General features: G+C 43.6%; 1 protein-coding gene across 3 annotated transcripts; it reads left to right on the forward strand.

Moving 5' to 3' along the window:
• Positions 1-21,093: 21,093 nt before the first annotated feature.
• On the forward strand, positions 21,094-44,849 carry LOC311494060 (protein FAM110A). Of its 3 annotated transcripts, XM_084552905.1 has the most exons (4): positions 21,094-21,206; positions 28,849-28,904; positions 41,613-41,978; positions 42,262-44,848. In XM_084552905.1, the coding sequence occupies exon 4, from the start codon at positions 42,272-42,274 to the stop codon at positions 43,673-43,675; it is 1,404 nt and encodes a 467-aa protein (XP_084409031.1). In that variant the 5' UTR covers positions 21,094-21,206; positions 28,849-28,904; positions 41,613-41,978; positions 42,262-42,271; the 3' UTR covers positions 43,676-44,848. The 3 variants fall into 3 exon arrangements, with proteins under 3 accessions (XP_084409031.1, XP_084409030.1, XP_084409032.1); XM_084552904.1 differs by lacking the exons at positions 21,094-21,206; positions 28,849-28,904 and adding an exon at positions 33,900-34,119; XM_084552906.1 differs by lacking the exons at positions 21,094-21,206; positions 28,849-28,904; positions 41,613-41,978 and adding an exon at positions 33,900-34,119 and having other exon boundaries at positions 42,262-44,849.
• Positions 44,850-72,089: the final 27,240 nt, after the last annotated feature.

A 72,089-nucleotide genomic window follows, 5' to 3' on the forward strand; every position in this document is an offset into this window, starting at 1 on the left:
GTGTGTGTGTGTTTGCGTTGGCATGTGATTTTGCCTGATTGTCTGCCCCCTCCGCTTCCACCACCCTTGAGGCATTGTGCGTAACTGGGTCATTCTCCCATCGCCCCCATGCTAACGATGTGCCTCCTCTTCTCATCATCCTGATTCCTATTCTCATAATCTGCCCGGCTGCTTTTTTTTTTGTGTCGTATCGGTGGGCTCCGGTGCCCTCGCCTCCTCGTTGGCATCCCCTCAAAGCGGAACACCAAAAGCATGACTGAGGATGAAAGGGACTGGTAAGCGCTCTGCATGCATAATCTGTACAAACTGTGGCCGTACATGCAACCTATATTTAATTCTTCGCATAATTTGCTGCAGTGCACAAAGAATACACATAAATTGTAAGGGAAAAGTTGAAGTCAGTTGAAGCAATGCATTCCGGGTCACTGTCTAGATTCAGACCTTGCAATCAGATCACGAGTGTCTTCACACCTGGCATTAAAATGTGCCAGCATCACCTACAACTTCAATAAAGAGGAGTGTACCAAGTATCGGACCTTGGGGGACGCCACAGAAGATGGCGGCTAACGTTAATAATAAAATAAAAAATAAAGGACAGATGCAACAGTTTTTACCTGCTGTATTTATTTAATTTGAATAAATTAGTCTTGAGATCAGATCTCAGTTTCGTGGTCTGTAAAAAACAAAAAACATCAACTACAACTTAAATTAAGAGGCGTGGACCAAGTATCGTACCTTGGGGGACGCCACATAGGATGGCAGCTCAGGATGATGGCTAACGGTAATAACAAAAGAAAAAATAAAGGACAGATGCAACAGTTTTTACCTGCTGCATTTATTTAATTTGAGTAAATTGGTTTTGGCCAGCTTTGTCTGAAATCAACTTAAATTAAGATGCACCAAGTATCGTACCTTGGGGGACGCCACAGAAGATGGCGGCTCAGGATGACATATAAAGTTAGTTAAAGACAAAAAATAGAGAGATGCAACAGTTTTGACCTGTGACTGTATTTATTTTATTAATAAATTTGTTTGGCCAGCTTTGTCTGAAATAATAATAATAAAAAAAAGGAGGCCCCGTTCAGACCGTGCATTAACATCCGTCCCGGGCAAACTCTTAGTGCCTGTATTCACATCTGGTGTTAAAATGCGTCTCCACATGCGTCTCCAGCAAGCACTTGAGATCTGATCTCAGTTTTGTGATCTGAACGTAAATAAACACCAACATAATATTGTACCAGCTGCCGTCTCTAATGGATCAGTACCTACCGCTGGTTCAGAACCACGAACAGCTGTATTTTGTGTGTGCGCCATGACTTGGGGACATGATAGGTATTTTGGAACAAACTCTCTCATGTTGAGTTTTTATTTATTTATTTTCCTCCAACCTGACATTAGTTTAATAATTAACAACATGCTGATATGTTATTTAATGACTGAATCACACTCTCATACTCATATTAAATACTTTCATTTGTTAATTCTTTATTAGAGTTATTTATTATTTAGTTAATTAACAGCTACAAGGGAAGAATATTTTAAAAGGCTCTCATTACTAATAAACAGACGTCACTTGTGCTACTTTTTCCCTTTCATGTGATCATTTGTAGCAGTGGTTGCGTGAGACAGATCACCCCTGTTGAGTAGGTGGTCTTTAATGTGACCCAGGACGCATCGTGCGTTCACACTACCAAAGGAAGGAGGTCAAACGTGTCTAAGGCCCCGTTCACACCTTGCATCCACATCCAACCGAGGGGACCCAATGACAGGTGACCTATTTGATTTCCATGTGGAGGTGTGAACACAGATACTTTAAGACGTGTCACTTGTGATCTGATTGCCTAGGACGAACGTTAACGTAAAGTTTGATGGAGGCCCTCAGTTTTGCTGGTATAGATTGTTTTGTGTAAAGAGGAGTAAATCGTTTGCACTGAAGGCAAAAAACACAAGGTTAACGCAGCTACAGCCTCAAGCTGTCTCCACTGGGTTGCTTCTTCTTCTCTGTGTTGCAGTTCTCGTTGCAACTCCAATATGCTGTGAAAACTATCCTTGTTCCTGACATCCTATAACTTCTGTATTAAAAAACAAACAAACGAGAGATGAAATCTTACACTCTGCATGCCTCAGCTCTGCTGCAAGACTCCATCCATGAAGCCTGACATTTGTGAAATGGCACTTGACTTCCTGCCAAGGATACGTGCACAGCAGTATTCAAAGATCAAATAGCTCGGAGCAACAGCTGCGGCACTCCCTAATTACATGTTACCCTGTACAAGATCCCACAGGGGACAAGGTCATAAGCCCCGTGCATGTCCCCTGGACACCGGTTGGACAAACTTCCATGACTCCTTAAGTATTCTTGAATGACAGGACAGAATCCGCATTTAGCTTCAACTTCCTGCTTTCTATTTATCGGATGAACATTTGCTTCTGAATTTGGAATTGAAGATGATCTCAGATTATTTTCTTGTACTTCAGTGGAATGCTAGGCAAATTTCCAGATGGGAAATCCAGATTAGAAATCACTTACACCAGTTGCTTGCCCAGTTTTCAAGCCATGGCATGCAAAAATAATCACCAAATCACCTTCCATATGTCCATTCACCCGATGAAAGACTTCCACTGTTTGTCTTTCCGAAGCTGACCCGGATAAAGCGCTTAATCAGCACTGAGGCTTCTCCTCTTTGTCTCCTTCCTCATACTTTCACTGTCCCTCTCACTCCTCCGCTCAGTTCCTCTTCTTGATAGCGAGTTTCTAAAGTAGAGGTCTGGTGTGGTGCGATAACATTGTTTTCCTTGGCTTGGCGCTGTCATGTTTCCACCGGGCAACGTGTCTCAACCACAGTTCAGAGTTTTGAAATTTTCCCGTCTCATTTCTTTCTCTCTCTGCGTTTACATGGATTTTCTAGATCTCTTCATAAAAATTATTCAAAATATCAACAGATTTTCACACAAATCCTCAAAACAAACAAATGAAAATGAAATGCAATTGTTCATTCATGTGATCGCTAGTTTTAATTATTTGGTATGACCTTGTGCAGACATTACATCAACTAAATGTTTCTGGTACCTGCTGATCAGTGGTCTACAGCAGCTTGGAGGAATTTTCTCAGAACAGAACCACTTCAGTTCTGAGATGTTGGTGGGTTTCCTCACATCAACTGCTTGCTTCAGGTCCTTCCACAACATTTCTATTGGATTAAGATCAGGACTTTGACTTGGCCGTTCCTAAACATTCATCTTGTTCTTCTTTAACCGTTCTTTTGTAGAACCACTTGTGTTCTTGGTTCTCGTTGTCTTGCTGCATGACCCAGTTTCTCTTCACATTCAGCTCATGGTCAGATGTCCTGACATTTTCTTTTAGAGTTCACTGGTAGAATTCAGAATTCATTGGTCCATCAATGATGACAAGCCGTCCTGGTCCAGCTGCCAACACTAAAAGACAAGCCTGTTGTGATGCTGTGATGTTTTTATGCTATGATAAAATGTCATGTTGTATTTTTTCTTAGTTGTACAGTAAGTGTTTTTATATGTATTTTGTATTATATTGTATGCTTCTTATTGCCTTTTTTACATCATGGCCAGGGGACTACAGATGAAAACTAGCCTTCTGGCTAATTCAGGCTTTTTTAACCATGTGTAATCATGTGTTCTGTGAAATTGCACTGTCCCTTTCTTAAATAAACAGTAAACAGATGCAGCAGATCAGGCCCAAACCAGGACATTAGCACCCCCATGTTTGATGGAGGGATGAGGTTCTGATGCTGGAATGGTGCAGCGTTGTTTCATCTCCATTTGGTCTCATCTGTCCACTAAACATTGTCCCAGTAGTCTTCTGACTTGTCCACATGATGTTTAGAAATGTTCTTTCTGGAGAGCAGTGTCTTTGTCCATCACACCATGGTTGTTCAGTGGATTCCTGAACATTAACCACTGTGAGAGAGGCATGTCTAAAACATCAGAAGATGTCAGAGTCTGTGAGCGAGACTTTACAGCTTGTTCCAAAATATGGATCATCTCCCCAGGTCGTGATGCACACAGCTGTTCCCAGTTCTGATCCAGCAGAAGGTAGAGATCCATTCGAATTAAACTGTTCAACAGTCTGGTGGTGGAAGCTTTATGTGGTCCTGTATTGCCTCCCAGAGTTCAGGAGGTCAAACAGGTGGTGGACCAGGGTGAGAAGCGTCCTTCACAGTTAAAGGATATTGAGATTTATGAAGCGTTTAGTTTAATCTAATTTTCTTTTTGTGTTTTTAGCACAAAGAGGAACAGGGCAAGACAAAAACACGGAGCAAGCTGTGGGAAAGAGGAACTGTGTAAGAAAGACCTGAAACTTCATTTCATTCTGCGTAACAAACAGTAGCATCTTTGTTTGTGAGGAGATTAACATGCGATGGCAATTAGACGTCAGACAGTTTAAGTACAATTAAAACCCTCTCACATTGTGATTCAGATCACGCTCTGGTGGGACTTTGCAGAGACTCTTAAGGGCTCGGTTTTCATGGTTTCTCTCTCTGCCCTGTTAGTATTCCTGCGACGTTGTTTCTAGAGGCTGTTGTGCTGTTGCCGTGGCAGCAGAGGGTCGGGTTTGTCCACGTCCTGAAAGCTGTGGGCCTTCCTCTGCACGTCAGGAAGCCTTCAGCTCCCATGACGGATCACCTGTGGACACAAAGCCAGGGTCCCGACCCAGTGGAGGTTCCCGTCTACTCAGTAATTAACTTGATACCAATTAATCTACAGGACTGTGCTTTCCTCTGTCACTTCTGTCTATTTTGTCAAGGGGCCTAAATAGCCCAGGGCGCCCTCCACCCCAGCCTCCCCACCTCCCAGTATGCAAACGTGACAGGAATGAATCAGCTCCCACGTAATTGGTGCTAATGTTTTCTTTTTCTTCCTATAAACAGCAGACAAACAGGGCATGTTGGCAAGTCATTAGTTATTTTGGTTCTCGTGATTGCACCCAGGCTACAGATGTTTCTGTTTGTTTCTTCCAGAGCTATAAAGGTAGTTAATGTCACGGCGTCATGGGGACGCGGTGGTATTTGACCACAGATTGCATTTATTTAGATTTAGATGGCAGATGTGCCCCAAAGAGAACGCTACCCAACAAATGTCATTTGCTGGAATAAGAGGTGAAAACGACCGGGGAATGTCGCGTGGCATTATGAGAGTTGTGTATGTTTTTCCTCTCCCTCGGGGTATTGGGGTATCAACCTGGAGTGGATGGTTCAGCGCAACTGCTCCCATTTGCTCATGAAACTGGGAAATACATATTTTGGTTGACGTAAGGCATCACAACCACTTTTGGCAAAGCTCTGGTACTCCTCCTGTGCAGAGAAGGGTCTGAGGCACACCTACCAACACCTACAGCCAATTTAGAATCATCAAATAACCTAACGAGCATGTCTCTGGTGGTTGAGTGGAAGCATGCAAACTCCGCAAAGAAAAACCTGCCGTCGTGGTTTTTAGTTTTACGTGTTTTATGCAAGTTTGGTTTTTCTTGTAATTAGGAAGTAAAACTAAAATCCAACAAGAAGTCTGTCTGTCTGTTCTCACCTCTGTGATTCCACTCGCCTGTCTTACCTTGTGTCTTCTGTCTGCGTGCTCCTCCCCTCATTAGGTTCACCTGTCTTGTTATTCCATCACTGTGTGTGTGTGTGTTGAGTGTATGCATATATATATATATATATATATATAACCCTGCCTTTCCCTTCGTCCTTTGTCAAGTCATCTGTGATGTTGCTCTGTTTGTCTTGCCTTTCAGTTCCTCATGCTTCTTTGTGTTCTCATCTTGGTTTCTGATCTTCACTGGTTTCCTTTGGATTTGTGTGTTCAGATTACCCTGCAATCTCCACAGAGCTTTAAGTTCTGGTTTTTGAGTTTTTATTAAAGCTCCTGCCTTCCTTTTAGTGTCTTGTATTTGGGTCCTCCCTCCCTCCCTTGCAACCAGACACCTGCGGCTTTGAAACCAGAACCTTCTTGCTGAGCCTCTGTAGCAATGAAGCAGTGACATTTATTTTAACCTTTTAGCTCCAAAGGTCCAAATTACACTTCAATTGAAATCCAATTTTTCTCTTCACCGGTGTCTTTTGGAGTTAATCGTGTTAAAGGCAAAATGGACAATGTTGCACGGCCGGCACTTTACCTTTGCACTTTCCTGAGAGCTGATAGTGTATGTTGCATGGTATTTTGTGATCTTAGTTTATTTATTTTTATTTCTATCTTCTGTCTTTTTAATGTTCTGGATTTTTAACTTATTTTATTGACTTGCACTGTCTGTCACTTATGAGAAACAGTATTTTGTTCTTCTCTGGGTACGCAGGTCCTCAGTGAAAAATGACAAATAAATCTTGAATCAATTTAATCAGTTTTGTATTTTGCATTTTAGTCATCTAGGATAACTGATGTTTGGTTCAGTCAAGTCATAGAAAATAAATATCTTTTACTTTATATGTGTCTAAATTTTCAAAAAAAAAAAAAATAAATACTGCCTACAAAGTTTGGGAGAGAGTGTATAACCAGTGTTATGTTGTTTCCTCCTCCTGTGCAGAGCAGGGCTGGGGAGAGAGTAGTCTTTTTGTGTTTGGTTGGTGCTTTACATTTTAGTTTAAGGTTGAAACTTTATGGGGGTATTATTACTGTAAATGAATATCCGATTATATATGGCAGGCCTCTGTTCAGATCTTGCATTGAGTACCTGTGTTCACACCTGGCAAACAAACTAAGACATCATTTGGGGCGCAGTAGAATATTTTAACAGCTCAGAGATTTGACATAGACGGCTTCCTTTACTCCTCTTTCAAACCATCTGTCTTCTCTGGATAAAACGAGTGTCCTTTGTCCTTGAGGTTTTCTTCACAGACATTTTGAGATTTATAGTATTGTATAATCACCGCAATGGCATCTGATTCATGAGCAGTGTTTGGTGTTCAGTTGACACCACCAGAGACATCAGATACATAAATTCTTTCCTGAGCGAAGTAAATGTATTTGTTTGCAAACATATCACAAACATTGTGTCAGATGTAATCATTACTTCTCCAGGATGAGTCTTATTCCTAGTCACACAGCTTCTTTGCCGCTTCATTGTTCATTTTCATACAATCCATAATTCATGCTGTGGTGAAGTGCCTGTATATGCGTACGGCTGAGAGTCCGCAGGGGGTTTCGTGCCGCTGTGGTCTAGCTCGTGCTACACACATCGCATGATGTCCTAGATTATCAGGGATGAGGAGCTCAGGGGGGTAGAGGGTCTAACTAACGTGGAAGAAACTAGAGAACAATGTGGCTTCAGTAGGGTTGATGAGTGGATGATGACTTTGATAATTTCGTGGCGGGATGGGGTGATTATGCAGAGCTACAGGATTCATACACGACTGGAAGAAGTCAGGCTGAAAAACACAGCTTCCTTGCAAGAGTTAGGTTTAGTATTATTTACATAGTGTCACAGAAGCCAGAGCCTGAAACAGCAAGAAACCTTGAGCAATTTATATAGGGGGACCCATATGGCTGAGGACAGCCGGGGCAGAAGAAGAGAGAACAGAAAAAAAGAGAGGAGGAGAAGTGAGCAGCAGGAGGAATGAGATGATGCATACATCTGTCATACAAATTATGCAACTTATGCAAGAGAATTAGTACATTAGTGTTCAGTACATCATTTTAAGTCCCCCAGCTGCATAGACCTATAGCAGCATATCTAAGCTCATGTGGGTGGACCGATCTGCTTTATGTCGGCTGGGTAGAGACAAAGTAGATAGTAGAAAGATAAAGTAAAAGAAAATGAGGAGATTACAACAAATTAAATCATATAAAGGAATTAGAGAAGAAAGTAGAGAATAGGTGCTCAGAGCATCGTCCCCCCGCAGCCTAGACCTATAGCAGCATAACTAAGGGCTGGTTCAGGGTCGCCTGAGGCTTTATCAAAAAGGAAAGTTTTTAAGCCTAACATTGAAAGTAGAGAGGGTGAAAAGGAAAAACTCCTTGAGCAGCTCATATGGAGGGACCCATCTGCTTGAGGCTGGTGGGATGGTGAGAGAAAAAGAGAGAGAAGAGGAGGAGAAGACGATAGCAGCAGGACGAACAAGATGACATCTGTCATACTAATTAAATTAAAGAAGAGTTAAAGAACAAAGTAGAGGACAGATGCTCAGTGCATCATATTCAATCCCCCAGCATCTGCTTGAGGTAGAGACACAAAAAGAGAAAAAAGAGAGCGGCCGGAGGAGCAGCATAATACATAAATCTTATTAAATAAATTAAAGAAGAATTGGAAAAAAAAAAAGAAAGTAGAGGACAGGTGCTCAGTGCATCATATTGGGTACCCAAGAGCCCAGGCCAGTGGCAGCATAACTAAGTACCGATCTGCTTGAGGCCGGCCGGGTAGAGAAAGAGAAAGAGAAAGAAGAGATGAGAGGAGGAAAAAGATGATACATGCCTCTGTCATACATATTATTCTACATTTTATAGAATAGATAGAGAAGAAAGTAGAGGATAGGTGCTCAGTGCATCATACTGTATGAAGTCCCCCAGCAGCCTAGGGTATCCTGCTTAAGGCCGACTAGGTACAGACAGAAAAATAGAGAAGAGGAGGAGGTGAGGAGCAAGATGATACATGCATCTGCCATACAAATTAAATTATATGGAAGAATTAGAGAAGAAAGTAGAGGACAGGTGCTCAGTGCATCATATTGGGTACCCAAGAGCCCAGACCAATGGCAGCATAACTAAGTACCGATCTGCTTGAGGCTGGCCGGGTAGAGACAGAGAAAGAGAAAGAAGAGATGAGAGGAGGAAAAAGATGATACATGCCTCTGTCATACATATTATTCTACATTTTATAGAATAGATAGAGAAGAAAGAAGAGGATAGGTGCTCAGTGCATCATACTGTATGAAGTCCCCCAGCAGCCTAGGGTATCCTGCTTAAGGCCGACTAGGTACAGACAGAAAAATAGAGAAGAGGAGGAGGTGAGGAGCAAGATCATACATGCATCTGCCATACAAATTAAATTATATGGAAGAATTAGAGAAGAAAGTAGAGGACAGGTGCTCAGTGCATCATATTGGGAACCCAAGAGCCCAGACCAATGGCAACATAACTAAGTACCGATCTGCTTGAGGCCGACGGGGCAGAGACAGAGAAAGAGAAAGAAGAGATGAGAGGAGGAAAAAGATGATACATGCCTCTGTCATACATATTATTCTACATTTTATAGAATAGATAGAGAAGAAAGTAGAGGATAGGTGCTCAGTGCATCATATGAAGTCCCCCAGCAGCCTAGGGTATCCTGCTTGAGGCCGACTAGGTACAGACAGAAAAATAGAGAAGAGGAGGAGGTGAGGAGCAAGATGATAAATGTATCTGCCATACAAATTAAATTATATGGACGAATTTGAGAAGAAAGTAGAGGACAGGTGCACATCATATTAAGTCCCCCATCAGCCTAGACCCATAGCAGCATAAGAGATAGGCGCTCCCGGTCTCGGAAAAATCACCTAGGTATGGAAGTCCCCTTAGTATATACGACAATGGGTGATGGCTGTCCTTTAATGTCCCAAATATCAGTGTTGGTAGTGCTGCAATGTGCCAGCTTCAGTCCTCTGTCATCTCGCTAAAGTTCCCTTGACCTTGGCCCTAAACGCCCGTCCTGCCCTCTTCTCAACAATCTAATCAGAGTAAGTCCTCTTTCTGTCCCACCAAACTTCCATTTGCTCATTTTACCTCTTTTCCCAGAAGTCCAAGTTTAGCACAGTGTTATGGAAATTGCTGCTAAGTGTGTCAAGCATTTTTAACATTTTTTAGGGTCCGCTAATGGCAGCTGCCTAGTGTAGAAACAAAGTGAAGTTACGTGACCTGCTTTACTTTAATTATGTGAAATGTGTTTGAGGCAGCACTTTTCAGAAAGCCGGAGGAGTAATGCAGATGGAGGGTGGAAAGTGGTGGTGGTGGTGGGAGGGGGTGGGAGGGGGTGTTAACAGAAAGGAGTGATTATGACTTATCTCTTCACATGGGCGTGTGAATATATGTAGAGGATGGATGGATGGAGGTTGAGGTTGAGGATATTTGGGATATTTTCTTCTCCCCATGGACTCTGACCTCACCTCTGCTATTAAACTAATCCCTGAATCCTATGTTTGTGGTTAAGGCAGTTAGAGTGCGTATATGTGGTGGTGGGGAGTCAGCACAAAGGATCCCAGCACATGCAGGCCTGACCTACGACCCAGAGCGTCTAGTCGCGCCCATCCGCTTCTCTCCCTCCATCCTGCCCTCTTTCATCCCCTCTTTTCCTCTCTAGGGATCGCCCCTCGTTTAGATGGAGGTGTGGAGCGGCAGCTGGTTGTCTGCAAAGTAAAGACGTGGAGGTGGTAGAGGGGCGGATGAGAGGAAGAGAAAGGGGGGGTACAGACAATTGGAAAATTGATCTTATTATTTATTCTTATGTATGTGACCGGATTTGTATTGTTGTCAAATTTCTTTGACTTCAGCTGTCATTTGGGCAAATTAGTTATGGATTTATTTCCATGCTTTTGATGGTAGGACAACAGGGCTGACATATGCTAATCAGGAATCCTCAGATTTGTTAGAATTTAGTTTTGCTTGAAGGAATAGTCTTGACATTTTGGGAAAGGCTAGCCAGGTTAAGGATGGCCAAAAATCCTTTGGCGATGAGATACCAGTTTGGCCTTATCTCAACTTTGTGGAAACACGCTTTAGGTGACAACCACTTGGGCCACTGATGCATTTCTCCTCCTACAAGGAAACACTGTCCTAGATGAGCCCAACATGTGATCCAAAACATGACAGAAGCTCCAACTCTGAGAGCATCATCAGGCCTGAAAGCTGATTGGATTCGATTCATGAATGGCAAGCTTGGAGCATCAGGTTAATGGAAATGTATTTTCTTTTCAAAGAGAGGGTGGCGATGACAATGTTTGTGTTGTCCTTGTTTCAAGCTGTCTGTGAAGGTTCTCAGTCATCCAGGTCATGGTATATCCAACAAAGGTTCAAAAAGGCAACTGGACTTGTAAAGTTTTTTTGAGAAGACGTTTCACCACTCATCCGGATGAGTCTTCTCAAAAAAACTCTACAAGTCCAGTTGCCTTTTTGAACCTTTGTTGGATATACTTGTTTCAAGCTGAAATATTTGAGGTGGGATATAAACAAGAATGTCCACCAGCAGCCATGTGGATGGGGTTGAATCAGAATCAGAATCAGAATCAGAATACTTTATTAATCCTTCAAGGAAATTGTTTTGTTGCTGTTGCTCCCATAAAGTGACAGTTGCTAGTTAACAGAGCAAATACAATAGAATAGAATAGAATAAAAATAAAATAAAATAAAAGTTGTACAAAAATATATAAAAATAAGTAAGATGCATTTAAAGTAAAAGAACAATATTGCACAATATTGACAACCCGATAGAGGAAGTTGTTCCTCATACGTTGCCAAAAAGATCCAAGATCAACTTGTTGGTCTAGAATCTTCTGATCCTGATGACTCAAATCCGGTTAGTATAGTTCTTCAGTCTGGGAACTAGAGCAGAGTAGCTGGATTCTATCATCTGTGAGGCTTACTACAAAAAGCAACTCAACAATTGGTGGAGTGATGAAATGACAAGAAGGGGCATGATTTCAACCCATTTTCTGCATCTACTCGCTAGAAATCTCGCCGCTGTCTCGCAAGACTAGTTTCACATGATAAATCTTGCTAGACCGTGCGACGAGATTAATCCACGTGTGGGGGGACGAGCCAAAACATGAAAGAAGCTCCAGCTTCGAACGCGGGGTCAGGACCGAAAGGTGATTGGATTTAAAAAGCATGACGACGGAGAAGAGCTGGAGAAAAGCAAAGACACATGGAAGTTGAGAAACTAGAGGGGAAATATTGTATATTGTATGTACCAAGCCCAAGAACAAGTCATAAAAGACATTTGAGTAAGAGACTTAAATTCTGGATCACTTTCATTTTATAGAACGATGTTTAAAAATTAATTCACAAATGTCTGTCACATAAAAATGCTTTTTTTTAATTCACCACCCAGTCATTTCCCTTATTTCTAATCCTTCCTATCAGCTCCAGTGAATCACTTATTTGCTGCTCAGGTTTTAGCCTCCACCTCTTCCCCGTTTTTAATATATTTTGCTGCTTTTATTCCTTTATTCTTTCTGCCCATTGACTTGCACGCGATACCCCGAGGGTCTCTGCGTTGTCCCCGAGGGAACCTGCTGCCAAACTGCGGTAAATCACCATCTGTCTCGATTCTCTGATCACCGGACCCCGAAACTGTCAGCCTTGACCTTTAACCTCCCAACCCCCACACACGTGCCTGCTGCTGCCCTGTTACCCTGTGCACACACACAATCAAACACATTAAAACACACACACATGCACTTGCAGCAAATTAAACTCAACGGTGCAGTTTGTGGAGACTAAATGTGTCATATGAGCACAAAAATAGAACGAGAAGGATTTTAGATTCTTCTTTTTTAGCCAGCATGGCATCTGCTGTTGTTTACATTTGATAGAAGGAGAAAGAAAAGAAAGAAAGAAAAACACAACCTTGCCCTCTCCATCAATAGGACTTCTGTCTCGGAGTCGGCTCAGTGGAACCAAATGGAATGTTGTTCTCTGGTGCAAACATCACGTTTCAACACGTCTCACTGAAACCACACTTTTTTACCAAAGAAAAAACTCACAATGTAAAATTGTTGACACTGTCTGTTTATTGTTGTGAGTCACTGGGATGTTGGGAGTAGATTTGTTTATTGATGTAGAGGGAGATTCCGAGAACGAAGCTCCTTCTTCAACCAAAAAATCAAGAAAATGATAGTGACAGATGACAATATCTACACCGATTAGGCATAACAATATGACCACCTTCCTAATATTGTGCAGGTCTCCCTTGTGGTGACTCATCAGAGAATGGACACGGGCCTTCTGAGGGTGTCCTGTGGTGTCTGGCAACAGAATATTGTTAGTGGGGGGGGACTTTTAGGGGAGGGGCCTCTGTGGATCATCCCACAGATACTTGATCAGTTTGGGATCTAGTGAATTTGGAGGCCAGGTCAACACCTTGTGCTGTTCTTCATGTTTTTTTTTAGTTGTTCCTAAAGTGTTTTTGTGTGTGTGTCTGTGTCAGGCTGCATCCTGCTGGGGATGGCTGCTGCCATCAAGGAGTGTCATTGCTATGGGGTGGGGGTGCCTGGTCTGGTCTAGGTGGGTGCTACATGTCTAAGTAACATCCACACCAATGAATGCCAGGTCCAGAAGCTTCCCAGCAGAACATTGAATTGCCACAAGATGGTCGATGTTATTAAATTCTCCTGGTCATAATGTAGTGGCTGATCTGTGCATGATTCAAGGGGTTACAGATTTCACCACCCACCTTAGCGTGGCGGTGAGCGCTGGGATGCTACAGAGAAAGGTGAAGCAGATGACGATGAAGAGCAAGGAAAGGAAGGTTAGTGTGTGGTAGCAGGAGCTGGCACACTTCCCCGCCAGAGCGAAGCCCTCCTCACCCCAGGACACGTTAAAACACAGAACGTAACACAAAACAGACTGAATGCTGTGGCTGATCAGTGTATATTTACAAAATAAAGCTGATTTGAATTACCTGCAGGGGCAATTTTTTGTTTTTTGTCTCTGTATTAGTTGAAACACGCCCCATGAGATGTGTTAGCAGACTCTGATAAGAACTGAGGCTGGTGGATGCAGGTCTCCTGTAAGATCACGCTGCAGCTCGTGTGTCGCAACAGGGGCAACATCGAAGGATAAACGTCTCTAAAGCATCTCGGGTGAGCACGTCGGTGAGAGTGCGAGGTGAAAACCGAGGATCTCTCGGATGATCTTGTTGATGCTTTTATCTTCTCTGCGTGTGAGTGTTTGCAGCAGAAACAACAAGCAGGACACGGTTCAAGGAGATTGCAGTGTTCCCTGCATCTACGGAGGAAATGACAGCCTTCGGAAAAAAGGCACATTTTGTTTGTGTCACTTTTCAGTGTTTTCACGTGGTTACACAAAATCTGAGCCAACAAAACCAAAACTATCTGCGTGGCTAGATACCGCAAAGAGGGATTGCTTTTGCAGCAATTGGGAGAACGGTTGCTTGAAAACGAACGCCTGTCCGGAAGAAACATATGAGTTTGCATCGAATGTTTGGTTCATTGATATCTCCGTTACCTGGTAAACACTGTGCATTAATTATTTAGGAGTAAATAATAGGATCCGTATGTCTCTGTATGTGGTTGTGTTGACATTGTTGCGAGCTCATGTAAGAGCTGCATGCAGTTATTTAGCAGCAGCCTCTTTATATGCATGTGTCAGTTTTTCCGTTTTTCTCACATTCCAGCGAGTGGAGGTAACACAGCTGTACTCTACCATTATAAAACCAAGAGGAACGCTGTGGTCGGCCCCGCTGGAAGTCTCGTCTGCTGCCTGGGCAATTGCTCCGTCCACAATTCACATTTTAAACCGGAGCGCCAAGGAAAACCAAGGCTTCATCTCCGCTCTCTCCCCTTTTATTTTTGCTGTTGCCGTCTTCCTGGTGACAGCTTCTCCACTTTAAGTGACCCCCCCCCCAAAAAAAATAAATCACTTCCGTCTGTGCTTGATTCATAACGTGTCAGATAAACAATGAACTGACTTCCAATGAAAACTTCAACACTGAGTTATTTTTTAACACCTACTTCCTAAGAAGTTCCATCAGCAGGTTTGTTTAGGAAAATGCAGAGTGCTGATGAGGACCGGGGCGACCGGGATGACCGGTTCAATGAATCGAGCGGACAAATTTTAAAAACTAAAACTGCCAGCTGTGATCTACTTCCTGCTCCCAGGCCACATGGAAAATAATTGTAGCATTACCTGTTTGAAGCACAAATCGTTTTTACTGAAGAGCAGATGTGAAGATAAGGAATCAGTGCGAGTGGATATTTTAACACTTCCTGCTTCTGTTTACATTTTTTTTGTTCAGTTTTAATATGTGTCTTGTACTGTGTACATGTGTGCGTGGTATATCCAAAACACAAAGCTGAAAACAGGGTATCTGACATCTGTGGGTGTAATCCACCTTGAACTTACATGACTACGGTTAAGTTATGTATTTCCACAATAATTATCAATGTCTTTATTGACCTTTTATTACCTGAAATGTTTCTGTCACTGCAGGTCTCTAAAATAACTATCATCATAAATACAATAAAACATGTACAGCTCATGTACAGCTTGTTCCAAAATATATATCTTCTCCCCACGTCATGACACGCACACAAAACTGTGTTCTTGGTTCTGAAACAGCGGCAGGTAGAGATTCATTAAAGCGTGAAACTGAAGGCTCATTTAAGGTACTGCGGGACTAGACGCCGCAACCTATGTACGTAGCCTACGCTGGTGTGATCCATTTATACTTGAGCACTCGTCAGTCTGGCTCGCTCTGTAGTTAGCACAGTGTCATTTTGTCATTCGGGCTCATTTATGTTTCTACTTCCTGCTTCACTTTCAACAATGGTGACTGAAACTTTCGCCGAACACGAGTCATACAAATGCTTGTACCTTCAAACCTCCTCAGTTAACCTTTCCTCCATGTGTTCCATCTTTATTGATCCAAAACAATCAATTCGGAAATTGCGGAGCTGGAGAAGCAGCCGGAAATACTAAAGCAAAACATGCTGAGTGGCCAACTGCCAAGTGGACCAATCACAGCTCTTGCGATCTTGCGTAGCCGTGATGTGTGGTTACATTTCTGGGGAGGTGCACATCAAACTATGGTCTGCATGAAGCCTGGGCTAGCTATGGCGCCTAAACCGTCTATAAGATCTGGGCCCGTATTCCTAAAGATTCTTAGCACAAAGATTTGCTCCTAGTGGCCAAATTCTAAGAAAATTCATAGAATCATGATGTTTTCTAAGAATTTCCTCTCAAAGTTAAGAGTAGCTCCTAGTAAAGATAAAAGGTATTCCTAAAGAATCTTAGCTCTTAAGAGTGCTCCTAAGGTGAGATCTGCTAAGAGCAGGGAGGAGGACTTTTAGGAGGCTTAGGAGTTTCTTAAGCAGAGGAGAAAATGGCTGAAAGAAGAGGCAGGAGAGATATTCTCCAAACACTGGATGACAATCAAGCTTGTTACAATCGCAATATCATGAAATGAAAGTCATCACAACACTGAGGTATTTAGCAACAGGAAAAATGCAAAAATGCAACAATGCAGAAGTGATGACTTGGGACCAAATCTACGTCTCTAAACACTTTTATTCTCATTGACCAGTTCAGTCAGAAGCAAACACTGTTCCTCTGTCCAGTTGGGTTTCCTACTTCATTTCTGTTCGGTTTGTGGAAGATTTGAACGCCAACCAACACTGCTTCTTATCGGCCGGTTAGCAATCACAGAAACTGATGAAAGCTGAGGCATTTTACCCTCGTTAATACCAAATGGATGAAGGGCAAAAATGACCAGCGTGGTAAATGAATGGAAGCAAATAAATAGAACTATCAGCATGTGAATACTGTGGTAGTGGCCTGAGTTTGAACACATTTTATAGGATCATTTTTAATCATTTTACTATGTATTTATTTTTATGTAAAGTATTATTTATAATTACACAGTCTTCATAGAGATTAGATTCTGTTATTAAGTCTATTAATTGACGGTCTATTCTAGGCCAATTATCACCAAAACTGTATTAGGCTCAACCAATCACACCTTCTGAAATGATGACTCATACCTAGCAACGGGTCAACCACACCTCCTCACTATGATAAGAGTTTCTGTCCATTCCTTGTTCAGAGTTCTCTAAGAATTTTCTGGAATCACTCCTAAGCTAAGACTCCTAGCTAGGAATGTTTAGGCTAAGTTAGGAGCTCTCTGAGAGGATTCTCAGAATCTTTAGGAATATGGGCCCTGATCTCTAAGTGCTAACTGCATGTGGAGAAGCATTTTGATGCTTTAAGGTGTGAACACCAGTTGCTACCGGATTGTCCAGGAAGGATGTTAACGCAAAGTCTGAATGGAAGCTTATGCTTCTGGGCTGTTTAGGTAGCAGTACACCCTGCAACTACTCACAGTTTTCTCAATAAGTTCTGGAGGTGGGTCATCTTTCTATTCAGGTAGTTAGCACTCTGAACAAAAGCAAGACACCAACTAGACTGTTTTATGAAAGGACAATATATCATTGTTTTTTATTCAGTTCAGTGTTTATCTACAATCTCACGGCATGAAAGGGATAATTATAGAAGAAGCTTCTATAATTTCATTTCCTCCAATGAGTCCTCATTGGAGGAAATGAATGCCACTGAAGCATATTACATAACCTGTGCATTGACAGTAAATAAGCAGGATTTTAACCCTACTTTACTGTATGTCACACCCCTTATGACCAGTCCCTTCTCAGCTAATGACATTATGTCTTCCATGAGCCCCTGAATGATTTCCTCCTGTCTGAAGTCTAGCCATTCCTTGGAGGGTCAAAGTCGAAGTCTTCCTGAGCTTCCTTCTCTCTGACTGGAAGTCACTGAAAGGACAATGCACCGGGACAGGCAAATAGCAGATGGGCTGGTGTTTAAAACGGTCTCCTCATTGGAAGTCAAGCTGTGGAAAATATTTTACTTTGACTCTGTGAGAGAACGTGTCACGGAAGAATGGCATTGTTTACAAATGGAACTATGAGCTTCCTGGCAAATGCCCAAGAAAATGAACATGAATCGATAAGTAGGGCGCTTTGACCGGTTTCCCTTGAACAGTACTTGCATGCCGAGAGTTTGACTTGTTATGACATGGGTGTGTATGGGACGCATGTTGATGCCAAGGGCTCTGGTAGCAGATATAACAGATAAGGCATTTATATAACCAGCAATATGAAGAGCTGCCAAGTCTCACAGCGCTGGAGTTAGAAGGAAGTGTACACCCCCTGCTCCAGACTTACTAAATAAAGACACAAGTCGCACAGTCAGAGACACCAAAGCTATTGTTTGTGACAAGTACAGAGTCAAAAAAATTCTCTGGCGTGTCTCATTTCAAGCTCTCTGCCTCAGCACCCTTCGTCTTCCGTTGCTACTTCACAAAGATGAAGGTTTCGCCAACAACATAGACGATGTTCTTACATGCATAACATCAAAGATCGCTTTATCTTCTTTATATTTATTTGTGTCACCTCTTTGTGTTATATATACAGGTGGTGTGTTTCCAGACATTTAAAAACGAGACTCTAGACTCTGCTTCTGAACACTTCTTTTACCAAACATGAGAAATGTTGAGTTATTTTCACATCAACCGTATTTATGAGTGTATAGAGTAATATCCTTGAGTAATGTGTGAAGTTTTCACCTGTTCTGGGTGGGCAAAGTGCAGCTACCATCATTTAAAGGCCTGGAGGTGATAGGTGCAGGGGTATGAGGTGGACTTTCGTGCAACATAAAGGTACTGTCACATTATCCTTAGAAACTACATAAAAGCAATGTAGTTAGCATCCTTTTTGAGGGTGTACCTTTCCAAACACCATTACAAGGCACCAGTATTTCTACTGGCCTAGTGTGCATGTTTGCATTGGTCACTGGTCATTGGCGCACACCAATACAGGAAATGGATTGAATTCATCTCTCTTGTCTGGGCTTCAGTCAAAATCAATAGGCGTAAGTGTAGAGGGTTATGGCAAAAAGAAGAAAAAGCTGTATGTGTCTCAAATACTGCAGAAACTCAGGGTTTTTCTAACACATGCCTTCGGTGCTGCACGTCTGTGTGTCTCTGGTACATTTTAACTCAAAAACATGGCTGTATCATAAACATAAACAGGCCTTTCTGGATTGTATTCGTCCACAACAAGCCACCACATGTTTTTTGTATTTTTGAAGAAGGACTGGTTTGGGATATGGTTCGCGCTATAGATTCAAAAGGCTTATTAAGCCAGAGTTTAGTAGGGCAAATGACCCCTGTAGTTCAGCAGCTTGCATGACGGTGTTGATTGTTTGACATGGCGTGTCACAGCATTTCCAAATTTCTGCTGGTGCAGGATGTGAGGGACGTCAGTCATCCGGATCATGGTATATCATGAAAACAAGCCGGAACAAGGGGCAGCTGGAGTGGTAGAGTTTCTTGAAGAAGTTTCATCCAAGTCTTCAGTTCTAAATGACTGATGGGGCGTTGGGGGTTTGAATGGGGACATCCGTAGGTGTTGCCCATCAGAAACTTGCAGGACTAGTGTCTTTTGGCATAAATCTGTCGTTGGATGAAGCTGTTATGATCCCGTTTACCTCCTCCAGTGAATGGCGCTCTATCGGTACTTGATGGCCAATTATATCTCAGTCCACCACCTCTGTTCAGAAATAAGTTACACCCCCGTTCACAGCTTGAGACCGGAGCCTCTGGCCAGTAATAGGTTGTTAAGAGTGCCATTTACTGTGTGAGTGTCTGGTCGTCAAACACCCACAGATGTTCCTATTTAAACCCCAGCACCCCGCCGTGTATTAGAACTGAAGACTAGGATGAAATGTCTGTGTGCCAGACTCACCAATACTTATAAGAATATGACAAATGTGCAAAAGGTACATATGTGTGAAAATTTAATAATTCATTGCATTTTCTTTTAACATGGTGTCATTAATAATCCAAAAGATCCCAGAGCCTGAAACTCCAAAACCAAGCACTAAGGTGACAACAGCAATGAAAGCTCCCTTTTATCAGGAAGAACTGTGACTCTTCTGTTTCTTTTCATTACATATTCTTGTTTTCCCAAGACAAGTGGTTAGATGGCATGGCAGAAAAGAGGGTTGCAAGTTCCAGGTTGTAAGTTTTCCCTGTTTCTTTTGGAATGGAAACTAAGCATTCAGCACCAAATGCCCGCAGTTGAAGTGTGTTTGTGCTAGCATCGCCTCACACACAGCTCTTGGCTGCTCTTTAATGCATGGCAAGTAAACTCATTGCATCACCCTCGCTCTTATCGACGCTCATCCAGACGTTTTCTTTTGGGGTTTTTTTTTTGTGCCTGTCCTCTTTAACTCAGGAGGACAAGCGGAGGAATAGGCCAAACGCTCGGGTTTCCGAGAAGAAGAAAACAACGATTGTGCTCATGGAAATCGGCGTGGTAAGTGTTGCGTCCTCCTTTGCACGCACGTGGAGGAAGAGGGGAGAAAAACACTCTTCTCCTTACAGCTGAGGTCACTTAATTAAAGCAGTTTGTTGCCAGGACATTAGATCATTCCCTGGCTTGTTTTGTCATTAGCCAAACTCAGATTACAGCCCCTCCACAGGCCCCCATCTGTTCAAGAAAGAGAGCATGAATGCATCCGACGTGGAATAACTCTGGGTTGGGGTTGCTGGCTCAAAAATGCCGCACATGGTAATTTGTTTTCAGTCTGCATTGTAAACTTGTAATAAGTTAGTTTCATTTCCTACATGTGTTTGAAACGCATGGTGGAAACTATGAAAGATATGACATGTGTTTATACAGCTTCATAATTGTGTCACGGTCAACATTTGACTTGCATATATTCAAGTAAGCTTCTAATAAATGGCAGATTTTTTTTTCCATCGCAATTTCTCATGTATAATTTTCTTTTCTTCCAGTTAACAGTTATTCTAGACATTATGTGAATTTAAATTGTATAAATATAAAAGTCTTGATGGCCTATTAGTTGTGAGATTGAGGGCTGCACCAATGGGGGCACCAGGCCTGTTTCAATTTCTGAATTCTCCCGTTTGTAATTTGTTCCCTTCTTTTAGTCTCGCGAGATTACATTTGAATTCTCCTTTCTTTTATTTATGTTCCCGCGAGAAGATAAAGCGGTTACCAAGGTACCAGCACGCAGCGTCCTCCAAAACTCCAAATGACCAATGAGTGCGAGCCTCGACCGTACCAAAGCGGGGTTCAGTTTAGGGGTGCGCAGAGTGGCTTTCCTAAAGAAAACACGTTTTGATGTTAAAAGAATTCACATATTCATATCGCGAAATCGATCATTAGCGAAATTATTTACAGTATTTATCAATTACGACACTGTAACGCGTTTTATGCCTGTATATTACGAGGTTTTAGTTATTGATTACAGCGTGGTTGAGGCTGGAGATGGAGATGGTATCACCCGCGCCACCGTTGAAAGTTATGTGAAAGTGGATTCCAAATACCGTTAGTGTGTCGTGAATATGTTTAGCGATTTACCTGCAACGGAACAACTGGAAAAATTCAACCCAACATTTCGTGTTTGACATTTGAAAAAAGCTGCAGTTACAAGTGAGTACGTATTTATTTTATTTATTTATTGGCTTTATTTTTTTAGCGTTAAATGCTGCGCACCTGTGTCAAGAACCCACCTTTGCTTTACCGTTTGCACACGTTTAGCTAAACGAAAGCAAAAATAAGTTAATTTAAAACTAAAAATGGTTCAAAATTAAATCCTGAAATAGACTTGGCCATTTAAGGGTTGTGGTTTTGTCACGGTTTCCCTAATGCCCCCCCACCCCTCACCCCTGAGACGACCATGTTACGGAAATCGGGACTTAGCTTGACTAAACACTGATTCTCAGAAGTCCTGCACTGCTGTTACATAAAAAGAGGAAGTAGACTTGTGTAATAGGGGATATGGAGTCTGGTTTAAAGGTTATACTAGGCTCCACGACTGTTGTGACTCTTGATGTGTTTACAACAGGAAGGCAGTTCCCTTTTTTTTGTTCTGTCAGAGGAGGAAGTTCAGGCCTCAAATGCACCGCTGATGAATCGGACGTCCCTTCCTGTATTAGTAGAATCAGCAGACTGAGGGCAGGGTCAGGGCTGATGACTACACAGGGTGAAGGATTTGTAAATGACAAAACTGGCTGCCTGTAACATTGTACACAGCTGCTGTTTCCACTGCTGTATCAGAACCACGAACAGCTAATTGTTGTGTGTGTGTGTGCGCCATGACTTGGGGTGGCGATGCTTATTTTGGAACAAGCTGTGAAGTCTCTCTCTCTAAATGAAAGCATCAAGTCATTATTTATTTATTGATCCCCAGCCAATATATTTAGCGCTCAATTGTTAATATTTAGTGTCTTTGGTGTGGACTGGAATCCTGTTTACTTCAGTTATTCTTCAGATATTTAGGGTTGAGGTGATATATCATTTATGGCCCCATCCAGGCTGTGCGTTAACATCCGTCCTGGGGAGTCCAATTGCAAGTGGCAAGCTTAAGTAGGATATTATAACAGCTGCTGTCGCTAATGAATCTCTACCGTTGTATCAGAACCATGAACTGGACGAGCAACACGGGGCAGCTGTACAAGAAGGCCCAGAGCAGGATGTACTTCCTGAGGAGGTTAAGATCCTTTAACATCTGTAGGAAGCTCCTGGGGATCTTTTATCAGTCTGTGGTCGCCAGCGTCCTGACATACGCTGTGGTGTGCTGGGATGGGAGCACCTCAAAGGCAGACCTCTCCATGTTGGAGAAGCTGATCAGGCGGGCTGGCTCGGTGGCTGGCACGAGGCTGGACCCTCTGGCTACTGTAGCAGAGAGAAGGACGCTTAAAAAAACTAAAGTGTATCCTGGACAATGCACACGATCATTAGTAGCCAGAGAAGCACCTTCAGCGAGAGGCTGCTCCTCCCAAGGTGCAGGACAAATAGGCTGAGGAACTCCTTTGTCCCCCGTGCCATCAGACTGTTCAACCACCACTCACTTGGGGGGAGGAGGACAAAAAGGAAAGGGACTGAATGACATTTTTAACTAACCTGCAACAACATGAGTGCAATAGTAAAGTGCAATAACAATATGCATCTGGTATTTTTCTATTTATGCAACAACCATGTATGTACAGTACAGTCACAAAAGTTTTTTTTTTTTGCCGGTATTCAACTCATCTGTCAAACATCAGCATGTTCCAGCATTTCAATCATTTCTTATTAGATGTGAATCTAAAATGTGGACAATGGGAAGTCTGAAAATACATTTGTTCAATTTCGAATAATTTAGGTTATTTTTATTGAGGGGGACAATTCATGTTTTCAGAAATTGGGGGGGACCCCCCCGGGATCTGCACCCGTGGTTACAAGGTTTTCTTTTCTGAATGAATGAGGCCAAACCCAGAGCATGTTGGAAAGGCGGTCTTGAATTTGACCCAAGGTTCACTGTGTGTTCACACTACCAAAGGAATGTGGTCATTTGCGTCCCAAACCGCCTCCAAATGTGGTCTTGAGATTGGATCATTCAAATGCGTCCTGGGTGCTGGCCATTTGTGATCGGATTACCCACAAGGGTGGATGTTAATGCGAGGTCTGAGGCTTAAATTACTTGCAAAAACGGTTCACAGAGAGCAACGGCAACAAACACAACACCTTGTAATTTCTTTTTCGTAATTATTCCCAGGCCAGGAATGTGTTTCCTGCAGCCTTAAAACGTCAGCTAACTCGTCAGCGTGGTGTTTTTCTTTTGTTTGTATGGGCTCCTCAGTGAGCCAGTTCATCTTGGGGTAAAAAAAAAAAAAAAAAGAAAAACGTGTGCTGACCGAGCTGGAACTCTGTTTCCTACATCTACAAGAAAGAAAAAAAAACTATTCAAACATAAATACTAGTTTGTTAGAGTGTGCGTACAGTACGGTGCAGATGGGACTGCTGTTATTCACATTTGTCTTTTGAAGAATTTGCAGAGGCTGCGTTTCTTCCTTTTAGACAAGGATGTATGGATCGGTGGTGTCTGGAAAGAAGCTCATGGCGCTTTGAACTAATGGCAGAAGCCCGCCACAGACCACAAGTGGCCTGTTCGGGGGGGGGTTGTACTGTCAGTGGTATTACAGCAGAAGATGAGTTCCTGTTCGTGTAATGCCCTCAGAGGATGTTAAGATATTATGCATATTGCTTGTGCGGTCTTTTGTCTAATTCTGGATCTCTGCTTGATCTGCGGCTCTGCAACATTGGTGTGTAAAATCATTTTGAAGTTCTGTTAAATACTGCCTACGCTGATCTTTACTGAATGGCACTTATGTAAAAAGCAAGCTTTGTGAAGTCGCTCCCACCTACGTCGATTCTTAATTTCAGGTCATTTAATGCACAGCAATCTACAGGATAATGTAATTCTTTGAGCAAAAATGTCAAACATTTGCATGTCAAAAAGATTTCCGCCTGCTTAGCCTTTACCAAAGTCTCTAATTAGGGGAAATTACTTAAATGTTTTTAGACATTAAAGACAAGGAATAATGTATTTGAGGCAAACATAAACGCATACTTGGCATCGTGAAATGTATGCTTGTGCCGTGTATCACAGATTCTGTAGCTTTTCTCCAGTCACCATGTCTGAGGTTTGGTTTGTGAGGTCTGCAGTCTCGGAGGCGCTCAGAGTTTTTCTGCGTCTGCTCATCTTATTTACTTTTCGGTATTTTGGTCCTAGTGGTGGTGCCTCTTTTTTAAATTTAGGCGGCCTGTGTAAAATGAGGGAATCCTCTCTAATTCAGGACCTGCGGTAATATTACATTTTGCACTTAACATAGCTGCCACACAGACAGACAGACAGACAGACACGCTGGAGCGTTTAATCTCAGCTGTGGCATCAGCCTGCACAACAGGCTTTAATAACTGCTGTAGCTTACGCTGTTTTTTCCTCCGCTCTTCCATGTCGCCTTCATGGCCTCAAGCTGGTGATCATCTGGAAAATATGACACTTTTCTCATGAAGCTAATGTAGCGTAGCCTGGAAGCCGGGCCAGCTTCCAGCATCCACAATTTTTTTTGGGTTGTAAAGTTGGTCTGGAGTCTCTCCGTTTGGTTTTATGTGGTGATGGACAGAAGAGTAACAGCAGTCATACACGTCATCTGAGCGCTCTGCTGTCATAGAAGTGAGTTGTTTACAGTCGGAATGAACAGGGAATGCATCAATGACTGAGTTTACATGGTCTTTAGTATCCCGGTTTTGATCGGGTTTTTGTGTTTGTGCATGTAAACACCATATCCCGAATTCAGAAACCGGGTTATTCCCATTTCCCAGTTTCAAGAAACCCGGTTTTGCCACCTGGAGTACTCCGATAGAAGCCGGGATACTGGAGCATGTATACACCTTATCCCGGTCTCTGACGGCTGCCCACTGTCTGCGCAGGCGCGAGTGACGCCAAGTGACGCACCAGACATACAATCAACATGGCGGCAACGAGAACTTCTCTCTTTTGGAGCGACGAAGAGACAGAATTTTGTCTTAAAATAATGAATGACCTCAACATAACTTCGCGTTTACATAGCAGAAAACACAGAAATGCCGACATATTCAAGTCTGTTGCGGAAAAGCTACGTGACGCTGGTTTTCCGCGCAACCTGTTGTAAACAAAAGACGTAAAAGACGTAACGTAGACGTAGGATGCAGTGATCAGAAAACGGGTTTCTGGTATTTATAATGTATACAGGGATATGAATAACCGGGTTTCTCTGTGTTCCATGTAAACACCATATCCCGGACATGCTCTAAGCCGGGATAAGCCTCAAAACCAGGATGCTAAAGATCATATAAACTCAGTCAATTCATAAAGTTCCAAGATCCTTAACAAGATTTCTACCAAGAGAATTTAAAAAATCTGTGAATTTGTCTTGCTTGTAGTTTTGCACGACAAATCTAGCAAGACCGTGCAAGGGACGATCCTAAACATGGCAGAAGCTACGACCCTGAGAGCAGCATCAGACCTAAAAATCTGACTGGATTTAAAAAGCATGACGACAGAGAAGAGCTGCACAAAAACAAAGACACATGAAAGATGTGAAACTAGAGGTGGAATATTGTGCCAATGCCACAAATCTCTGGAAGCGATGACAACTTTAGTTTTAAGTGAAATTGTTTTGAAACTAAAATATCTCTAAACGAATTGGTATTGAATGGGATGCTGACCCTGTGAATGGGAATCCAATCGATTCAGGAAATTAGTAGTTGACACAGAGCCCTACATATTCATCGCTCTGATTGATTGTAGGACAATCCAGTTGAAGGCCGATGTATTTTTCTTCTTCTCTGTATTGGTTGAAACCGAGCCCGTAATGAAATCCAAATGTTACGCCAAGATACTCATAGTGTGGCATGGGTGATGCCTCTAACAACATTATAGCCAACACCATGTTAGCAGAACAACATGGGAAACATGTGTTTAGTTTTTCTTCTCTGGCCTTTCTTACAGTTACTCATAAAAATTCGATGGCTGCTACTTTAGTAGAAGTCATCCCGGGGGATCACGTACAGTTTGCCTGGAGTGTTGTGCCACAGTGAAAATCCCACACTGCCCGTGTTGCAGAAATACGTGTTGTTCATCGCGTCACATGGGCTGACTCAGAGGCTGCGTGGCTGCAATTCTCTCACTTAACTGTCTGGCTGCTGTCACAGCGTTGCGTTGTTTTGCTGACAGTGCCAAGTCTTACCGTTGACTGTTTCTAGGTTCCTCTTTCTGTTTCGCTGCTTGGTTCCTGGCTCTTGCTCTGTCGCTGTTGTACCTGTGTTTGACTCTTACCTTACCTTCATCTTTTTCAGAGAAGCGAAAGTAATCTGCTCCACTTAGCCAAAGTATACAAGCACAACTGCACTCATTTAGTATGAGTCAGACAGATTAGTATCTAGGTAATTACTGATTTACATGTCACTAAGTACGATGCACATTTGGAGGCATGTCTGCAGGCATGAACAGTGGTGGAAGAAGTATTACTTGTCTGATTTTGCTTACTGAAATCATTCCTTCTGTTGAAACTGGCCATTAAGAGATCCATAATATTCTCAGTGCAACAGTTGGGGAACAATATAATTGCTCCTTGGTAAACTGTCCAGTAGATATTTTCCAGTTTTCCACATTGCTTCTCCTTGCTTTGTGTTTTCCTGCTCAGCTGCACGGAAGGGAAAAAGAAATATGATCTTGAACAAACAAGAGCTCAGTTTGTCTAATTAATATTATTTGCTTTAGATACACAAATCATTTTAAAATGTTTATTTCACAAAGTGACAGCTGTGTGTTTTGCCTCTTGGGACCGACAACGCAATAGAAATGGAACAGGAAACTGGCCCTGCATTCTTTATTTTGCTTAAACTGCTAACATCAAATGTACCTGAAGTTTATTTTCTATAAAATGTCCGTTATATCCCATGTTTTGATTCTAATTAATACTGTAATTTATTCTCTTACGTCTGTTAAATGTGTTGCCATTGTTGGTTGCAACGATGTCTGGATGTACAAGCTGAAAGACCCATCATACATTGCACAATGTTATTCTTTAATCACACTGCGAGTGACAAAATTGCTCAAGATTGTGGTGCTTGGCTATGTTGTGGAGTTGCTGCTAAAGTGTTGCTGAAACACTCATCTGCGTTTAAATCGAAGTGGTGAAGAAACCCCATATGACTGGTTGATGTTTTACAGCGTGACTGGAATAATTTGAGACCGGCTCAGCTTTGATTTGTAGCTCTTCACATCTGATTCTTGTACGCAAATACATCTACACCGGGTTTTTAAATCTGGCTTTTAATTTTCATTCAGCAAAGTTGTATTTCTGCCTGAAGCGAAGTGTTTTCTGCACACAGTGACTGCTAAATATGTCGATTTTGAACGAAACTTGCTGTTTTAATTGTTAGCAACTACAACTGTTGGATAGTCTTGAAGTCGGACCAACTTCCCTGCTCACAAATTTGGTTGGTCTGGAGTCTCTCCGTTGGGAACTGATTATGCAAAGGTCTGCAATGTCAATCAGATCGTTAGCCATCGTGGAATTTATTTGCAACTAAATAGTTAATTCAATAATTGTTTGTGCGACTATTCAGTTGCATGCAGAGGATTTGTTTTCTTTCTCTAACAGTTAAAACACGCCCCGTAATGAAATCCAGATGGAGTGTTACAACACTCATATTCGTAAGAATCGAGGCAGTTTGCTTTCTTGCCTGTTTACCCGCGAGGTTAAACACTCTTTGGCCCAAATATCCTAGACAGTAGGAGTCACGTGGCCAGAGCGCCGCTCAGTCATTGGCCCGTGGGTGCTTTCAGTTTGGGCAAGTCTCCCCGTGAGAAAGGAGGTCAGTGTGACTCCTTCTCCTGGCACGATGTGTCACTGTTTCTTCTGGACTGTGGAAGTCAGCGGATCAGGACTAAGCTGTGAGCTGTAGATGATAACTATCACTGATCATTGAGTTTTCAGTGCAGCTGAACTAGCTGAACACAGTACAAGTGTTGTTTCTCTTTGCTGCTATTTACATGTTTACAACAACCCACACGCATTAGTCGCGTCAGAGGCTGGAAACCAGACAGTTGAAGCTGAATCAACGGTGACTAAACAAATTGAAAAATCTGGTTTGTTGAGTTTTGCTGTGCACCTATTCAATCCGCCGTAATGTGTGTCAGTTGGAAAGAGCATTTGCATGAGTTTGCGCATGTGCCTTCGGAGGATCTCCCTTGTTGTACGTGCTCCACCCTTCCAAGACAAACGATGACAGAAGCCAAGCAACGTGCCGACATCCTTCCCTCCTTTTTTTTTTTTTTTTTTTTTTAAATTCCCAGAAGGGCAATGCGTTCTCGCTGCATGTGAGAGCGACTGTGGCCTTTTGCTGGTCATGTCAGTGCCTCTGGCTGTTTTTAAGTCATTATTTAGCAACATGCTTCTGGTCAACTACTATTTACCCCCCCGCCCCTGCCCCCGCCACACTGGACCCAGTGACCTACTAACCAAGGAACTCAAACAAACAGCGTTTCACAAGTCTGTGTGTTATGATCCCTGCTGCTGCAACATTGGGATCACTCCTAAAATACTGTCCTTGTGTAGGCGCAAGCTATCTGCAGAGTTTTATGTGTTTGTAATTGAAACTTAATTGTAGGGCTTGGTATCGCTACCGATTTCCTGATTTCCTGATTTCCTGACTTGAGCAAAAATTAATTTTTTTGTTTTTTTTCCACATTGTTCAACAGTCACCAGCCTGCTGAAATTTCTGATGTTCTTCCACACAGCATTCCTTCCGTTCGTGGTAAGTTGTTTGAGGTTTTTTCTTGAATGTACCTCCTGTTCCAAATCCCCCCCCACATCACTTCAGTGGGATTCAAATCTGGTGTTCGACTAGTGAATTGCTGTTATGTTAAACGTTAAAAGGTCCACTTCTGGCTCAGCTTCAACTTGTTCGGGAAGGCCTCGTGTTATTTTTGAGCAATATTTGATAAGATGCAGAATTTATGTTCAGTTCAGACCCGTGATGGCAAACAGCCCAGTCTCTGAGGCAACCGCATTTCTACCACAGTGCTTCACAGTTGTCATGAAGTTGTTCTTCTGAAAAGCTGTCTGCACCAATTTTGTTTACCAAATTATGTTAGGAATTCGAGTCCTTTGGCTCAGAGAAGTGTTGGCAATACAGTGGCAGTCAGATGTATAATGGTTGGATATTTTAAACCATCCATCTTGGCCTGTTCCCACCTGCAAAACTCTCAGCGGCAGCACAACCGGGCAATAAACAGAATTCAGTAAGATACTAGTAGTATGTAGCACGATTAATTAAAACTCTTAAGAAATCTTGGAATAGACTGGTTTCGCAAGACAGATCTCATGAGACCACACAACGAGATTAGTCCACATGCAAGAAAGATTCAAAACATGACGGAAACTCCAACATTGAGAGCGCCATCAAGGCCTAAAAGCTTATAGGATTTAAAAAGTATGATGTCAGAGAGGAGCTGCACAAAACAAAGACGTAAGATGTGAAATCAATGACAACAATGAATCTCTAAATCTGTAAATGAATCGAATCCATTCAGGAAATCAGTAGCAATACCCAGTCCTGGCCATTTGTACGAGTGTACCAACTTTCATGCGATGTACTTGTCTTTTCACAATTGTGAAAGTGCATCTTAATGGTTTAGCACAAGCAGGTATGTTAAAGGAAAAACTGCCTATGTAGAAATGTTGTGGTGAAATCTATACCACTGCAGTGTTAATTTTGACAGCAAATTTTGATTTAGTTTTAGTCATAGTCTTTTGACAAAAATATTTTAGTTTTAGATATAATTTAGTCATCTAAATCATTTTAGTTTTAGTCTAGTTTTAGTCGACTAAATATAGAGTAATTTTGGTCGGCTAAAATGTGAAGTGTTAACGGTAATCCATGTTTTTTAGTTTAACTTGTATTTCTGAAGATAAAATAAAAAACATCTGTTATGGAACGGTATTAATGTTTAAATGTGCAATGCTCATTGGCATAGATTTCACTCATTCTATTTGAACAAACTGCTATGGCTAACATGCTAACATGCTGAGACATATCGTGGTGTTAATGAAAAACTTTGAGTGCATGCATATGATGACCCTTGTAGCAGTCTACCGACCATCAATGAGCGTCTTACCGCTCTCCAGAGTTTGTTCTGATTGGTTGTCTTTCCAAGTCGTCCAGCTTCACCATCTAAAAGTGGTTGTCAAATATTTTAGTCTCGTTTTTATTCGTTGACAAAAATAAATTTCGTCATATTTTTTATTTAGTTATCTCGTTTTCGTCAGAGAAAAAAAGGTCGTTGACTAAAACTATGATGGAAATTTTTTTGTCAGTGGAATTAACACTGTACCACCGTTCGCTAACTGCAATCCAGTATGAAACTGTTTTCCTCCTTTGCTGAGGAGTATGGTTTGTTTGTCTATATCAGGAAAAAAGGAGGTCATGGGCACTGGAACAAGTCACGTGTTAATGTTTAAACAAGCATTTTTGAGCATATGAACGTCAACATGCACTGAATGTCATCGCGAAACAGACCTGATAACAATACCCCCTAGAAATTTCAGCAAATTTCAGCTGCCATCTCTTTATTATTTCCGAAGTCGTTTTTATTTCCATGGCTAAATAGGAGATGTGACGTTTCAGCATCTCCATTTACACCACAGTCTGCTTTCAGTCTGCTTTACAACAGTGGTGCTTTCTGAGCAAATCAAGATCGTTCTCACCCGGTCGACTCAGCTCAGTGTGATTTTTCTCAGGAGATTGATTCTAATTTTGATACGCGCCACAAACCAAGATTCAAGTCGACGGAGGCTGGGCCTGCTCGGGCATGCCAGTGTGTAACTTGAGCTTTGTGAGCGTTTGTGGAACTTAACATTGGAGCTAGAGCTGTGGTAGCTGCACACCCCTCACCCAGTCAAGGAAGACAATTGTGAATAGAGCTGACAGTGTGTGTGTGTGTGTTTAGCAAACTTCCAATGCATGTGTTTCTGTGTATGGTGGATTACACAGTATTTGCCATATGAGAAGCCGTTTAATCCACCTGCCTCCTCTGTGTCTCAGGGCGAAGGTGTGCGTTCCCATGGGAGTGCATTACTACTGCTAGAGGGCAGCCCAGGATGCTTTCAAGGTATTATGTTGAAAATATTCCCTCCTGGCATTCAGGTCATAGATGGATTTCAGAAAATATGTGGAGGAAAATGGCTGAAGGGAGGAATGAGACGAAAGGTGGGGCATGAATTTTGAAAATGGGTGAAGGTGAGGCAAAGTAGAGAGGTTATCGTTATGCTTCTGTGATTTGTCTCAGTCTGAACTTCACAACACATGTTTGTGGAAGTGTGTGTGTTGGCAACGGTTACAACACCATCTCTAAAGAGTTTGGAATCCACAAATAATCCACAGTCGGACAGATTGAGAACAAATGGAGGAGATTTAAGACGACCGCTACCCTCCAGAGGAGTGGTCCACCAACAAAGATCACTCCATAATAGTCTGAGAGGTCACAAAGGAAACCAGGGGAACTTCTAATCAGCTAAAGACCTCTCTCACATTGGCTAATGTTAATGTTCATGAATCCACCGTTGGTAGAACACTGAACAACCATGGCGTGATGACAGAGTGGCAAGGACAAACGAAGCAACACTGCATTCCAACATCAGAACATCATCCCGTCCGTGAAGCATGGTGGTGGACAATGTCCTTGTTTGGGCCTGTTTTGCTGCATCTGAGCCAGGACGGCTCGTTATCATTGATGGACCAATGAATTCTGAATTGCACCAGTGAAGAAAATGTCAGGACATCTGTCCATGAGCTGAATGTGAAGAGAAACTGGGTCATGCAGCAAGACAACGAGAACCAAGAACACAACTTGTTCTACAAAAGAAGAACAAGATGAATGTTTTGGAACGACCAAGTCAAATATTTGACCTTAATCCAACAGAAATGTTGTGGAAGGACCTGAAGCAAGCAGTTGATGTGAGGAAACCCACCAACATCTCAGAACTGAAGTGGTTCTGTTCTGACGAATGGGCTAAAATTCCTCCAAGCTGCTGTAGACCACTGATCAGCAGTTACCAGAAACATTTAGTCGTTGTCATGGTTGGGGTTCACACACTTTTGCAGCTCACAGATACGTACAATTGCGTATTTATATATTCAAGATAAATAAATCAAGTATAATGTTTCTGTTTTACTTGTGAAAGCCTGCTGATGTTTTGGTTAATTTTTATGCTGTAATGTTGAAATAAAACTGTACATGAAGGTATAGGAGGAAGGAAGGGAGGAGAGCCTGAGTGATGGTGGAAGTAGAGAAGGTGTTGGAATTTGTTGACCCAGCTGAACTGTTTATTGTCCCATCTCATCGACTCCCCGCCGTGCTCCTTTGACTCCGGAGCAGCCGCCGCCAGCTTTTCCTGTACAGCGAGGTGTGTTGGAGCGGTCCGCTCCCCGCTGCTGCCTCCGGACGATGCCTGACCACGTACGTTTGACTTTAGGCCGCGGGTGCCAGTGCCAGAATCGGTGTGTCGGTTTGTATACATGTGTTTTAGTGTGTGTTAGTACCACAGGGAGGTTGGTGTGGTGCACCCCGCCCTGCTGACTCCTTAAAATAAGCACCGCTGTGTGTTTGGACTGTAAGGAGTAAGGGCAGCTCAGCTATAGTGTGAAGGAAATTATATAAAATACTGATGGGGAGAAAGACAAGTGTATATGCTGGCTTATATTTTAATTTTAATAATTGGTCTTTTATCAATTCCCATGAATACCCCTGAGGTATTTCCGTAGTAAAGCGTCTCCTGAACCACTGTTTTGCAGGCCTTTAATGACAGGATATCCTACGCCACACCTCTTTCTTAATGATAATCTTTTTCTTTCATTTGGCAGCTGCCCATTATCCCACTTCCCTTCTGTGAATTTCTCGCTCAGTAGAATACATTGTTTTGTTATCTCAGATGAAGTTGTTTGAAAGGAAACGGCGAATGTTATCTGGAATTGCTTGGAGTGAAAGTTTGTTTTTAGCACCTTCACTCAGTCAATTATCTTGGCTGCGTGTATTCTTATTTAAGTAGTGTCCTGGTTTATTAAATTAACCATTTATTAGGACTTCAAAAGCTGTCTGAGTTCAGATCTATTACAGAATACGAAACTGCAAATACTTAAATTTCAGCAGCTTGAAGAAGAGACGGCTTTGTATTTTTGAGTAATCACTGAAGCCATTCAACAATTGGAATAGCTCGCGTTTTATCTGGGACGTCCTGATCACGCTTCTTTGCCTCCTGATCCGATACCGATCTTTAAATATAGATTGTCTTGTCTTCCTTGTATTCTCGACTGGATTCAGTCCAATAAATATTTCTGTCAAAGTTAATTTAGTGATGGAGAGGGTAGCTCGTACCCCTGGAAAAGTGCACTTGTGAAGAGGAAGGAAAAGTTCATTTTATATTTATAGCAGCAGCTTGTTAGGAATAAACACAAAAGTTTTCACAAGAAACAGATGCATCCTAAAAACACAGAAAAGGTTGTTGGATTGGCTGTTACTCAAGTTTCATCTACCACAATTTCAAAACACTTAAATAAATGAAAGTTTCCCTTTCCTGCACTACTGATGCTACTTTCACGGGTTGTGGAAAAGGCACTTAGAAAGAAACAGGGTGATGAGAAAGTGTCGGGAAGCTCACGTGACCGAGAGGTGGAAAAAAAGCTCTTGTTTCCTGCTCTCCCGTCTCCCTTTCCTGCTTCTAGACAGAGGGGGCGGGTTTTTCTTCAGTAGTGGGAGGAGAGGGAGGGAAGGGTTTAACTCCGGGGACTCCAGGTTGGTCTTCATTCGACTCGCAAACACAGGAACGCACCGCATGCATGCCGGCACATCATCGCTTTTAGCAGCTGACAGCAGCCGTGCAGAGTCAGAGCCGCCTTCTTCCAGAGCGACTCGAGCGCTTTGAAATTACAGTTGTTGTCCTGTCTTCAAGCGGGAGAAGCTTTTTCATCTGCTGTAAGTAAACTTTCTGTCTTCTTTGGAAAAACTCAAGCGTGTGGTTGTGAGGTTGTGTTTGTGTACTCGGAAAGAGGGGTGGTCTTGTTGCCCTGGCAGCTTTCAGCGGCACGTTTTATGCCCCGAGGTGATTTGTTTGTAAAAAAATCAGTTTGCAGAAAAGACGTCCAAGCAGCTTATTATGCATTATTGCAGAGGACTGATAACCTCTGCTATAACAAGATTTAGCTATTGTCTTTTTGTTTTTTATCTGCGTCCCCGTCCGTGCTTCCTCGTCCTTGACATGGCATGCCAAATCTAAAAATACTGCTCTTGATTATAACATTTGGCAGCTCCTGCTCCAGGACTGTTTTCATCCTCTCAGCTCTTCACGGGGGTGAGACGCTGCGCCGGCGAGCCTATAACAAGTTAGACGTTGACAGTTTCATCCCGAGCAGAAAACGAAAGCGCTTCAGAGCTTTGCCTCACCTCTTCTGGGGCACTTCAGTTCATCTCACAGACGATGGACGGTTAAATTTCACAAACCCTTGAGGAATCATCCCACCCGACCGTTGGCTTAAACAAACAGAAACTGGATTGTTTTTGTCACGAGCGCCCTTTAGACTCTCACACCTGTGTCTGCGCAGAGGTAGTCTGGGGTGGGTGGTGGGGTCTAAAGGGTTAACCGCCGGAGAATGAGTCCTATGTGAGTGTGTTTGTACATGTGAGTCCAACCTTGTGTGGGAGTGTGAGTCAAACACTCCCTGTATCCAAGCCAACAGTAAGGCCCAGCCACTGAGGCGACGCCACAGCGACCACTCTCCCCTCCACCACAGTGAGTGTGTGTGTGGTGGCTCTGTATCTGACTAAACACGGCAGTATGTGATTGTGTCTCTGGAACGTTCATCACCACATATTTTCTCTCTCCTCGCATGAAGCGGCGTGCATGCTTCACACGGCGCCGTGTCTGTTAGCATGCCGTTGGTATGATACTACATTAGCATGTACTGTACGTACACATTATGCCCCCGAGGGGCGCGTGTTATCTAACAGATTAGCTCCAGCTGAGTGAGGTAAGAGTAGTAGCAGCCTGCAGACACTGATCCAAACTCACACTTCTTTAATCTACACTCGGATCAGTTTGAGGCTATCATAGCAGTTTACATAATCAGCAGAAGTTCTTTGCTGGATCAGAGTTATTTCACCCTCTGGGATCTCTACGGGAGAGTAGATTCAAGGGGTTGGATGTTCCTCTGCATGCTACTCAACCAATGCATGGAGGATACTAATCATTGTTCCTGAAATAAAAAAAATATAGCCTTGGTTGACTTGTTTTCTTCAACTAAATCTTGTTAAACTGCAGCATAAATGGCATTGCGTATCTGTTTATTAGGGATCTCCTGTTCGCTTTCAGGGGCCGATCCAGATTCTTTTATAAAATTTTTGTAATTAATCATTAGCAATAGTAGCAGTACCCATAACACAATTCTTTTTTTTCTTTTTTTTTTTTGTACTGTGCTGGCTTCCAAGATATTAACATGCAGACTTCATGCTGATTGAAGTTTAACCAATTTTGTGTTGCATTCTTCTTTGTAATTTGTGAGATAAACCTTCCAGAACATTCAAATATCCATCGAGTTCTTTTTTTTTTTACTTACATGTGCACTAAAATATGTAAATATTTATCAGTAAGGTGACTGAGAAGTTCTCTAGCTGTGTGCAGCGACTGTGACTTCCTGCTTTGCATTGATGTTTTAAAGGTAACAATAAATAATAATAAAAAAAATTAAATTTAGAGAAGTGGGGGGAAAAATTCTGTTCTTTACTAATCTGGTTGAATACCAGATGTTATAATGTGTTTGTCTTCGCTGCTTGGTTTAGTTTCCCCGAGGGAACACTCAGCCACCTGCTCTCCGCTGATTACCTCCTCCGTCAAAACTGCCATCCTGACATGAACGCACACACAGAAATGAGGATGCCCACATTTCATGCCAAGCTTACAGTCCTACACCCCCAGGGGTGGAGGTGGAGGAGGGGGTTAAATGGGAACCAGTGGACTAATGTGAGTCCATACAAAGATGGATGCTGGATGCTATAATAACAGTCTTATGGTTGAATGGTTGTTTTTGCAGTCGACTAGACCCTTGTGGATATAGCGGTTGCATAACCGTGTAGTCCAGACACTTCAGTCGTGCATGCCCGTCGAGTTGTCGACCCGGCCAAGAGCTGAGGATAAGACCGGGTAAATAAGGTCTGCTGCTCTGGCGTTTGCCTCTCTGTCTTCATTAGTTCCCTTAAAAGGGAGGGGTTGATAACCTTTTGAACTCTTCTTTCAGGCTTTTATTGACTTAAAAGCTGCAGCTGGGATGCGGTGAGAATTGATTAGTTTATCGTATATCCAGGCCTGGTCTTTTTCTCATCGGGTTAGAGTCAGACCCCGTTTAGACCTCTCATTAACATCTGTCCTTTAACGACTGGGTACTTACTTGAAGCAAGTTTTTTCAGGAGGAGTTCCTATTTAAACCTCAGACTTCCCACCAGTCCCCTAGAACTGAAGAAGCAACTCGGATGATGAGTGGTGAAACGTCTTCTCAAAAAAACTCTACAAGTCCATTTGCCTTTTTTGAACCTTTGTTGGATATACCATGACCTGGATGACTGAGAACCTTCACAGACATATGTCCTTTAAGTTCAGGTGTGAACACACCCAGGACGCATTTGAGAGATCCGGTCTCACACCACATTTAGAGGTGGTCTGGGACGCATTTGGCCTAATTCCTTTGCCAGTGTGAACACATTAAAGACCACCTACTGAACGGGACCTCTTACTTTTGCCCTTGCATCACACTGGGGTTTACAGAATTCCAAAAAAAAAAAAATGATGACATTCTTTTATAAAAGTTTACAGCAAAACTAGCGTCTATATAGGTTTTTAAAGGTGGACTAAGTTACTCAGAACAAGTCGATTGACTCCACTCTTCAGCTTTAGTGAAGTCTAATCTTAGGGTCCTCATTGTTGTTGCTTCTAGCTCATTGTTGCTATTTCTGCAAAGCAGTGGTTAGATTGTGCCGTAGAGGAATCCCATTGTCTTCGACAGCACTGTGTACGAGCTCCATGGCAAAGAGGCAAGTCCAAGTGCCCAGGAGTTCATCGTAAAACATTGTCAACCTTTTTCGTTTGTACAAACTCTCCAGTGTTTGTTTTTCTCACGCATTTCCTGTTGTGAAATGTGTCACCACTTCCTGCTCATATTCCATGTGGTTGAGGAACTCACGAAATCTTTGCTGACTTACTCACCCCAACAATCCTTCTCGTCTTTCATCTCACTGCTTGGGGTGAAGTTTTTGATACTGAGATTTTCCTCAATGACTGAAGGATGTGAATATTGTTTAGTGGAGGTATTTAGCTGCACAGTGCCCTTGAATCCATGTCCCTCACTAGTCCCAATCAAATGAAATAATCTTATTTACATTATTTCTTTTTAGACGTTTCACACTGTTTAGGAGTTGCTGGTTGATTGGATTTAAAAAGTACAACAGCAGAGAAGAACTGCACAAAAGCAAAGCCATACGCATGATGTGGACATCGCTGAATGAACAGATATCGAAACGAATCGGGATCTTGTGATTCAGAATTGATCCCCAGCCCTTGTTAGTCCTGTGACTGTCTCTTAAGGTGTTGTGCTTGTCTTGTTTTCTATACTATCTGGGGTCGTTGTCCTCTGGGACCAAGGCCGCTGCGATATCACGAGCCGGCTGGCTTCACTGACTACACAGACAAACTCACGTTGACCCTGTCCTTCAGTGTTTGGACGTGCTGCGTGCTGTGTCTTCCTGTTTTGTTTGGTTTCGGGGCCGTTTTCAAGGAAGACGAGTATAAAAAGAGATGTTTTGTCTTTCCTTCCCCCCCCAGAAACCCATTTCCTCAGATGGGCTGTTTGCTATTTACTCAGTCCCTCAGTTAAACTTGTTAGAAAATATTGGCGTGGCAAATTGCTCCCAGCCGCGGTCTCCGTCTGTAATTATTCTGGTTAGTAAATCAGCTGTGGTAAAGTTGTAGTCATCCCTTCCTTTTCAGCTCCTTTTGTAACATTTCTGGTCTCAAAGCTCCCAAAACGTGCACCCCTCTCTTCCCTTGTACTTTTTCTTCCTGTTGCTAACACGTGACTCCCTCTCACAGTCGCTAACATGCTATGAAATGCAATCTCGCACACACACAGAAGACATCACAGACCATATCATTACCTGCTAATGTGGTGGTCGGAAAGCCGTGTGTCAGAGCGGTCACGTTCACAACAACGCAGCGGTGTGCATAGTTGTACGATAATCCAACAGATGAAGTTTCCATTGCAGAACAGAAATATCATTTCTTGGTCTGCGGTGTGCTTTTTTGGAGACATCAGCTGTTTGTGTAAGTACTGACCAGAACATGGATGGAAAGCAGAGGACGGAAAGTTTGGAAAATCTAGATGGACATGTTGGGGGATGTTTTTGTTTTCCTTGGAAATTATTTCTACTACGTTCAAACGGCGGCCCGAGGATTTGTAGAATCAATTCGCACCTTGGCCTGTCGCAGCAAAAGGTGTAATGGTGCTGCTTGGACACACATTAACAGAGATGGAGTTAACTGCTCGAGTCATTTCGGTAAGGAAATGAATGACAATAGCTGCTGTTTTAAAAGGTGGCCACAGCATTTGCATGTAGTCGCTCTCAATGGCCCCGTTCAGACTTAGTAGCATCTGATTGCAAGTGTCCGGCTTAATGTGCAGGTGTGAACACAACGCACTGAGGACGCATTCAAGTGATTCAAGTGACCACATTCAGAGGTGGTCTTTGGTGCACGCAATGAGTCCTGGGTCACATTAAAGACCAACCGCTCAACAAGGGATGACTAACACACATGGGATCATTAAATAAATAAATAAAACACAGTAAGAGGTTAGACCAGGACCTGTTTCCTTAAGAATTTGTGCCACTTCCTTATGCCCAAAAGACCAAGCTGACAGATTGGTCTTTTTGCAGACATAAAAAGGCTCTAAATTTGGACCAAAAGGATATATATATATTATTTTTTTTTGCCCCACTAGGGAATAAGTATAAGGATAATGACAAAGTCACGGCACACCAAACCAGATGTTCAACTTCACATCAGTGGACTTCTATGAATGGACACCAATGCAGCCTTTTCTCTAAATACCTACAACCTTTAAATTGAATCTGGACATGAGTAGCTTCATTTTCTTTGTCATCTTTGAGTTTAAAGACGGGTTTAATGGTCAAAAATCTCCCTGTTCTCGTCTTCCTGTGGGTTTTTTTGTCGCCCTAAAACCAAAAAACGAACAAAGCAACTATTTCTTTTCCCGTGGTAAATGTTCCTTGTCTCCATAGTAGTAATTTTCCTATTTTTATTATTTTTTTTTTTTTGTAAAGCCTTCTTGTCACCTGATGTTTGCGAATCAGTATTTTCTGTGAAGCAAAATGTGTTTAATCCGAGTCGGACTATTTTAAAACTCCCTCAGCTCGTCGCGTGCACGACATGAAAGCACGTCTGTGTTTTCAAGCTCTTTCAGTACCTGAGCACAAGCTGTCACGGTTTCTTTTTGCTCTCCGTCTGAAAAAATAGGGGGGTGGGAGACGGGAGAAGGAGGCAGCTATAAAAAGACTAATTAAAAATGTGTGGATAGATCTATTGGAGGTAGAGGAGGAGGAGGAGGACTAAGTGTGATGTAATCCTGGAGTGTAATGTTGTAAATGATGAGACACAGGGGGAGGGATGAGGGTGAGGGTTAAAGGGGGGGGGGGGGCTGGGTTTGTTTTTCTCAGGACTGAGAAACTAGAGAAACTGTAGGCTGAATACCTAAGTCTGAGAGAAACGGTTAACACAAGTTTTGCCCTCTGATCAGATTCTGATCTTTTAATATCGAGTATCGGCTGATCTGAGTTCTGATCAGATCTTCGTTTCCTCCCTTGTAGCTTCCTGGAGTCTTTCCTTGTCCAATAAATCTTTCTGTCAAAGTTAATGTAGTGTGGAGAGCTAGTACCTTGGCTCCAGAAAAAACTGTGTCCTCTGTTTTTCTACTTGTTGTTTTCTAAAGGAAACTCAGTGTTTGTTGTTGTTGTTTGGATACGGCCTGTGTCTGAGTCGACTGAACGCTTTGTGATTTTTAGTTTTCTAGTTGTTGAATCACGTTAGTAGTATTGAATGATAATTCAATTTGCCAGTTTTTGTAAACCACTGTTTGACTTTCCCAGAGTAAAATACGTCCTTAAAGCAGACATCCTCTTCTTCTTCTTCTTCAGTCTTCTTGTTGTTGTTCTTCTTCCTGGTCTTCTTCTTCTTTGTCCTATTTGTCTTCTTCGTCCTATTCTTCTTCCTCTTCCTCCTCTTCTTCTTCTTCTTCTTGTTCTTCTTCCTGGTCTTCTTCTTCGTCCTCTTCTTCTTCTTCTTCTTCAGTCTTCTTGTTGTTGTTGTTGTTCTTCTTCTTCTTCAGTCTTCTTCTTGTTCTTCTTCTTCCTGGTCTTCTTCTTCTTTGTCCTATTTGTCTTCTTCTTCCTCTTTCTCCTCGTCCTCGTCTTATTCTTCTTGTTCTTCTTCTTCAGTCTTCTTCCTGGTCTTCTTCTTCTTTGTCCTATTTGTCTTCTTCGTCCTATTCTTCTTCCTCTTCCTTCTCATCCTCTTCTTGTTCTTTTTCTTCAGTCTTCTTGTTCTTCTTCTTCTTTGTCATATTCTTCTTCCTATTCTTGGTCTTCTTCTTCATCCTTTTCCCCCTCGTCCAGCTTGGCAGAACAGATCGGGCTTGGCGGATCTGATCCGTTCATTTAAAAAAATAAATAAATAAATAAATAAAAATAAAAAAAATCACCCCGATATAAATTAGAAAATGTTTGAATAGTTGAGATATTAATTTAACCTTAGTTAGATTTGACATCAGATCATCCTCTGCTGTTGCTCACACACACGCCTACACTCCCACTTCTTCTTGATGAAGACAAAGAGCTAAAACAAAGCGGATCAGTTGCGCAGGCTTTTTGTGTTTTTGCACAATGTTTCCACAGCACCCCGCCGAGCTTGATGCAAGTCAATGTAAAAGATTGCATCTGTTTCTGCCCCGTTGTGCTCCTCACTCCCTTTCTCTCACTCCCTCTCCCCCACCCCACCCCCTTTTCTCCCTTTCAAAGAATTTTCATTTGAATGAAAGCCCTGCCTTAGTGTTTTGTTGCGCTCGGGCCAATGGCAGCGCTCGACCCCGCCTCCCTTTTGGCCGGCTGGGAGGAGCCAGACGCCGGTATTAAAGCCTGTCCCGACTACTCCACTCACTTCAGTGTTGAAGAGAGTCCGCCGTCTGTCAGCCGGAGAAGCCACAGCTTGTGTATGTGTGCGTGTGTGTGTGTGTGAGAGAGAGAGAGAGAGAGTGTGTATGTGGATGCTTTTTGTTAACAAGCGACAGACGGAAAACAAAAGAGGTGCGCCGTTATCTGACCAGGACTCCTATCTGTTTTTTATCCCCCTCCAGGAGCTTTATTTAGTTTCGTATCCGATCACAGTCGGACAGCAAAGAGGATCATAAAGGCTGAAGGAGGCGCAGGCACCGCCGCCAGCTGATCTACGGGACCCCTGCACATTTCGGATAAAGAGCTTCCCCATCAGCTGCACCGTGGTTGAGCTGTGACCCCTCCGGATCCTTTCTGGGTCACCGCCAGGCTAATAAGAGGTGGTGGTCTGGCAGGGCCTGATGTGGAATTTGACCCCAACTGACCCTGTCCCACAACAAGTAGCCTTTTACTGACTCGGGGGAGCTAAAAAAAAAAAAAGGATAAAAGAGCGAGCGGGTGCGACTGAGAAGAAAGAAAGGAGGACGCAAAGGAGAGCACAGCGATCGGTAAGGAAGTTAAGGAGGGCTCTGGGAGCAGGGGTGCAAGGGAGGGAGGAGGGGGGAGAGTGGGTAAGAAAGGGGAGAGTACAAAAGGGCTATTTTCTCCAGCTTAGAGGGGACATGTGGGAGCTCTAAAAGGATGTTCGTTGACCATTAAAGCCCCATTCTTGCCCCCATCCTCTCCTTCTGTCAGCTCCGCTACCTGAGCCTCTAAAACACTCTTTGCTTGTCTTTCTTTTACAATTTAAAAACCTTCTGACTGATTTTCTTTCTCATTTCTTTGCGTCAGCTGTTCCAGTATGCCGGTGGAGACCCTGCGGCCCTCGGATGGCCGCCTGGCCGGAGTCCCCTTCACCTCCGCCATGCCCTTCAGGATACTCAACAAGGGGCCGGGCTACTTCAGACGCCAGGCCGACCCCGGGTCCCGCAAACTGAGCGCCGTCGAGCGCCTCGAGGCCGACAAGGCCAAGTACGTCAAGAGCCAGCAGGTGGCACTCAACCGCCAGGCCCCCATCCAGCCCCCGATCATCCGCAAGCCCCTCGTCCCCTCGGGGATGATGATCCAGTGCCAGAACAACACTCCCCCGGCCCGGAAAGTTCCCCGCTGCCCGGCTGACGTGGAGAACGGTGGAGGCAGAGAGCGGCTGACGGAGAGACGGCGACCGGCTCTTAACCTGGATATTCTGAACAACCTCATCAATGATGTACGTGATGGACCGATGCCATGCTCCCAGTCCTCCTCCTCCACCTCCCCCTCCTCATCGTCTCCATCGTCGGGAGCTAAGAGCATCGGCAGCAGCCTCTCGGCAGAGCAGGAGAGGACCAACCGAGTCCTCAACAACCTCAAACCACCGAACTCATCCTCCTCCACCTCCTCGTGCACTTCCTCTCCGCTCAACAACAACCTCCGGACCCCCGCCACAGAAGTCGCACGTCGTCCGCCCCCTGTTCCGGCGAGGGCTGCCCGCATTGTGGTCCCGGCGCCCTACAGCTCCCCGAACTCGGTGACGGTGCGCAGGGTGGATGTTCGGCCTCAGGCGGAGATAAGGAAGCCACAGAGGGCCCAGCTCAGGCCCCAGCTCAGGCCCAGACAGACTGCTCAGGGCCAAGTTGCTCACCCCCAGGTCCCACCTCCACCACCCCCCTCTCAGAATCAGCCCCACCTGAATCAGCTCAACACCCAGCCCCAGGTCCTGCCCTCCCCTCCTCCCGCCTACCCACCGCCCAGCCCCATGCTGGTCCGAGCGGGCATGATCCCGCCGGCGTCGCCCGCTTTCACCCGCATATCCAACGCCAGCTCCAAGGGCTCCTCCCGCAAGCACCCGACGCTGCACCGCTCCAAGTCGGACCTGAGCGACCGCTACTCGCGCGCCACCGCCGACCTGGAGCGCTTCTTCAACTACTGCGGGCTGGACCCGGACGAGGTGGAGGGCATGGGCGGGGTGGAGCGCTTCACGCGGGCCAACTCGGACATCGTGTCCGTCTCCAAGCTCCGCAGCGTCAGCACGCCCAGCTCGGAGTGCGGGGACGAGGCCGAGCGGAACGGAGCGGGGGACGAGGAGGAGGACGAGGACGGGCCGTCCAAGGCCAACGAACGGGTCCCTTACGGCATCTCGGTTATCGAGAGGAACGCTCGAGTCATTAAGTGGTTGTACGGCATCCGTCAGGCGAGAGACGTCAACAACGCTGTCTCTAATGTATAGACTTAAAAGAACTTCTTTTATTTTACAAAAAGCAGGGAAGAAGAAGAAGAAGGGATGCCCTTTTATTTTTATCTTCTGCTGCCTTACATCACATCACAGTTCTGGATAATCTTTATCGGCTCCCTGTGAAAACTTTCTTTTCTGGGCTGCAAGTCAGGACTGCTTCCCTGCAAGACTGAACGGACGATGCATTGGTATACGAAAGCAATAATAGACAATTGATGATGATGATAGTGAGGATGAAGGCAAACGTTCCTCATGTTACAAGGTACTCTCTGTATGTTTGTGTATGTTTTGCGTATGTGTGCGTATGTGAGAGTTGCACAGCAAAGCCAGGAAGAGAACCACGTTGATACTGTGAAACTTTCTCAGCGAGCTTCCACGAAGACGCTCAGATGTTCGGGCTGCACGACTGTTACCGCTCCTTGTTTAGCATGCGAGTTCGTCGACATTTCTGTTTAAAAGGTTTTGTCATCTCAACGAAAGCACACGTCTCACAAGAAGATTCACAGCACAGATGCACATTCAGGTCAGAAGTTCAGTTTACGTCTTGGCACGAACGAGAGAGAGGGAGAGAGCAAGTCATGAAGTGATGAAGGATGGTTGAAGCAAGTGTAGCGTGACAACAGTTATTTAGCCTCCAGAAAAATAATCAAAGATGAGCTGGAAAATAAGGAAAACTTGTCTCAGGAAGATGGCGAACTAACAAAAAAAAAAAAAAAAAATGGACCAATATTTATTTGGAATATGTAACTTAATGTATTTTTTAATATCGGACAACTTTGTGTACAGAATTCAACTCTTGCTCTTGAGTGCAATCTGATGCTTATATGTTTGTAGGGTCACATTTAAAACACATGCAGACACAAGGCCACGTGTGAATGTTGTAAACTGGAGGCTGTATTTATTTGGACTTCCTGTTTGTCACAGAGGGAGTGGGAGGGTCCGTGTGCCCTCTGCTTCCTTTTACATGTTCAGGATGTTCGGCGTGAACAGCGAGTCAGGTTTTCTTCCATCTAAAGTGTGCTGCCGAATCCGGCGCTGGATGCCCAAAGAGAGTCTTCAAAGTGAGAGATCCAAAATGCTTTACCATGGTGTATTCTGAACGGTTAATAATAATGATGACAATAAAAAAATGTTTAAGTACGTTCTTGTTTCATTGTTTTTTCTTCATTTTTTTTTGTTCTCTTGCTTGTGACATACATCAACTTGATGCAACCTGGACACATCCTCAGTGATGTTCCCTGGGGTCGTGGAGTCATACGCTCTTTCCCAGTCGACCCAGCTAGGGTTGATCAGGCCCCAGCTTGTGTCCGGGCGGTGCTACCTCGCCCACGGCTCTCCTCTCCTCTTCCAAATCCACCTTGAGGCAACTTCTGCCGCCTCAGTGACTTCCTTCATGGCCTTTTCGCTTAACGGTCCCTGTAATGCCCAGCATGTTGCAGGCCCTGCAGAAAGACTGGCCCGCGAACCCACCTCAGTGGGGTGCGGCACTCCTCCACTAGCTCAGGATATCTTCCTCTCATTAGCCTCCTCAATGCGGTCCTCCCAAGGGACACTTAGTTCCAGGAGAACGATCTGTTTGGAGGCTTGCAGTCTGGCCGCAGTGTTGTAATGGCGACAGTTTCTGGGAATTTCAGTTGCTTCCCCAGGTCAACTTTCAACTCCCAGTCTCGTGCTGTTGCTAGCAGGCCAGAGGAGGTGGACCTGGTGGCTGGTGGAGGCTTCTCCCCAGCCCGGACGAAAGTGATGGATTTCTTCACCGGGTGGAGGCGCTTGCAGTCGCTAATTCCACAACTGATGGTGTTCGCTAAGGCCTTCAGGAGTTCGTCACGGGTTAGACATCCAAAAATAGCTGTTTATGAAACTGCTGCCAAGGTCCTCCGGTTTATGATGTGAAATCCCGTGCAGGTACTTCAAACCCTCGTCCTCGGCGTCAGTAATTGACTCCGGACGCTCCCGCTGAGCTCCCTCGGACGGGTTTTAAGTTTCATTTTGATGTCGTTCTGGTGAAAATCCGACTGCTACGTGATTCAAACGCCAAAAACGAAGCGACCTCTCGCTCCACTCCTGGACTCGCAACCTATCATTTAGTCGCTCACATGACACATCGCACGAGCTGTATTATGACGTCCTGCCCACTAATTACAGTTTGACGCCCCGTCCGTCTCCTCTGTGACCCTGCGTCAGAGCTCTGGAGCCTCTTTAACAGTTGCTCTATAAAACACTGTTGGAGGGCAGGCAGTGCATATGTGTTTTTTATGTATTAAAAGAGTTTTGTTGCGTTTGCAGCTTTTTCTTCTGCCTCTTTTCGCTCAAAAATTAAGTTTTGGCCCCAAAACCGTCAGAAGAAAGAAATTTTAAAGGGTGATGAGATGGAGGAGATGCGCGGCAGCAGATTTAGATGTGTTAGAGTTTATTTTGTCGTGCGTTAATGTCTTTAACACATCGGTAACAGGTTTAAGATTCAGGATGTTAATTGTCATATTCACAGCGGTAAAAACAGCAGGTTACGGTTCGGTCTCTGTTAGAGATTTGCTTCTGCTGTAGAGCTGACAGCGAAGTTAAACAGTAAAACAGAACATACAGTACATGAAAAACCCATACTGACCATCTTGTGACAGTTCAATATTCTGCTGGGAAACTTCTGGACCTGGCATTCATTGGTGTGGATGTTACTTAGACATGTAGCACCCACCTAGACCAGACCAGGCACCCCCACCCCATAGCAATGACACTCCTTGATGGCAGCAGCCTGACCCTACCACAAAAAAACATGAAGAACAGCACGAGGCGTTGACCTGGCCTCCAAATTCACTGGATCCCAAACTGATCAAGTATCTGTGGGATGATCCACAGAGGCCCCTCCCCTCAAAGGCCCCCCACTAACAACATTGTGCTGCCAGACACCACAGGACACCCTCAGAAGGCCCATGTCCGTTCTCTGATGAGTCACCACATTCAGTTTTAAAGGTAGAACTGAACCATTCTGTCATTCTTTCATGCTGAAGAGTTCACCATAGTGTGTAGTTTTTGATCTAAAAGGAACAGAAATCAGGTCTTTTGACAAATATATATTATAAAAAACACACTAAGACACTAAGAGATCTCATGTCTACTCCAGCTGACAGGTTTCGTTCCAACCTTCTTGCATCTCTTCTTCGCTCCCTTACATAACGAACCGGTCGTCGGCCTGATTCCCTTGTTTTCATCCCGCTAACAGACAGATTGTTACGTAACCCGAGGGTGAGCGCCCCTCTGACCTGCTCAGCTTGGGGGGGTCAGGGCTGACAGAGAGAGTCACGTCTCAGGAGGACGAGACGTCTCCTCCGAGCCCGGCTCTGGACAGATGAGGAAGAAACAACGAACCGAGAACCATCGTCTGTGTCGTCATCTTGCTGCCTCCCCCTCTCTCTAGCTCTCTCTCTCTCTCCACACACAGGCCGACCATATGTCCATATTTACCGAGAGATCAGCTGGGCTTTGGCGTCCCGTCAAACGCCGAACACGCGCACATGCTGTTTTGCATTCGCCCGCTCTGTTGCGTGTCTCGTTCGTGTTCTTTTTCCATGCTGTACATCTAGAGTTTGATGACTTATCTGATGCTTACACGCAGACGACGCTCCCAATATTTGTGGGATGAGGTTTCTTTGCATGCGCGCCTACTTATGTACAGATCTGAGCATGTGTGTGAACATTTGGAGTGTGTATGTGTGTGCTGGTGTATTGCTTTATCCCAGTGCCGCTAATGTATGTCAGTGCTTGATAGTCATTGTGAGTGGCCTTGGCGCAGGGAGTGATAAGCTGATTAAGGCGCCGGGGCAGATGGGATCTCTTGTGTTTTTAACTATATTTATGTGTCTTGCGTCGGGACCCACCGGTGTATCCCGTGGGAAAACAAAACTGGGTTGTGCGTGTTAGCTTTAACGTGTTGTTGCAGAGCACTGCGTCGCTTCCCTTATCTCCCAACGTCCATCTCCCCCATCTTCCCCCGTCGCTGCCTATCTGTTCATCTGAAACCATGCACGCAGCAAACTCTGCTTTGTTTACGCTCCTCTATACGTTCGGACCGCGGCGCGGCGTTAATCTTTCACCCAGCCGGCCTCAGACAGGATCAAATGGCAAATACCCTCAATCTTATTCCAGGCTTTTAACTGTGGCCCGGTGACATGAAATGTCAAAACCGAAATCAAAACAGGTTTGATTTCCGGCTACTCTTTGCGTTAGTGGCGATGTGTTGGGCTTATTGTCAGTATTTTTAATGTTTTAGCCGTCTCTGCAGCCTGTAAGTGAATATTTCATATTCTTCACAGAAAATCGGTGCATGATCACATGATTTGAGTAAAAATAAAACAAAACAATTAAATGAATTTATAATTCTATAGTTTACAGCTATGTAATATTGGCTCACTTTCCTGACAAAACAAATACACAGCCTTCTGGGTAACTCAGAAAAAGGGTTGCTAATCATCTCAAAGCTGAAGAAGATGCTCTGTACTGGGCAAATGGGTTAAAATGCCTCCAAGCAGCTGTAGACGACAGATCAGCAGTTACCGGAAACATTTAGTTGCTGTTATTGTCACATAAGATACTGAAAACAAGGGTTCACATATTTTTGCAATTCACAGATATGCACATATTATTGTTTTTTATTAATTTCTGAACTTGTAATCTTAATCTGATATGTAATATTGTCTCACTTTCCTGAATAAAGTATATTTTTGTTTCGATTGTTTGATGAGGTCATTTTTATGCAGAAATGTAAGAATATATCTGAAGTATTCTAATTTTACAACAGGAAGTATTAATTTTAAATCTGACCTTCCTTATCATCCAGGTAAAGTAAACCTGCATTGTGCAAGATGGGATCTTTGTTGTTTTGGACACTGACTATCTTCCAGCGGAGGATTATTCACGTTTCCCAAGAAGATGTGGGAGTAGCGAGCGGGAAAGCGGGAGAGGACGTAATGATTAAGACGGCTGTGTTGTGAGGCAGAGTGACGCAAACACAGACCACAACAAAGAGTAATGTTTCCCAACAACTGGAAGAGACAGAGACGGGACAGGACAGAGTTCATCTGGGACACAAACATCCATGTCCATACTGGAACCTCGTCAATGTATCTTGGTTATAGAGTGGTATCTGATCAATCAGTCAAACGTGTCCTGGGTGTGCACTGTAGCTGGTCACTTGTAATTAGATTCCTCAGGACAGATGTTAATGCGAGGTCTGAAGACGGTTCAAGGTGTGAACAGGGGCTTGAGGACAGCTTCTTTTTTTTTTTTTTTTTTTTTGCATATACTATATCCCGAACGACTCATTCTGTTCCTGTTAATCTTAATGATTTGCCCTGGTAATTTTTATAACTCTTGCATTTTGGACTTTTCTGCCGATATTCCCAGCAGCAGCTGAGTAATCTGTGAACAGATCGGCCGGAATTTTACACGAAAACAGCTCCATGTGCCCTGTAGGATGAGTTTGGAGCCTTTCTAAATTAAATTCGCTTTCATTAGGTAGCACCTAAAGGAGGACAGGAGATGGGAAAAGGGGAGTCCAGACAACCATGTTTTTATTCAGGAGAAAAGCTTAGTAAAGTGAAGGAAAATGTGAGTTTGGACTACATCGGAGCAAAGCTCACAAGTGACGGGAAGGGAATTCACACCCTGCATCTGCGGCCAAAACAAAAACTCTGGGCAGCGATCAGCGGAAACGTGGAGTTTACCCACCTATGAAGGCTGCCAGCCAATCATGAAACATTCTCAGCTTGTGGCTGCCAAAGAGAAAGAGAAAGAGAGTCCATCGGATTAATGTTTACCTCACCTCGGGCTAACTGAGACAATACCCCGGTTATAGACTGACCAGAAACACAAACACACCACGGGTAGTTTCCCACGTTGATGTTGTTATTGGCAGAGTTGAGCGCAAATAAAAAATCCTGAATGACAAACTGAGGTAAAAAAGAAAAGTTGACGTGCAGTAGGGGTTTTACAGATTAGTCGAATAGTCACTGATCACGTGACAATAACAACATGGACGCCTCCTAGGAGACAAGTGAGGAGTCCAGTGGGTCGTTGCAGTAAACTAGCAGCGATGGAAATACTTCACTTCAGGAACAAGTCCATGCCTCAAACATCCAATAATTACCTGGGCCTACCTATATAGGGGCGTCTAACCTCTCCTCACCCTTTTGGCTCAGTTCTCAAACCCCTTCCTCCCCAACCCTCTCAGTTTTTCTTCTTCTTTACAGTCACATTGAAGGAACCAGGGGGGGACACGGAGACGAAGCCTCCAGAGATGTGTCCCCATCCTGAATCTCGCTCCCTGGGTTCCTCCATCCGAACATCAGAGGACCACCATCGGTCTCTACATCTTCCTTCATCCCATCTCCTCAGCCCTTTCATCCCATCTCCTCAACCCTTTCATCCCATCTCCTCAGCCTTTTCATCCCATCTCCTCAGCCGTTTCATCCCACCTCCTCAACCCTTTCATCCCATCTCCTCAGTCCTTTCATCCCATCTCCTCAACCCTTTCATCCCATCTCCTCAGCCCTTTCATCCCATCTCCTCAACCCTTTCATCCCATCTCCTCAAAGCTTTCATCCCATCTCCTCAACCCTTTCATCCCATCTCCTCAACCCTTTCATCCCATCTCCTTAGCCCTTTCATCCCATCTCCTCAACCCTTTCATCCCATCTCCTTAGCCCTTTCATCCCATCTCCTCAACCCTTTCATCCCATCTCCTCAGCCCTTTCATCCCATCCCCTTGACGCTTTCATCCCATTCCCTCGTCCCCTCTCATCCCATTTCCTTGACCCCTCTGATCCCATCCCCTCTTATTTCTTCCCTTCTCATACCATCCCCCCTTCATCCCATCCCCTCGTCCCCTCTCACCCCATCCCCTACATTTCCCTCCCCCTAACCTGGTCAAAATAAACTTCTTTGTACCTTCTGAGGTGTGGTCTTGTCAGTGAAATACAACAAAAGTGCTGCCGCTAACGCTAGCGGATGGTCGAGCTGGTAGATGTCTCACTGTGGCCTTCAAGCTCTTTGAGGGCCAAAAGGTAAGAAAGCACTTTATTAACACCAGATCATTTATTAACCGTCTCTCTAGGTCTTCTTCGTGCTGTAAAAGCACCACAATAGTGGTTTGTTAGTCGTTCAGGTTTGCACAGACAGCCTTTTGTTCTGGACGAGGCTTAATGAGAACTAGAACACCTCATGATTCCTCTTCCCTTTTTTTTTTTGTTTTTGACTAACTTCTGCCTAGTGTCAAGTGTACGTGCAACGTCTAAACAAACACGTCTCAATTTGTGTGACAGTGAATTGATGTAGTGCATCCATCAGCACATTAGGCTCAACCTTAAGCATAACTAAGGGTGTAACTAAGGGCCTAATCCTCGTGGATTTGCTTAAACACAGGAGCAAGGTTTAGACAAGGAGGGGATGTCAACAAGCCCTTCCTCTTAAATGTCAATAGCCCTTTAAAACACTAAAACGAGGCACTGATAAGGCGTAACATTATGACCACCTTCCTAATATTGTGCAGGTCTGCCTTGTGGTGACTCATCAGAGAATGGACATGGGCCTTCTGAGGGTGTCCTGAGGATCATCCCACAGATACTTGATCAGTTTGGGATCTAGTGATTTTGGAGGCCAGGTCAACACCTTGTGCTGTTCTTCATCCACACCAATGAATGCCAGGTCCAAAAGTGTCCATGTCCAGCAGAACACTGATTTGTCTCAAAATGGTCGATGTTATTCTCCTGTACTCCTGCTCTTTGAACCTAAATAAAGAGAACCATCCCACAGCCCTCGTGTTTATGGGCAGCAAATATGTAACCGTGGGTAAAAAACAACTGTTATCTTATCAAACGCACACACTTGTGAAAACATGCTTAGCTCTTACAGGCGGCAGGCAAAAGCAGTTCAGAGGTGATCAGATTCACAGAGTGTGGTTGGAGAACATTGAGAAAACATTTGGGAACTTACAGTGGAGCCATTCAAAAGTGAAAAAATAAGCCATTATTATCTGTAAGTTGCAAAAGTACGTGCACTTCTAGGATTACAAATTCATTTCAAAGCAGAATTAGAGTTCATTTTGTCATGGTTTTGAATTTTGTGTTGTCCTTGTGTTTCCCGTCGTGTTTTACTTCCTGTGTTTTTCCCCTTTTTGATTGGTGGATTGGTTTCTCCTTGTATGCTCCGCCCTCATTAGTTTCACCTGTGTCTCAATAGCCCCTCTGACCAGGGGGGTATTCCAGGAAGCAGGTTTAACAAACACTGAGATAAAACTTAACCTCTGGGTTGTCTGAACCTGAGGCGACTAAACCCGAGCTGTCGGTTCCAAAACACCGGTTAGCAATCAGTTCAATCAACCCCGGATTGTTTAACCTAGAGTTGTGCGCGATCACGGCGAAGTTATAAAGGCATCATCTATTGAGAGTCGAAACCATGAGTAAAAATGGCAAAGCGCAGAGCAGCCTATTTTTCTGAAGCGGAGCAGCAAGTTCTGCTCGAGGCGTACGAGGAGGAAAGAGCGATAATCACGAAAAAAGCAATAGGCTACTTGCGCGTCTGCCAAGGAACGAGATCTTGCTTGGCAGAGAATTGCCGACCGCGTAAATGCGTAAGTTTAGTAGGATATAGCACACTAATGTGTCAGAAGCACAATAATTCAGTAGATATTAGGCTACATATTAACTGCTTTGTATGAGACTTTCTTATACTATAGAATACCTTGTCATATATTGTATTATTTTTAATTAGATGTAACCCGACCGCCCTTAAGAGAACGTGGCCGCAGGTCAAAACAAAATATAAAAACATTGTCCAAGTTGGTAAGATATATATGGGTGCATCATCTTAGACATCACTTATCCAGTATTATATTCTTGAATTGCCATATTGCAACAAGTTACGTTCATTTCAAAGCCAATAGGAAGAAAGCAGAGGAGAGGAAGACCGGTTCTGGGCCAGCGGTGTCCCCCCTCACCCCTGTGGAGGAGTTGGCGATCAGTATCAATCGAGGGCGTCCGATGATGGAGGGGATTCCTGGGGGCACGTCATCGGAGCCCTCAACCTCCCAGGAGGAGCAAAATGAACAAGTGCAATGTATTTACCCTAATAGGCCCACGCCTAAATCACTTATGTCTAATTTGTGTAGCCTTGCATGTTCGAAAATGACCAATTTATAGCCAATATTACCGTTCATATAAATAATAGGAGGATGAATAGACATTCTCAGCAGTCACGGAGGAATCGAGGTAAAGAAATGCTGTGCAGAGACTAGAGCATAGTTTCTTCATGTTTTCTGTCAGTGCATGAGAACACTGGATCAGAACATTTGCTCTATAATTAAGTGTTTTCTCTTTTCAGGCCATGAAACACGCAATGGGCAAATAAATGTGTGAAACAGTCTTACGTGCATTTATTTTATTTTTTTTGGTTGAAGTGATTGTGACAGATTTCATCACGCATTCTTTGACCATCTCTGATGTCAAGTTGCTGAATGTGTTCCTATCTGCTCCTCAATAGCAGGAACTAATTCATTGCGCAACGTTGCAATGTTGTGCAATAGGCTATCGCACGCGCAACAATTACGATGAGCGAATCCACGATGCGTAACGTTCGAAATGTGGGGATGGAGAATGTTGTTTAAATATATTAAAGATTCCGCAGAAAAACAGTAGTGCTCTGGCAAAAACTCATCAGGAAAAGAAAGGATATCAAGTCGTGGTCTTATCACCCTCTCACGGTGAATAGCCCGAATGATTTGTGCTTCAATGTCAATTGGATCTTCCTCAAAAGGAAACGTCATTGTGTGACAAGTGTGGAAACAGCGGTCTGGCTGAACGTGCACTTAAATACCCAAACATAACCTGAACAAAACCTACCCCTACCAGGTTAAGTTCAGAGCCTATGTTACCATAGTTACTTACATAGCCTGATCATTTTTGAGCGTTCTGGAACCGAAGTCCCAGGTTTACCGCTAACTCAGGGTTTACATACCCAGTTAAGTTCAGAGCCTATGTTACCATAGTTACTTACATAGCCTGATCATATTTGAGCGTTCTGGAACCGAAATCCCAGGTTTACCGCTAACTCTGGGTTTACATACCCAGAGTTAGCGGTAAACCTGCTTTCTGGAATACCCCCCAGGTGTGTATATAAACCTGCCCTTCCCTTTGTTTGTTGTCAAGTTGTCTGTGATGCTACTTTGTTCGTCCCACACTTGTGCTTCCCTGTGTTCTTGTCTTGGGGTTTGTTCCTTACCTGTTTGGACACCCTGTCTTTCATTTTGTTCCCTCGCTTATAACTTTTTATTAAAGGCATTTTGTTGCCTCCCCTTAGTCCCTTAGTGCCTTGCCTCTGTTTAGAAGTGTCTCCAATCAATGTCCTCCAGTGTTGTTCAGTGCCCAGTTTAATTTAAGCTGCATCTGGTTCCAGGACGGCTTGTCGTCATCATTAATGAACCAATGAATCCTGAATTATACCAGCGAAATCTAAAAGAAAATGTCAGGACATGGGTCTGTGATCTGAATCCTGAGAGAAACACGGTGGTGAGTCTCATGAACATGGACGTATTAAATGATGGAAGCTGTCGTATGAACAGGATTAGATGTAAACACAGAGTGGAAAGACACGCTTGATATTTTCCAGCGCTGTGATGTTTTTTTATTTCTGAGAAATGTGCTTGGCGCTCATCGCCACGTTTGCCTCGATTGCCCTCTCGTGTAGCGCTGGAGTCATCATGGCGATTGGTCACGGAGGCCTCATGGTGTGTGTTTCTGTGTGTGTGTGTTTGTGCGTGTTTGTGCGTGCCAGCTGTCTCTGGCAGTGGACGGTTGGACCACAGCTGGCGCTCAGTGATCGGGTGAAACGGTCACGAGCAGCTGTCATCTGGACGGTAACACGGGAAAGTATTTAATGTTGTTCAGAGTAGATCAGGCTCTGCATGAAACCAAACCTGAGAGCTGAAGTATAGATGGAACATTAGAGCATCTAAGCATTAGAGCATTGATCTGGAGGAACACATTTTAATTATTTTTTTATAGTTTAGCTGATTCAGGTGACGATTACCTACTGCTACTACTAATAATAATATACTACTAGTACTACTACTACTGCTACTAATACTTTTTTTTAAAAATAGACTCAATGATGGAGAGCACTTTTAATTTCACTGTACTTGTGACAATGACAATAAAGACCTATTCTATTCTATTCTACTACTACTACTATTACTACTAATATTCTACTAATACTACCACTACTGCTACTACTAACAATAATAATATACTACTAGTACCACTACTACTCCTACTGCTACTGATGCTACTACTACTGCTAGTGCTACTGCTACTACTACTACTACTACTACTAATATACTACTAGTACTACTACTACTGCTATTAATACTTTTAATTTCGTTGTGCTTGTGTCAATGACAATAAAGACATATTCTATTCTATTCTACTAATACTACTACTGCTACTCCTACTGCCACTCCTACTGCCACTACTACTACTACTAATATACTACTAGTACTACTGCTACTGCTAGTACTACTGCTACTACTACTACTACTACTACTAATATACTACTAGTACTACCATTACTGCTACTAATAATAATAATAATATACGCCTACTACTACGCATACTGCTACTACTATTACTACTACTAATATACTACTAGCACTACTGCTACTAGTACTGCTACTGCTAGTACTACTGCTACTACCGCTACTAATATACCACTTGTACTACCACTACTGCTACTACTACTGCTAATACACTACAAGTAGTACCACTACTTCTACCACTACTGCTACTATTACTACTACTACTAGTACTAATAATATAAAACTACTACTACTAGTACTACTAATAATAATAATAATAATATAAAACTACTTCTAGTACAAATAATATAAAACTACTACTACTAGTACTACTACTAGTAATCCTTATTTCAGTATCACTATAAATCAAGTTCTGAACAAAGACCTAAAAACCTGCAGTTTACAATTAAAATGAAAAACGTATTTAAATGATGTGTCCAAACTTTATTTAAAGGTTCTAGAAACAAATCAAATCTGTTTTAAGGAGAGACTCTTTAAAGGAGACCACAGCTGACCTGGTTTCCAGTCTGTCCCCCTTTTGGCTTCAGCCGGGCCGATGGATAAGACACTAGACCTCTGCCCTGGGACGTCGAGGTTACGTGGAGGCCTGTTAAGGTGCTGACAGGTCAGACATCTACCCAGGAAGCAGGGGAAACATACTGGGAGCCGGTGGAGTGATACGATCCTTTGGCTTTCATCTTTTCCTGGATTTCCACTCCTCCACCTTCGCTGAGCTAAGGCGCTTTTCACGGAGGAAAAAAAAAAACCAACAACTCTGCTTTAATTATAAATGCACGACGTAGCCCACTTTTTGGCTGCGCGGTAGTTTATGTCAAGAAGCTCACACTCGACTGCACAAAGAGGCTCCTGGACGGCTTTTTGTTTCGGCTATAGCGTGCAGCGCGTCGCACGAATAAACCGGCCTGCATGCGTGACGCGCCCACACACTGCACCATTGTACGCCACACTATGATATGTAAAGCAGGTCTCTGATGGTGCAGATATTTAAAATAATAAACGATTCAGTTTGACGAGAGAGGAGCTTTTGAAGCCCGGAAGGATTTCATGATGAATGAAACGGTGTTAGAGCTGCAGCACCTGACGAGATCTGACGCCGCGGTAACAGGCGTGCCTCCCGCTTTCTTCAGGAATCTGCTTTGTCAAATGAATTTTTCAGGACTGTAAGCTGATTAAAGGGGGTGGGGGGGGGGGGCTGTCGTGGCGGTTTGTCACACTGATTTTAGTTCCATCTTCCCAGTCGCCGCCACACAGCCGGGAGGACGCTGCTAAACGATGATAGAGCAGCGGAGGACAGTGAAGCAAGTGGAGCGACTTTAATGTGAAGCAACCTGTGCGATCCAGCCGGAGACCTCCGGATATGTAGGTTACAGTCGGGTATTGTTTCTCCTCTCGTCCGCTCGTCTTACAGAGGACGAGTCCGACTGGGAGCCCGGATTAATATTTCACCGTTGTTTCGGTTCATGCAGGGGATTTGTGTGTGTGTGTGTGTATATGTGTGTGTGTGTGTGTGCATGCATTTAGGTGTGCATGTGGTAGCAGAGGCTTAACTGTGCCTCTCTCTCTCTCTCTCTGTGTGTTTTCAGTTTCATTGGTGCAGCATGGTTGCCTCTACTACGCTGCATGTGTCTTTGCATGAACACTCTTTACTCTCCCATTATGATGTTATTTTAAGGTCAAAGGTCACTGAGTTAGGGGATCTTTATGCTGTATAACTGGATAAACATGCCTTTTTGCAACTGTTCATTTATTGCACAAAATAGGAAGTTTGTCACACACTTTGTTATGGTATTAGTTTTAAATTTACAGTGTTTAGACTCTTTCTTATGGACTTCTTATGGACAAATGGCAATGTTTAGTAGAATATTATAACAGCTGCTGCCTCTATTGAATCTCTACTGCTGTATCAGAGCCATGAACAGCTGCTTTTTTTTATGTGTGTGTGGCATGATTTGGGGAGATGATCCATACTGTGGAACCAGCTGGGAAGTATCTCTCACTTACTTTAAGCCGCAAAGCTTCCATTCTTACTATGAAAGAACCGTGTCTGGTGATCAGCATGAGGTGGAACATGGGGGTGCTAATGTCCTGGTTTGGGTCCATTCTGCTGCATCTGGACCAGGACGTTCTTGTCATCATTGATGGACCAATGAATTCTGAATTCTACCAGTGAACTCTAAAAGAAAATGTCAGGACATCTGTCCATGAGCTGAATGTGAAGAGAAACTGGGTCATGCAGCAAGACAACGAGAACCAAGAACACAAGTGGTTCTACAAAAGAACGGTTAAAGAAGAACAAGATGAATGTTTAGGAACGGCCAAGTCAAAGTCCTGACCTTAATCCAATAGAAATGTTGTGGAAGGACCTGAAGCAAGTAGTTCATGTGAGGAAACCCACCAACATCTCAGAACTGAAGTGGTTCTGTTCTGAGGAATGGGCTAAAATTCCTCCAAGTCATTCCTCCGAGTCATTTATATACAGAAAAACTCTGACGGATACAAACACTTATTAAGTGGCACCGTACATGTGGTAGACCGATAACTGCATAATTGTGGTTTTGCCATGAAATTAAGCATAACAGCCCGCGGCTTCCCCCAAGTCATACTTGCTCCAACTTATGCAACTTATCAGCAAAAAACAAAAAATGAGACAGTGTGTCTGCGAGGTGTGCACAAAAGCATAATATAATAAGACGACCAAAATTATGAAGCTTTCCGTGTCGTGTGACGCGTCCATCTCGTACAGAAAGCAGATTTGAAATTGGATTATTGAAGCATTTGCCAAACAGACTGATAAATGTATTTGAGGCTGCTGTGCATCCTGGACACAGAGAGAGAATAGTTTATTGTGTACTGCTTCACACTTCAGAATATTTATAATAAAGTCACGGTTTTAGTGAATTGTGCACGTTTCTTTTCCCTCAAGATTTGCCAGTTGGTAATTGAGCGATTTCTCCTCCTCCGGCTCTATAATGGGCTTGTCATGCTGAGCAGCTCAACGCATCTTCAAAAGGAACCAACTCTCTGTGGCTCAGAGGCGAGGGCTGTAAACTAGGTCGCCAGAACGAGCCAAGGAATTCTGCAAGACTGGAAATAAAGTTTGTGTGTGTGTGTCTGTGTGTGCATGGGAGGGTGGGGGGCAAAATAGTGCATTATTAAGGTGTAACCGGTGGGGGCTGAGTGAACGGCATGCTCTAATACGGCCGCTTTGAAAGTGTCAAAGCGGAATCTTTTATTCAGGGCGCACACGTGTGTTGTTGCGTTTCGAGAATTGCGCGGAAAAAAACGGGCTGAAGGTAAGACGAGGGCGAGAAAAAGAGGGCAGGATGTTCTTCTGCCCGCGTCAGACGAACCTCATCTCGGGCCTGGCAGCCTGATACGGCCGCGTGTTTTTAACCCCGGAGCGTTCGATTGCGCCACACTTAAAAGGTGTCACACCATTAAAGCCCCCCTCTGTTTCTCTTTCTGCCCCTACACCGGCAGTAAAGAGGGGGGGTACAAGAGCGAGTGTGCATGTGTGTCTAATGCCATGAGACTTTGGTAGAAGGAGGCACGGTGGTGGGAGGGGGGGTCCTGCACGTGAGGATAACAGCCTAGTTGAGTGCCAGACCCAGGAAGCTTTTACATTTCACGAGGTGAGATCCCATGAGCCTTTTCCACGTCTTACTGTCAATCAGAGAACACAAGCTACAGCTGAGTGTCCATCGCTGCATTGCGTGCGTCACCGCCTCGCCTCCTCTCAGCATGCGACCAGTTAAACATTGCACCCCGGGGGCCCATCATTTCAGCTGCGTCTCTCCATTAAGACTTGTCGGGACTCATAAAATATGTAAATACGGACTCGGTAAGCGGTTTCGTTGTAGCCGTGTAACCTCGGCGTGAGGGTGTGTTCCCCCGCGAGCATGCACGGGCGTGCACGTGGGGCGTGAATGCATGCACGCATGTGCTGAAAGGGGTGTAGATGAATTATGGAGGCGCTGGCTTTCAGAGAAGCGGAGCAGCTGTAGCAGCAGCTGATGGAACGGGGTTTAGGTTTACCGTGCAGACAGTGTTTACATTCTCTGACCTGACTGTACACGCTGGCCGACTGACACTGTGACAGAGTTATTAATACGCGGGACGTCTACTTAGCGGGACAACTCTTTAGTGTCGCTTTAAAAGATTCAGTCCTGCAAAATGCCAAAAGACAACTCAGAAAAACAGAAAGTAGTCGCTCGGATTTGGCTCACGGACCGTGTAAATGGACAAGTATGTTCCCCCATTAGTGTAGTTTTTCCTATTGCTGTGCCTGTGGTTTGTTGGGGATCAAACGGAGCAGGGAATGGCAGACCCGGCTGGTTGTGTGAAGCCTGAAATAGGACGGGTGCACAAAATGGCCTGAGCAGACACTGGGGCTCACATTTCAACTGTTCAGCTGATGCATCAAAGTGGTGGAAAATGAAGGAAAAGTGGAAAAGTCTTTCTCTGGAGACAATGAGAAGCACGTAGAGGATCTGGTGACCTTTTACTTGTATTCCTCATGCGTTACGATGATGTGCTTTATTGAGGAAAGCTACTAGGTGTGCTGGTGGTGGTGGAATTAACTTGTTCAGACTTGCGTGACCGGGTCACTAGCTTTAAATATACGTGTTCACACCTGCCATTAAAATGCATCTCCACATGAGCTATGTGATCTCAGTTTCACTTTCTGTCTGTACGCAAATAAACGCCAACATCAATTAGGGAGCGGTCGAATGTTGTGCAGACGGCTGCTGTATCAAACGATTCACTTAGCAGCTCCAAGGGTAAAAGATGTTAGAAGGCAAGTTGTGTGTTTTTTTTCTGAGTGAATGATGCAAAAAAAAATCTTTAGAGGAGCTGGGTAGGCGGCCACATTGATGGGCCAGGTGGGTAAGAGGCCACGTTTGTGTTCACGCTACTAAATGGGTGCATTCACATGTGGCCCCACCTCCACATGTGGTGACTGATCTCAAATGCATCCTCAGTGTGTCTTGGATGTGTTCACACCTGTACTCTAAGTTTTCCACTTGTGATTCGATCACTCAGGATACAATAGGATGTTAGCTGGGTAGGTGGGCCCATCAATGTGGCCAGGACACATCTGTGTTCACACTACTAAATAGATGCGTTCACATGTGGCCCAGACCACCTCCAGATGTGGTGACTGGATCTCAAATGCGTCCTCAATGCGTCTTGGATGTGTTCACACCTGAAGCCTAAGTTTGCCACCTGTGATCCGATCACTTGGGATATCACAGTCTGATCAGGGCCCAGTTAAACTGTTCACCCATGAGCTGTTTCCACACATGCTCTGGTCGCCTGGTCAGACCTTAGCATCCGGTTAGCATCCGTCGTGGGGAACCCGATCGTAAGTGGTCAGCTTTAAGTACGAGATCAGATCTCAGTTCTGCGCTCTCTATGCAAATAAACTCAGACAATCATTTGGGACACAGTAGAGTATTATAACAGCTGCTGTCTCTAATGGATCTCCACTGTTGTATCAGAACCATGAACAGCTGAATGTTGTTGTGTGTGTCATGACTTGGGGAGATGATACTTATTTCGAAACAAGCTGTGAAGTCACATTAAGTTTTATTATTTATTTACTGTTCTCCAGCCCTGACACCAATTATTTATAGAGATTTAGCTTTAAATTAATAGTAATTAATGTCTTTCGTATGGACTTGGATCCTGTTTGCTTCAGTTGTTCTTAAGATATTACCTAGATCTCTAGGTGTTGTCCGGTGTAAGGGTTGGGGGGCCATATATCATCTAGCGCTCCCTCTGGGATGGTCCAGACCTTGCGTTAACATCCGTCTTGGGCAATCCAATCGTATGCAAGATTAAGTGGCATATTATAGCAGCTGCAGCAGCAGATTCTCTAATGAATCTCCACTGTTGTATCAGAACCATGAACAGATGATTGATGACTTGGGGAGATGATACTTGATTTTGAAACAAGCTGTAAAGTCACTCTGTCTCACTGAAATCACACACCTGATTATTTATTGATCATTTGTTAAAGTATTTTAATGAACAGACATCACTGAAGGTGTTTTTTTTATTTACAGGTGATAATTTGTAATAGCACTTGTGTGTTTGGTTTCCAGCAGAAACAATATAATGATGCACTGCCTGGGAATCGAACCCAGGTCACAAGAATGGGAATCTTGTATGATACCACTACACTAACAGTGCTGTATGTAGCCTAACTCAAGGCCCCATTCAGAATGGGGAAGTAACATCTGCCTGGGCAATTTGAACACAAGTGGTCTTGTTGCAGAAGGAGACTTGGGGAGATGATACGTATTTTGGAACAAGCTCTCAAACAGATCACTGTATCACAACCTCAAACGTCTGTTTGTTATGTGTGTGTGTGGCATGATTCGAGGAGATCACAAAGCTCAGATGAGGAGATCAGCTACACCGATACAGGAGAAGAAACAGAGATGGAGTGAGGTGAAGTCACTGACGTGGAAAAGATACGGGGCGTGGTGAGGAACGTCAAACAAGAGAGGATTACAGAGGAAAATCCCACATGGAAAAACTTCCTCAGAATTTCTTTGTAAAAATCAAGCCAAAGGTGAATTGCAGCCACTCTCTACAAAAAAAAAAGAAAGGAAAACAGAAGCTGGAACAATGTGAGAGGACACGTGCAAGGAATCTGTTTGCTCATGCACAACATGTGAGTCAGGGGGAGGGGTGGGGATGGGGATGGGGGGAGGGGTGTAATGCACTGTAAAAGTCTCTGAGAGGGAGTAGCACATGTGCGTAGTGAAAATAAAGAGGCCAGGTAAACACTGATGTCAACATTCAGCTTTCAGTCTACTGGGGGAGAGCAGCGAGGCGGTAAATCATCTACATGTACGCCCTCAACTGGAAACACTTGCAGACTTGTTTTGTGGCAAAGACGAGATGTTTATGTGCAAATTTAAGTGGAACGGCAAGTTTCAATCATTGTTGCCTGTGAAGGACGTCCTCGGTCGTCCGGGTCGTCCTGATGACCCACCACTGGTATGTGGTTTGTGCTTGAATTACCACAACAATAGTTTCAAGTACTGTCCTCTGGAATGCACTCAGCTATCTCAGGAGTATGTGTTCAGCTTTTCTAATTCGTCTAAAGACGACGTATGAAACAGCTGCCAAAGTTGATGTTGTTTGTGTCAAATAAAGGTAAACTAAAGCTATGAAAGATAAAAAATGGATTAAAGGGGAGGGGCTTCTGTATGTTTTGATCGGTTCAGCTCCCAGAGGCCCTGATGACCTACAATATTTCCCCATTAGACGAAAGAGAAATGGGGGTACTCAGAGGGTAAAGAGTGATTAGAGTAATGATCCTAAACCTCTTTGATACTGTCTGCTGGGTGCTGGGGGGGAGGTTGAGTGGATACAGGGGTTAAAAGGAGCACAAGAACAAGGGGGTGAACAAAAAGTGGAGAGAGCGGAGGCAGGAGAAGTGGACCACCGGGGATGGAACATATAAACGCATCAAATATTTGATTTCTGAGATTCCAGTGATTCATTGGGAACGTACCTGAGAGAAAACCAGCTGAGAGATGGTTGAGGGTGAGGAGGAGGAGGAGGAGGAGGAGGAGAAGGAGATGAAGGCAGATTATGATGTACTGTTGTTGACTCGAGGCTTACAACTGGTTGATTGTTCATCTGTCTGTTTTCTCCACAGACTATTGGACACGGGACCAATCCTCTTACATGCAGCCGTCTAATCCACGGCCTCTTACACCCGGTCATTTTAGCCGACCTGTGTCGGTTATGACTGGAAACCGTGTCGCTGAAAGCATTCGCGGGTGGAGTGGTGAAATATTTGCGGTTTATTTGTCGCTTCTTGGCAACCGGACCGTTACACTCATTACAATAACTTTGGTTTCATAATGGAGCTTGGAAACAATAGCTTAAGCCTTAAGGGAAAGCAACTGGACAAATTCTTGCTTTTTTGATGAAATACCGAAACTAGCCAGGACTTCAGATCTGATCTTAGTTTCACGCTCTATTATGAAAGTACACAGACCAGCCCCAACATTATGACCACTTACAGGAGAAGTGAATGACATTGACCATCTTGTGACAACTCAATGTTCTGCTGGGAAACTTCTGGACCTGGCATTCATTGGTATGGATGTTACTTAGACATGTAGCACCCACCTAGACCAGACCGAGCACCCCCACCCCATAGCAATGACACTCCTTGATGGCAGCAGCCATCCCCAGCAGGATGATGTTTTAGGAACAAGTCAAAACATGAAGAACAGCACAAGGTGTTGACCTGGCCTCCAGATTCACTGGATCCCAAACTGATCAAGTATCTGTGGGATGATCCACAGAGGCCCCTCCCCTCAGAAGGCCCATGTCCATTCTCTGATGAGTCACAAGTGTTTTGGAAGCAAAAAGGAGACCTACTTAGTATTAGGATCACCACCTGTGCTTTGTTTTTAGCATACAGACATGAGAGTGGTGCTAATTTAAACTCGTATATCTGTGGACCAGACAACCAGGTAAATGTAGGTAAAAGAGGCTAAAAGAGGCTAAAATTCTCCATGCAACCCAGGAAACCGAAGCCATGGTGATAATTGTCTTTAGCGTCGAGGAGTGGCCTTTTCACATTTTACATGGCCATACGATCCAGTGTTCATAGAAACTTTATAACCAACTTTAACTCCCTGATAAATTAGTGTTTCATGACTGGAATGTTTTCCACACATAAAAAGTCTCATTAAAGTGGAAAAGCACCAAGCAGCCAGTCTTGCAAAACGACCTCCATCACATGTGTGTTACTCACACATTAACATCCTCTGTCTCACTGTGTGTCGTCATCAGTTTTATGTAACGCTTTAACTTTTACTTTATCTGCCCATCGACTCACGGCGGCATTTCCACTCAGGTGTGTTTTTTCCGGGCACGCTGTGAATCATTAGTTCTCTGTAAGAGCCCGAGGTCACAGATAGAACAGATCAATAGGGAAGGTGTGAGATGTGTCGGGTTTTTGTACTGGAACTGGTTTCATCTGGAAGAAAAAAAATCTCAGAAACATTTGAAGCAGATTTTGCAGATTATCCTCTGCTCTCCCTGATTGGCTGATCATTTGTCTCCCTGCTGCATTGATTGGGCTGGATTACGAGGCAAATTTCAAACTATTAAACAGGAGTATATCCAGTCAAGTCAATCATGTCTAATTATGAGTAAAAGGATGGTAAGAAGGCAGGGGTGCTATCTGGAGTTGGTGTCCAGGATGAACACACTACAGAGCAGAATGACATTTAGAAAACTTGGAAACTTTTCAGTCCAAATCTGTTCAAAACTTCAGGTGTATTTGTTTATTTTTTTATGTTGGAACACCATCTGGCTCCAAGGTTTTGACAAAAGACATGTTTGAGCTAGCATCTGGTCCACCTGGTAACACAGAGTGTTCATGTTCCTTGAAGCAGCATGGTTGAAAACCTATGGTGAAACGTGCGTGGAAGGATTAATCACAATGAAGTTTGAAGGGCCGGGCATTTAAATAAAACAAATGAATGGGAAATATATGAAATGACACATGCAGCTAGCTCCTTCTCAAACTAAAACCAAAATCTTTTAAAAGGGGTGTTAGAGTCTAGCCTTTTTTTTTTTCTGACTTTTTTCTGTTTCATTGGTTGGTGTATTTTCTTTGTTTATTCAAGTTTGCTTTTAAAACCAGAAACAAAAACTGGAATAACTATTTTTTTTTTCAACAAAAAACTTAATTTACATGTCAAAAACAAAACGAAAAACAAAACAGCTGTATTTTCCTTCAATGAACCAGGAAGTAGTCTTCAACATTTGGAGTTTCCAGGTCTCTCTGGTCCAGGAAGTAGTCTCCATGGTGACCACCGGTCCAGGTCTCTCTGGTCCAGGAAGTAGTCTCCATGGTGACCACCTGTCCAGGTCTCTCTGGTTCAGGAAGTAATCTCCATGGTGACCACCTGTCCAGGTCTCTCTGGTTCAAGAAGTAATCTCCATGGTGATCACCGGTTCAGGTCTCTCTGGTCCAGGAAGTAGTCTCCATGGTGGCCACTGGTCCAGGTCTCTCTGGTCCATGGATCATTGTGTTCAGCTCTAAATAAACCTGGTTCTTCTCCAGATTCAGAGAGAAATTCAGATGACCAGATACCTTGAGTCAGAAAGTCTAAAATTACATCTGAATATTGTTCCAGATTCATGTCAATGCTCCGTTCAGACCAACAGAAAAGATTTGAAATCACCTACAAAAACGTCTAGTTTTACATGAATCAAATAACCACTGTTTTTCCCATGAGTTCTCTTTCTGTTTTCTTTGTTTTGTTTTTTTTTTGTTTTTTTTCATTGGCTCATTTAATTCAATAGAATGACCCCAATATTACATATCAGTAAGGTAAAAGTAAGTGCATCTCAAGGATTACTAATTAATTCCAAGGCCAAATTAGAGTCCATCTGTTCAGAAGTGTCACCAGTCAAATAACCTCTGGTTTTATATGAATCAAATAATGTCTGTTTTCTCCTTTAGTTCTCTTTCAGTTTTCCCCTTTTCATATATTAAAGGATGAAATGTAAATTTACTTGTTTAGCATCTTTTTGCTTTTTAAATTGAATATCATATAATCTCTTTTATTTTAGAGTCTAAAACTCAACTTAAATTACCTAAAAAGTGCACGGACGGGACCGTTTGCACACTTCACCATCAGCTGGGCCTCAAACAAATGAAGGGAAGTCAATGAAATGTCAGCTGAGGGAGACTGAAGCATTATTGCCCTATATAGAAAGGCCAGGGGCGGGGGTTGTTCATCGGGTCGTACTTCCTGATGAACGGTTGTTTGTGGGTGCACGCTGTGTCGGAGTGGCGCACAGGAAATGTGATAAGATGACGACCTCCTGGTGGCAACAAGTCAAAGTGGAATTAGTGAAAGTGAATTGGACCAAGGATGGGGAATACCTAGCAAATAAATGGTTCCTGTGTACATTCACACAGGGTTTCACGTGGACTGAATGGTGAATTTAGGAGAGACTAAATGCTGCATGGCTGCATTAAAGCTCCCTCCCTATTTGTGACCTGTAGTAAAACATTTTCCTTTTCTCTCCTTGTCAGATCTGTCATTTGTAAGATTCCTGCAGGAACGTTTCTCCCTCCAAAGTCACTTCTAGCTGCTATCAATACGTCGCAGTGTAACCGGAGGCAGAGCAGAGCGCTGGTGTGGAATTTCACTGGAAAGAGAGTGTCTGTGTGCGACTGACTGACGGCTGAGTCTTTTCCTGTTAGATCATACCACAGTGTACAAGTAGCTGGAGACAAGGTTGTACTGCCTTTCTTTCTTTCGCCTCCGGGGTTGAAGGAGAACTAATATCAGAGTGTGTTGGTTTCTGTTTCTGTTCAGGTATTTATGCAATGTTATTAGATTGTAGCCCATCATGTCATAGTCATCCTGTTCATACTGCAGGGCCATGCTCTCTCCCTGATTCCTCTTTTGTCTTCCTCTACGTCACTAGAGCCCTGTATCTGGTTGCCGCTTGTGTCCGAGCTCTAAACTGCTCCATTTGCTCGTTTTCCACCACGTCTTATTCCAGTTATCTCCTAAAACTGATCCAATGTTGGTCTCTGCAGCTGGTCAAACGCTAAATGTTTCATCACGAGCCCTCCACGTCCTCCTCCTCCTCCTCACCTCCCAGGTCAGAGATCCGGTTCAGCCTCAGAACGCCGTCATGAGCTGAGGTTTTGACAAAAGTCTACTTTCAGCTTACATCTGGTTCACCTGGTTGCACAGAGAGCAGCTGCGTGCATGCACCTTGAAGCAGCATGGACCCGCATGGGAGGATTATTCACAATAAAGTTTGGGGCTCGTGCAAATTATCCAGACTCCATCCTCGCGTGCTGCCCCCTCGTATCTTCTCCATCGCTAAAAAAATGTTTAAAAACAGTGAGAAAGATTTGAAAAGACACCTGCAGCCTGATGGGTTTTAGAGTCTTACCTTTCATAGTGACTGCAAGCTAACCTGGCGCTGTGGCTGGGTAAAGACACCCATATCGAGTCAGCAGGTCTGTGCATTTTGGGGTTTTTCCAAGTTTGTCAAAACAAAAATGAAGAGCAATGAGAAGCAGGACGGCGCAGTCACTGGGTTTGATGGACTCTTATACTGTCCAAACATCATGAAACGGTTTGAGTGATCCTCCCTGGATGACACAGTCTGACTGACTTGACTTCAGACCAGTTCGCTCCAGCGCTCCCACACATGCATCAACCTAGAGGCTGAATCACCTGCGACCGTCACTCGGCGTCAGCTAAAGGGAGTTGCCTCCAAACCGCGAACACACATCACACGAGGAACAAGCTCTTACATGCACGCTGCAGCGATGAAAGCGCGCACGCTCGGCCTACGCACAAACACTCGCCCCCTCAGGTATAGGAGACCTGCGGGCGTCTTATCGGCCTCCCTTCATTAACCGTCTGTAATCCCAGACAAAAAACAAACAACACATGCAACGCTTGTGCAACTTCCAAAAAAAGCACACTTAATTCCTTACTTCCCGTTTTTTTATGGTTCTTCCTTGTTTCTTTTCCCCAACGTTTGCTCTTTTACTTCTTCTTTTCAAATGTCACCGACAAACTGATGCCATCGTGTCTGGCCAGTGGAGCTTCTGTACCTCCCCTTTATCTGTTTAGTTGGAGAAGCACATGTGTTAGTGGTGTACAGTTTATATGGAGCTGTACAACAACTCACCTTTCTGTAACAGATAACTCAATGTTATTAATGTTAATGCACATTATTGCACCTTATTAATCATTCCTAGGTATCTATCTGTATATTTACTTCTCTATTTCTTGCACATTTCGTCATATGCAAATTTCTGTGCATTTTTTGTTTACTATTTTATTCTACTAGATTTTTGCTTATTTCTATATTGTTTTTTATTATTTTTTATTTATTATTTTAGTTTATTCTATTTATTATTTTATTTGATCTTTTTTCATTTTATTTATTATTTTATTTTGTCTTATTCTATTTATTATTTTATTAATTTATTTTATCTTTTTATTTTATTTTATTTTATTTAATCTTTTTATTTTATTTATCTTCTTTTCTTTTTTATTTAATATTTTTATTTTATTTATTAATTTATTTTATCTTTTTATTTTATTTATTATTTTAATTTATCTTATTGTATTTATTAATTTATTTTATCTTTTTATTTTATTTATTATTTTATTTTATTTTATTTTATTTTACCTATTCACTCCCCTATTTTTCATTTTACTTGTGGTTCTCTAGAGTGTTTTTATTTTTTGTTATATGCAACTGATGGATGGATGAACAAAATCAGTCTGGGAACAGTTATAACTTAACTGTGTTTTCATTTATTCTGACGAATCTTATTTTATTTAAGTGTAAACCAGCTTTGAAGAACCTCCTGATCATTTTAAAAAAGTCTGGATCGGACCAAGTACTGATCGGGACGTCCTTAGTGGGATGCCGGCCCAAACGTCCACAAAACGTTTGTGGTAGAAAGTTTGGTCTGGAGTCTCTCTGCTGGGAACTGATTATGCTCCTGCAAAGACCTCCTGGGCCAATCAGATTGTTTGGGGGTGGGGCTTTATGTGGTGGAGGACCATCCAGCTGCATGCAGAGATTTTTTTTTTTAATAATTAAATCTAACTAGACTCATGTACTTATAACAATGAGTGTGGCTACTCTAGCGGAAGCCTGCAGAGACAAAAACTAATGAAGCACTCTGAATCCTTAATACAGCCACGACCTGCAGGTCTGCAAGCTTGATGCAATATTATTCCTCGCCGTCATTAAAAATTGTTCCAATATGATATGCATGAATCACGGCAGAAATATTAAATATTAATATTCAATTTGGTATCCCTCAAAGCCAGCTCGGCGCACGGCTGTAAGTGCGTGATGTAATTATAAGAGTTAAACCACACACGCAAATAAAGATGCCAGGAAATCTGTAATGGATGCCTCTGGAGGCCCTCCATTAAAAATTGATGTGGGCTCTTAGCGCAATCCGCTCAATATTTAATAAACTGTCTGACTTGTTCTTTTTTACACGTGCACCGTCGTGTTAGCTCGGGTATCTGGGACAGGAAGTCGCGCTCCACTACTTCCTGTCTGATAACGGCGGTCTTGCAAAGACCTGCAGGAAACCCCAGTGGTGTGGGAAAAGGGGAAAGGTGGAGCATCAAGTTGCCACAGACAAGAGACACTGTTTGGTTGTTCAGCGACGAATTGTTTAGATCAAGATGGAGGGAAGGTGGGAAGAGGGAGCGGCGTGAAAAAGCAAAACACAACAAGATCCAAGGACTTGTTTCGTCTTTGTGAGAACCGGAGAGGGAGCCAGGAGCTACACGTGTACGCCCGAAAGAAGAAAGTGAAAGACAAGGAAGGAGTGTGTTTGTCTGTGTGGGATAGAAGCTGAAGGGAGGGTGGGGTTGGGGTGGGGGGAGAGGTGGAGGGACTCAGGGGAGAAAGAACCTCCACTCAGCCTCCAAAAATCCCTTTCATGTGTGATTGGGGCTGCGCCTCTGTCTCCTCGTTATCTCCGCCTGGCACAGGCCGCTATCGCTTTCCCCCCGCGCTGCCTGGCTCCGTAGCCGACGCCGAAGAGTCTCCAGCGCCAACTTTGCCCCGCTTCCCTCCTCTCATCTAAAGTGATTTGGGAGAGAAAAGCGTGAGACGTTAATGCCCCGAATAAAGCTCCGTCACGCTTCTATTTTTTGATCTGACGAATGTGTTGCAGGGGTTGCGCGACTTCAGATTATTTTCTAAAGTCGACTGTTATGTGATGATGATGCAGCGACTAGTCTCTGATGATGTGACTAATAAAAACCCGGTAGAAAGTAGTGAAATCTATATTCTTGACCCGAATACATATGCTGAGAACAGACAGCTCATGTGCTACACACTGTGAGCTGCAGATATGTATAGCCTGTATAAAAACATGCAGCACCTCAGCACCATCAATAGCATTTAATAGTACTCCACAGCCTGTTGTTAGATGAGATGCCTCCTTTTCTTCTCTTCTCTTCTGAACTGCTGTCCAGTGGATTTGGACCATTCCTCTGCTAGCATTAGCGTTAGCCTTTTCAGATGCATTGCAGTAGTACTTTAGTTGTATTTCAGGACTGACATGTCACGGTAGTATGAGCTGCAAATCATTATAGATGTGATCGATTGGTTCGTGTTTCAGCCCGCATCAACGGGGCAAACCACGGTAGATTTGTTTGTGTCATGATTCATGAAAGGACTAGGCTAATTATTGAAATACTATTTGTTGTCTAATATTAATGGTGAGAAAAACGGGGTGTTGCAGTGGCAGCGTGGAGGGGGGTGACTCCAGGACGCTGGAAGTCACTGTTAAGCCTTCTTGAGGTGTCATGGGCCTAACTTAACCAAACATCGGTGAAGGGAGGTGCCCACTTGAAAACCCCAATGACATGCTGCCTACTGCTGTCTTCATGTTGCTTGGTAGCTATGGTTAGCTGCTGAGCAGGCCATACAAGCCAGCAGCGTTAGGTTAGCTTATATTTCACAAGGTTCGAAGTATCTTCTGCTGCTCTGTGGGCCTACAAGCCAGCAGCATTTACTTAGTTCATTTAGATTGTAGGTTAAGCTAGCCAGCAGCATTTTGTTAGCTTATATTTCACAAGGTTTGAGTTAGCGTCTGCTGCTGAGCAGGCCATACAAGCCAGCAGCATTTACTTAGTTCATTTAGATTGTAGGTTAAGCTTCATATCACATGACCGTAGGTTTCTTAGGGTTTCTCAGTTGGACAGGGCCTCTAAATGCGTTTTGCCTGGGATCTTGGCACAAGGGATTATAACATCTAATCCTGTGTATTAATGAATGTTAGTGAAGTATTTCACACACTTGATGAACCGGAGTCTTCTGGGAGGCGTCCATGTTGTTGTTGTCACATGATCAGTGACTAGTTGATGTGATGCTTAAAGCGTGAAGTCAACAAACAAACAAACTGACTAGTCGACTAGTAGGTACAACTCCTAATATGTACGCATCTGAAAAAAAGGAGAAAGTGGGGATCAACTGGACATTTTTTGAGACTCTACCATGATCTTGTGTCTTTCATACCTCTGTTTTAATCCTGTTTGGTTTTCCTTGTGTTTCCTGTTTCTATTTTATAAGCTTCTTCCTTGGTGTTTCCTGTCATGCTTCACTTCCTGTGTTTCCCCCCTTGTCTCGTCACCCCTCTGCGCTTATACAGTCCTGCCTTTCCCTTTGTCCTTTATTAAGTCGCCTCCACTTAACTGTGGCATTAAACCTGTTGATGTTTCCTTGTGTTTCACTGTTTTATCCAAGTAGCGTCTTCAGTTCTAAAAGGCTGGTTGGGAAGTTGGGTCTTTTAGCACCGAAGACTTGCATGAAACATCTTCAAGAAAAAGTTCAGTTCCCCTTTGTTTCAGCTTTGTTTTTTTCTTGACTGAGAATCTTTAACATGCATGTGAAAAGGATTAGTGTCCCTCTTCTCTGCAGCGACACAACAGATCGTTTCTGCAGCAACATTAGCACCATGAGCTCAATATGCTGCAATTATTAACTCAAGACACAAATACAGACATCACATGATGGGCAACTGTCTAGCCTATACACAGGCTAGTCTTTGTTTCAGTTGCCTTAATGCTTCCCCTCTGGGTTTCAGCCTCTAGCTTCTTTAATGCATTAACGCAGCATCCACTCGGCTTAACAGGATGATCTACCTTGAAAGTGAATTTACACGGCAACTGCCTAATGAACACACTAGCAAAA

This window comes from Chelon labrosus (assembly GCF_963514085.1).
Source record: "Chelon labrosus genome assembly, chromosome: 10".
Lineage (NCBI taxonomy): Eukaryota > Metazoa > Chordata > Actinopteri > Mugiliformes > Mugilidae > Chelon > Chelon labrosus.

Excerpts from the sequence above, each read along its gene's own strand:
- LOC311494060 (XM_084552905.1), top strand. The coding sequence starts at position 42,272 with ATGCCGGTGGAGACCCTGCGGCCCTCGGATGGCCGCCTGGCCGGAGTC.